The sequence below is a fragment of the Apus apus genome, chromosome Z (genome assembly GCF_020740795.1).
Source record: "Apus apus isolate bApuApu2 chromosome Z, bApuApu2.pri.cur, whole genome shotgun sequence".
Taxonomy (NCBI): Eukaryota; Metazoa; Chordata; class Aves; order Apodiformes; family Apodidae; genus Apus; species Apus apus.
The window spans coordinates 64,018,167-64,088,819 of NC_067312.1; the positions used below are offsets into that span (position 1 = coordinate 64,018,167).

A 70,653-nucleotide genomic window follows, 5' to 3' on the forward strand; every position below is an offset into this window, starting at 1 on the left:
CAGGTTTTCTGCCCCTGCTTTGACACAGTGCTTGTACAGCCTTGACCTCCAGAAGCTATCCTGTGCGTGGTGTGGAAGATCACTCCTCGGAGCTGCATGTTCATCAGCTGCTGGGCAGAGCCTATTGAAAACCTGTCAGATAGGTTTCCATCACACCTGGCCTGGGATGAGTGTGTTGTGATCCAGCGACCCACAGGTGCAAAGAATCCCTTTGGCTTTCTGTCTCCCAATGGCTGTTGCTCTTAATGCAAACCTCCTAGGAAAGTCCATTTTGTATGTAGATTAAATAGACAGATGAAATAGGCTCCAGACAGCTGCATAGCACACCCCACCTGGTGTAGCTGGAGCTGCAGCAGCTACACATGTCCTGGGGACTAAGAGCCTAGGATGTGAGCACACTATCCACTGAACTGGTTGATGGATTCCCCGACTTCGGATACTTTTAAAATTCAGCTGAACAGGGTGCTGGGCCATCTTGTCTAGACTGTGCTTTTGCCAAGAAAGGTTAGACCAGAAGATCCTTGAGGTCCCTTCAAACCTGGTATTCTGTCATTCTATGATTAACAGAGAGGACTTTGAAGCTGTAACTTTCCTTGCACATTGTTGACCAATACAATGAACCAGCAGGCGAAGAGAAGCCCAAAACTTTGTGTTTTAAACCATCCAGATACCCATTGGTGATCATGACTGCCACTGGTTCTAGTGAACTCCACAAAGATCTTCCATATCCGTCTGGCCCTGGCACTTCCCAGAAGGACTGGAGGGATACACAGGCATGAGCTTTGCTTTGGTGTTAAAAACCAGAGCTGTGAATCCACTGCCTCTAGACCATCAAAGACCTGAAGGCATCCACAAACCTGAATGGCGTGACCAGCCTTGCCTGGGGCCTCCATCTGTCACTCCCTGGGCACCAACTGAAGTTCAGCCCTGGGCCTATGGTCCCTCCTGCCATGGCTCAGCCACATCCATGCCTCTGCTTGGACACAAACGTGGTGAGCCAGACATTGTCAGGGACTGACTTGGTGGTGACCCTGAGCTGCACACTGGATTCTGGCTTCACCTTGGACCTGCCTTGTCACTACCACACCGCCTCATGGGCACAGCTGCAGATTTGGCTGGTGAGGCCCCTCTCCTGTCCTCAGCTCTTCATCCCCTAGGGAGAAGAGGCCCTTGCTACTCCCTGTCAGAGAAGGTGCAGCTGGCTCAAGCCAGCAGACTTTAAGAGGTGAAGTTTTCTAATGCGTTGTGCAATCTTGTCTAGGTCTTCACCCTTTTGGCCTTTTATATATATATACATATATGGTCAAAAGGGTATTTCACCTAGCTGAAGGATGTCTTCAACCAGGGGTTCTAGCACAAAAGGGGTCACCCAAATGTTTAGAGCTGTGGCTGAGGCATAGGCAACGAGGCTTCTCTTCCTGCCTCCTCCACAGACTTGCTCTGTCACCACAAGCTAGCATTTCCTCCAGCCATGACTACACACAGCTACTGATACAGGAGCCATTGGTCAAGCTGCAAAGAAAAGCAAAACCTTGGCAGTGTGCCTGGCTTGGATCTGTTCATCATTCATCATTCTGCTCCAATCCCTTCAAATTGTCACTGTTGCAGGTGGTGCCAAAGTCCTTTCAGGAGGGACACAGGGCCTACTCAGCTGCACTGTGTTGGTTAGTGATCAGATATACAGAACTAGCTGGGTGAATCACATCAGTTTTCAGCCATCCACTGCAGTAAAGATGTGATCAGACCTGCTTAGAATGCAGCCCAGAATTTTTTAGTTCTTGTCATGTGCAATTCTGCATCTATGTGGGAAGTCTATGCAGCATGGTAGTGGAAGGAGTCTGGAAGGGGAGGCAGTTCAGCCACACCCTGATTGTAAGCCAGATGGTAGGTCCTGCAAAGCCATGCTCTTGAGTTGTGGAGTCACTCCAGTGCTCTTCAGATGTAGCCCTTCGTTGCTCTGTGTTTCATTTCCCCATCTTCAGGAAAAGTTACAAACACCTTTCCTCTTTAAAGGATAATGCAGAGAGCATGAGCTGTTTGAATACAACAAGGATGGAGGTTAAATGTTAAATGTCCATGTTAAGAAGAGAAGATCCCAGAGCTTTTACATTTATGTGAAGTTTGAGCTGCTTCAACCTAATACAAAGGAATTCAGACAAATGGTGGGGAGGAACATGGGAAAAGCTCCCAAAAACATGCTTGAAACTTTCCCCCCCTTTCACACACATTTGCAGCATGACATGGCCTTGCCCCAGAGCAGCAGGCTTCTCTGGTCATGTTTACAGAACAACTTTCTCAATTCATTTTCAGAAGGAACAGTGTGTTTTTCTCAGTGCAAAGAATTATGGGGATTCTCACTCTCAAAACGTTAAGTTAAAGCTACAAGGGGGAAAATGAACAACAGAGTTTTTCTTGACCTGAGATATTTCAAATCCATGCCCTTCACTTTTTGTAGTTTGTCAGATACTTTCATTTTAAAGTATCCTATTTACTCTACACTGAAAGTGATAGCCCGTATGAATCATTTGAATCACAAGAAATAGGCACATATAGTTTTATAGGCCATAAAGACAGAAAGTGGTTTGTCCTACAAAAACAAACAAACAAAAAACCCAACCCAAACAAAAACAAAACAAAAACAAACCCAAGCACAGAACTGGAAGTAGCTTGTTGTGTGGAATGGAATGGAATTTAGCATGCACACAAATAACAGACTTTGCCTATTTAGCTCCAAGTGATCATGTAATGGGCAACACTACACTATCTGACTTCAATCAGTAATTATTTAGAATCATAGAATCGTAGAATCATTAAGGTTGGAAAAGACCTTCAAGATTACCAAGTCCAACTGTCAGCCTTACACGTCCGTGACCAATTAACCATCTCCTGAAACACTATATCACCTCCAGGGACACTGCCTCCACCACCTCCTTGGGCAGCCTGTTCCAATGCCTCACCACTCTTTCTGTGAATAAATTCTTCCTAGTGTGCAATCTGAACCTCCCCTGGCACAACTTGACCCCATTTCCTCTTGCCCTATGACTAGTCACTAGGGAGAAGAGGCCAACACCCACCTCACTACAACTTCCTTTCAGTCAGATCTAGAGAGCAATGAGGTCTCCTCTCAGCCTGCTCTTCTCCAGGCTGAACAGCCCCAGTTCCCTCAACCTTTCCTCCACAGGACATGTTCTCCACACCCCTAATCAGCCTAGCTGCCCTTCTCTGCACTCTCTTCAGCACCTCCATGTCCTTCCTATACTGTGGTGCCCAGAACTGCACACAGTATTCAAAGTGCAACCTCACCAAGGCTGAGTAGAAAGTCAGGATCACTTCCATGGTCAGAGGACCTCATCACGGTATTCCTGTACTTAAGGAATGGCTACATAGAGGACAGAGGCTCTTTTTTACAAGGAGTCACATAGAGAAGTCAAGGGACTATGTGTACAAGTTGCACTGGAAGATGTTTCATCTCAACATAAAAAATGATTTTTTTACAATGAGAAGAATAAATCACTTGAACAACCTCCCCAGGGATGTGGCAAAGGCCCCATCACTGTTTGTTTTCAAGTGCGATTGGACAGAGGACTAGATAATCTCAGCTAGGCTTCATTTCCAAAGAAATGTTGGACTAGATGATCTTCAAGGTCCCTCCAACTTGGGCTGTTCTGTGATACTATGAAATATGTAGGGTGTGTTGTCCTAGAGCCCAAAGCACGTGAGTAATGGAGAGAAGGACAAAGAGAAGTGCAACAGAATTTAGGACATGCGTGAACATTTCTGATGGACTTGAGGTATCTTTTGGATGCTGTTGAGAATTGGACAGCCTGAGGAGGGGGTGTGGAGGGTGGAAAGACAGTGTTTTATACACACATGTGGATGCTCAGACAGTTTAATCATCAGCACAGAGCAGGACTGTCCATTACAAGTGAGCATCCCAGAAAGGGTTTCCTCACAAATTTTCATTTGTCATCCCTCTTGAACCTGTACCTTCTTCAGGCCATGTTGTAATTTTTCAATGTGTTTTTCAACTTTCTTCTTTTTATATTAATGATCCCTGCCTAGAAAATAAACAGCATTTAACAATGACCAATCTACAGTCTTCAAGGTGTGTTTCCTCTTAGTAACATAACTTATATTTTGAAATATTTACATAGGTGTTTCTAGCACTTACGAAGCAGATTGAGTATAAAAGCGAAATGGGTTAGATGCATTGAAGAAAAGCATTTGAGAAACACCTTTTTCATAAAACAGAAAAGCACAAAATTACTTAGAGAAAGAACCTGATGTAATATGGATTTACATACTGTGCAATTGCCTTGACGTCAACCAAGATTTACAGGATGTTATTAAGTTCAGTGTGAGCATTTCCCAGAGACTGTAGAAATTAATGTTTAAATAATGAAATGTCATGAGGAGATACATGACCAGATGTAATGACTGAAACAAATATACATACTGAATGGCAAAGCCATTTCCAGTATAATCTTAACAGTACTTGATTCTTTACGATAGTATGGATTAGAAGTAGCTCAGAATTTAAATAGAAAGAACATATATTGAAAAATTAAGAGCATTAAGGAAGTGGTTAACATTTCCTGACATTCAGTCAATTTGGGGTCAGAGGGGAAAAACTACAAGACAGTATTTTCCCACATTTTCCTGCAAAAGGGCATTTTCTGTTTTCACTTTGAAACAGTATTGCCAGCTGACAACTTGAATACCTTTAAGGAGAGAAGAAAGATTGTGGAAGTGTTGAATGCAAGACTTTGTCTCATGACAAGTCAATCCAAAATTATTTTGTTGTGTTGTCTTTCTAATTAGCAGAAAGGAAAAAACTTATTTGTTATTGTTTGGGGTTTTTTTACATTTTCTGGTTTAGAAAATATTTTCTGGCATGTACATTGTTTTTTACTCTCCATTCACAGTTCCTAATACAAGATGTTGAGGCCAAGCACTGAACTTGCAAGAAAAAACCCTAACAAAACAAACTTCCTTGAACTTTCTTTTCGTTTTGGTTCTTGTGATGGAAGAGCATCAATCAGAGGTTTATCTGTATAGTTAAGTACAAGTGATTATGAGAAAGCTGAGCCACAGGGAATTTCTCAGACCCTGCTGGAAACTTCACGTTTGCAGATCTAGAAATTGTGCCAAGGAAATAAAGGGTTTAATCACTTTTTCCATAAAATGCAGTATCCTATTTATAAAATGACTAGGATAATATTAGAGTACTACTTAGGCTAAGTGCGTTGCCATTCTGGGACACGTATCACATTACAGGTGCACTGTCAGTCTGCCAGTCATTCCTGGAAGACATCAGCTGTTTGAGAGTGCACAACACCCAGCCAGGGCGCGAGGAACGGCACCGAACAGCCAGCCTTGCAGAAAGCTTTCCTGGTGGAATTCTTTCCTGTCTACCAAAGTCTCTGCATTGTTTTTGTAGAGAAGGGGTGTTCATGATATTTTATTTATGTTAATTCTCTTTCATGTACCAATGAAGAGCTTAGACTCTTACTTTGTCTTGTATTGAAGGAATAGGGTCTCCCACTTTATTTCTTCTCTCCTGTTTTATAAAAGAATATGTAGAATCTTTGAAGCTTTTCCATATGTCAAATGCTGTTGAAAATTCAATCTACCATTGAGAAATTGGGTAGCAGTAAACATAAACTCTATATGAGAACCAGGCTAAATACTTGATTATCAAAGGGAAGGATTAAAATCTGTGGATATCCCCACTGCCACCACCTGTTTTTTCATTATGTTCTGCAAGTGAGGCCAGACCAATGACTGGTTTGTCACTGAAGGCACGAACTTATTTTTTTTTCTACTAATTAACTTGGTCTTACAGATTGTGTTTTCCCACACAGGAAGAAGTGACAGGCTGGAAGAAAATTAACTCTGTGGGGCAGCAAGGCTGTGCAGGGGCAGCTGGGATGCCAGAACATCTTTATCAAGGCTGCAGTTGCAATCTAATTATTCTACCCATCCCCTGGGGGAGCTGATGAGGACAAATCAGTGTGTCTCTAATTTTTTGTTTAGGCTGATCTACATCTAATTACATCTAATTTGGCTTACTATTTCAGACAAATTTAATTTTCAAAATAGGGTAACCTTGATATGCTTATTATACAACTGGTTTCATTAACATAGTTCTCCAAGTGTGTATAGAAAGGGAGAAACCTTTATTTAGAAAATCTAGCAGGAACTGTTTTACCCCATCCACCTTTTTCTCTCAGGGTGGAAACTTTCATGATTCTGATATGTCTCTTTTGTTATAAAGACAAGCAAATTACGCTTCCATCTTGTCAACAGCAAATAAGAGAGATTACATAAAATAATGGAACTCTGTCCTAGGGCTATTCTGGAGAATGATCAGAATGTATCTTGATGTCTTGATGTCACTGCCTAGCATCTGTGTGTACATGAAGAGGAGAAGGTGTCAGGGCAATGGAAAGTGGCTGTGAAAGAGCTCAGGACTATGGTCTAAGTTTGAATTTATAAGGTATGTAAGTCCAGTGAGATGCTCCTTATTGCATATATGTCTGGTGGAAGAGTCTCAGAAATGTCTTTCAGAATCCTTAGGACAGGAAAGTGCTACAGCCTTTGGCCACTGCTTCAGTAAGTGACTTGGTAGGACTTGTTTGCTGCAAATAGTCCTTGCATATCTTCTAATCTAAACTACTGCAAGTGCAGATCTACTCATCTTGTTAAATCCTGAAAATACACAGGGAAGTTTTCTACCTCAGGGTGATTTATTTCTATAGTGAGTAAGATGGAGGCATTTGTGTAATTTTATTTATTTATTTATTTTTAACTGAAACGAAACAGAATGTTCTAATTTACTCTTAGTCACTTAAAACCAAACAAATTGACTTAAAAAAAATTATTCACATCAAGGTCTAGTGGTTTCAACACCAATTACTTGTGTTGCCCCAGAGCAAGACAGACCTAACAAATACCCCAAAATGAATGACTCTGTCTGTATGTAAGAGGCAGTTATGAGCAAAAGCTAAGTGGTTTTCAAAATATTAGTACATTAAAATGATCATCTAGGTGTCCCTTATTATGCTAGGGAGTTAGCTGTGACCAGCACAGCTGACAGCATAGCAACACTGACACCAAATCTGTTACTTTCAATCTTTTAAAGCTAGTGCTGTGCACAATTATTGCAACAAACCTGTAATGCACTTTCTCTTTTGTGGTTTTCTCAGGTTAGAAAGGAAACAAGGTACTGAAAGAGCTTTTAAGAAATAGTAGGACTAGGCGTTTCATAAGCATTTGTAAAATTATTCTTATTTCCTCCTGGTTCCTGAAAATTCATTATAGATTGAATAACAAATTGATTGCATTTGTTCTGCAAGAAGATCTAAAAGGTGGGAAAGAAAGTTTGCCATAGAAACATGTAAATAGAATCACACTTTTCAAAATTGGTAGGATCATTTACACCTATTCATTGTGTACACGCTGATATTAAACTCAGGGGGAATACAACAAACTTGTGGTAAATGTGCAAATAAATGAATACATTTGTGCCACTACCATCATAGGGTAAAATGGTGGCAAACTTAAGTAATGAGTTAAAGTTTCTTTTGCCTGGGGATATATCTAATTAGAAAATAAAGACATTAAATGAGACTACCTACCTATCCTTCTATAGCTAGCAGTAATATAGGGTTTTCTTATTGCTTTTATTTAATTCTATTTCTTTTCACTAAAGTACTTCATTGCTTAGTAGTTATGGGAGGTCTCCAGAGAGTGAAGGAACTTTTGAACCGTCATGTAAAAATCAGTCTTTCCCAGGGAAGGGAGACCCCATGTGACCTCCCTCCCTCTTCCATGGCAGGAGCAGCTTTTTTAGGGGCAGTGCTCAAGAAGGGTAAGCAGGAGTTACATTGATCTCTTCCATGGAGTACTGTTCTGATTAACTGCTCAAGAAGAGCCACCAAATTGAAGACTGTGACCCTTAAGGACAACTTTGATTTATAGGTCAGAATAAATATGGTGGGCTATAAGATATTACTGGAAAGCCAAGATGACATTCACATGGTACATGTCAGCTGTTGGAAGTGTACTGTCCTACAGAAATTAGAAATTAACCAAACCAAATATACTTCATCATCTACCAATCAATGGATGTTGAGATTTATGGCTCTTTAATAACCTAAAGAAATATCCTATTTCCAAAGAACAGTTTTCACCACCATCATTGAAATATTGGATTTGAAGCCATGTTTTCCAAACAATTATTAATGGGCAGGAGTGTATCATCACCGTTAGGTATAACAATCCACAAATGTATCGATAAATTACAACATATAAGAGTAACTTCAATCATAATTTTGAGTAAATTGAATGTATTCAGAATGGATACAGCCCCTAGGGGTAAATATATTTCTTACAAGTACATATATGTGTAAAAAAAATTAATATGTTTTTTCTGTTATTTCCAAGGACATTTTCAGCATGACCGAAGGGAGTTAGCTGAAGCAATTCTAGGAGATTAGTATCTAACAAAGACCATCTGGGAAATACTAGATAAAAAACATCAATAAGCAATATTAAATAGTGATTTCCTGCACACACACACACAAATATTTTACTAAATAGCAAAGTATTTTCATTTATCAGTTTGACCTGAACTGAAATATTTTGTTGAGAGGTTTGTTTGGTTTCGAGTCTTATTGTGCCTGCACCTGAAATGTTTCTTTTCAACATTTGTCATACTACATCTCTCCTGTAAAGTACCATGGACAATTATGGGGGTTGTAATATATGGCCCTTTCTTTTTCAAATGTTAAGGATTCCGTCCAGATTACTACCCCTCTGGAGCATCTGAAGCATCTCCTGGCAAACATATGAAACACACCATTGGAGTCACATGGGAGAGGTCAGTTAGCCAGGGAGCTCAGCCTACTGGAAGGCACAAAGAAATAAAATACTTGATCACAAATTGCCATGAACCTTCATAACATTTTAGAGAGACACAATTCAAGGTGAAGGTACTTTAAAATAAAAAAGTACAGACCTCAAACTGATCAATCAAACTGATTTTCTGTTTTGCTTCATTTAGTTACTTGATTTTGCATCCGGAGTCATCATAATGCCAAAATTTCTGTCCTGTGGAAAAGCATTATCTCTGTTTTTCTGCTGAGGCCTTCAAAAATCAGAAGCAATGTCCCTTGCATTGTGCATCTTCCCACACCCCCTTACTTTCATATTTCTTTACAACATACTGAAGTTGACTTTCCTTAGATCTAGGGTTTGTCCACATTGCCTCTGTAAGAGGCACTCCCTGGAATGGTGGTGCATTTTGATGTGCATAGGTATTTTGGATATTTTGTTCACTTGCTTTAGGAATCTAGTAACCATGGGTTATCAGTACTTTCATGTCACAAACAGGCTCTGATTCATATCAGAATATCATCTGCATATTCCACATTAAGAGCTGTACAATCACTGCCATGCATACACCCTTAAGGACAGTCATATCCCGCCTTCTCACAGCACCCAAAAGAAAAAAAAAATAAAAGTAAAGCAGATCATAAATTATCTGGAAATGTGAAACCTAAAAAAGCAACAAGGAAAAAGCCCTGTGATTTAAGGGACTTACCTGGAACTTCAGACAGTAAGAGATAGCTCTTGTATGACCAAAAACACTTTTGCATTGCTTATGGTGCTGAGACATGAGCTGAACATTAGCTTTTAGGTCTGTATGTTTCTTACCAGGTGAAGAAAGGAAGCAAAAGACTAAAGACTGTTCAACATTTTGCCCATGCTGATAACCTGTTTGTCTTGTAATGTTTATGATACCTTGCTGGTGATGAAGTGAGTTAAAAAATGGGGGTTTTGTACAGCTATCATAACAATTTTTGCAGAGGTTTTTTTGAAGTGTTACTTAACATCTAATTGTCTATGTCAGTGGTTAGATGGCTGTGAAAACAGCCTCCTCTCTTGTGACTGTGCTTTGCAGATTTGCCTTTCTTGTCCTTTCAGTAGCAGTGCTTGATGGGAAAGGCTGGATGTTCAGCTGAAGCACATCTGAGGCAGAGTTCTCTCTGATATGTTTTTAAATTGTCTATGAGGACACACACACACACACAAAATAATTCATGCAAGTGTTAGCACAGGACAATCTGGATTTCCTTATTACAACACTGCACATTAGAAAACCAGGAGGTGAGAGAGTGAGGGAAGACAATGCACACAAATGAAAATAACAGATCTTTTATGATAGCTGGGTCTTGTAGAGGCACCATATCCTTGAGACATATGCTTAATTAAGTTCAAGCCCAGAAGTATATCCAGAGGAAAAAAAGAAAAATATTTTTATGCTTCAGTACTCAGCTGAATCAAAACCTAGAATCAATGGAGACACAGGCTTGGCATGAGACCAAAAGAAAAAGGAATTTGAAGGCTTTAATTCCTCTGTGTGATATTCCCATGAATATTACACTTTTGGGGCAGACTAGGACATATCTGGAAAGGATTTTGTCTTGCTGGTATGGAATACTTCAGGGTTAATATCCAAACCTGTCTGGACAAACCCTTCCTTCCTCTGCCCATCTTGTTAGAGGAAGGAGGGGCTGTACTGGACCCAGTCAGCATCTTCAGAGCATGTGAACCAGCAAACCCTCTTCCCATGGATGAGTCCAGTAGTTACAGGTCTGGGCTGAGAAAGGAATTGCCAGAAGGACTTGGCTCTTTCTTCCAAAATTAAGGGAAATTAGTTAAATCTCTGATTGAAGCTGTTTAGTTGTGTAGTACTTTCTTTCCTGAATATACTTGGCCCCCAAATTAAAATGTCCACTCCTGTATAATTGAATCAGTCAAAATCATTGTTCACACTGGTGCTAAATGGAATATGCAGGATTAACACTTCAATGCACCCCCGAAATCTCTTTACAGTACTGCTAGCATAGAACTGACGGGGAAAAAAACTATACAATTCCACTCAATGAACTATTTGAAATAATAAAATAATTATTGCTACTCAGATTTCTTCTGCAGCAGTGCATTCGTATTGAATGTACACCCCTTCTTTTACCTGCATAACCAAATTGATAGTGAATTATTAACTATAAGTGTTTATTTTTTTACAGCAGACAACACCCCTAGATTGAAATAGCAGTAGATAGGATAAGATATTATTTTTTTATAAGTTGAAGGAAGCCTGACTTGGTTTTTCAAGTTGGTAAATCACTTAAACACATGCTGGAATGCAATTATTAAGTCTATAACATTGAGGTTCTGGCTGAAGATGTGCTTAACTGCTTTGAACTCAGGTCTTACCTGGAAAACAAATATATAATAAAGCATGAGAGGTAAACAGGGCTTTTTTTTTGTAATGTTTGAGAGGTTTGTCTTTCCATAATTGTCTTACACTCTCTAGCCTTTCAAAAAATAGCCTAGTTGAGTGATATTTTTAGGGAAAGAAACAAGACTGTTGAGTGTTTTGCAGGCTGCTGACAGTTCAATTTGAAACAAGTGAAAGATCATAAACCCTTTCACAGGTATTTGACTGACTCAGTTTGTATCTGGATGATCATTGAAAGCTTCTGAGAATCCTCGAAGTATAAAATTACTGTGTGTTAGGACACTAAGAAGCTTTTATAGTATTGTTTGTTGTTGTTTACATTAAATAAACAGGAATAAGATGTGTTGAGAGTGTGGGAAGAGTAGAGTTTCATTCTTTACTTTTTGTTCCATCTTTTGTGTTAGCAGAAAATAACATGGGTCAGCTGAGAAAATGAAGTAATCCAAATAGATATTAACTAGTTTAGCAAATGCAATAGCAGTGCATAGTAGTACTACTAGTAATAATAATAACAACAACAAAACAACCACCAAGAGTAGTTTTCCTACTCTTGTCACAAACTATCTTGAAAGAGATTTGTCTGATTAAAAACTGCATGCTAAATATTCAGTAAGTAACAAAAGTTACAAAACAGAGTGACATTGTTAGTCTGTTCATTCCAAACTGCTTCAGGTGTAACACACCTCGCATTTGAACTTCCGAGGAAGCCAGGAGGTGGTCCTCGTGGACCTGCAGTTTCTTCTGTCCTGCAGCCACAGCTCCAGCCTGCGGTGCTTTGGAGCGATGCCGGCGAGTGTTTTGCCATCTCGCGGCAGTTCACAGGCAAAACAGTTGTGGGTGGCTATGGACACTCGGCTGCCCAGGAGGAACAAAACAAAACAAAACAAAACAAGTATGGTTGTGGTGACTGCAAAACGGCACTATGAAGATTTGCAGCTGCACAGAGCAACCCAAACCCTATCTAGACTGTTATCTGCCCACGTGCAGCTCCGGCATGTTCTCTGCATGCCCATGGTGGAATCCGAAATGAAGACAGAGAAGCTAACCAACTTAACTGTGCAAAGCTGTACCTAACTTCTACCTAACTTGGGATACTCTAAAAAAACCAAATCCAGACCGAATGGCCTGACCCTCCGGCTGACCTCCATCCCCAGACAAGCTGTTGCTGCCATGCCTAAAAAGGGCTTTTCTCCAGCTTGTGGCCTCCTGCTCCCAGTGCATGCCCAGCTGCCCCAGTCGAAAGCAGGGTGCTGACCCTGCCCCTGCTGTGCAAGAGGGCAGAGGTAGAACCCAGGACCCATGTCCCCATGGGGATCAGGGACTTGCTGTGGGAGTGATCCTGGAGGAAAGAAAGTCAGGGAAAAGATCTCACTGGTGTCCCTGCTGTCCGTCTAGAAACATCTGCTCAGTGCCCACATCTGCTTTGTGAGTACAACATGCTTGTGGTGTGGAGCAGTGGGGAGGAGGGATATCACACCTGGTGCCAGGGTAAGCCAGGGAGAGGGATGAGGTGGTTTGATCTCAGGGACTGTAGGTCCCACTGGCAAGAGTTTGGGCACTGCCAGTGCTGTGGCTGCTGCTCAGGAGGGCAGGGGATTAAAGCACATGTGTTCTCTTACCCCACAAAGGTGCAGGTGGCCAAAAGCTCTCTTGACTGAGAAACTCCAAAGGACACAACAGCTCAGGAGGAAATTCAAAACTTCTCAGGAAAAGGCTTTTCCCAGTGGGACCAGATGGAGTAGGTCTGTGCAGGTTGTGGTAAAGGAACCACAAAGCTTCTGTTCCTCTGAGCTGTGTGGAGAGACAATCCCCAGAAAGATCCCTTTAATTGCCAAACTTACTTCTTTTCCACTCAGAAGTGAAAGTCTCCCCTTCCTTCCAAAGCAGGAAAGTCACCATATTTATCCTACTCTACTGCCCTATTTATTTGTTTGCTACTGGTGAAGTGGAAAAAGCAACCCATGGGTTGTTTCTGAGAACTTCAGAGTTGAAAGATAAAAGGAAACCTGGAAAGTGATTATTTGGGACTACACTGCATCATGGTATCTTAGAAATGTTTTGTCTAGCAAGCTGTGTTGCTGTAAGACTCCTGAATTAAATTGAATTAGTTAACCTGAATAAGACTGTGAAGGAATACGGCCTGTCAGGCTTTGTAAACTGTTGCTTTTCACAGGCTGTTTTAGGTAATTAGCTTTCTCTGCTCACTAATCCTTTCTGACTTTTAACTCTTTCTTTACTGAAGTGCAATAACACTTAACTTTATTATGGATCTTTGACCAATAATGCGATGTCCTCTCCTGGCAGCCCATGCTATCATAGTGCCTAATAAATTTAGTTATATTTTCCCCTGGTGACTCTTGTAATGCTTTCTGGCAATCCAGGGACATCTAATATAGTGCTTCCTTGAAGGTACTATGGGCTTTTTTTTTTTTTTTCATGGTATTAGTGGTTTTCATCAGTTTGCAAGAATCTGTTTCAATTTCCTTGCTAGTTTCTGCAATGTCAGTCAGATGATTATTAGCTTCAGCACAGATTCATCTTTAATTGATGGCTTTACACTTTTTCCCCCAGGCACTTACTGATTTTTTTATTATTTATTTTTTTCTTCTGTCTTCTCTCAACACCTTGGTCTGTCAGACTTTGTTATCTACCCTGGAGAATGTCACTTTCTGACTGTCATCATGAAATCACCATCCAGGTGCAGAATCCACCAAGGGGAGCAGAGCAAGTTGCAGGGGCCAGTGAAGTGGGAAGTTATGGCATAGGTATACTATGTCATGGACAAAGGGAACTGTCAGACCCCCTGAAGTAGGGACACTCACTGCACACTGGCCATGGCACTGACTCTGTGGTGGGTAGTCAGGGCAGCTGCATCAGCTTCTCATTCTACAGACACCTGAGGGCATGTTTCAGGGTGGCACGAGTGATGCCAAGACACTGCAAATATTGTTGCTAGCTGGTACTTCTTTTAATAAACTTAATTCATAGCTTTTGGGCTCAAACTAGTACAATTGTGGTATTTGGAGCAGGGGGGCAGTGGTGCAGCCAGGATCACCCAGGGCAGGGTCAGCTGGGGGAGGCTGCTGAGGCATGACTCAACTCAAGCATGACATTTATAATATCTACTATGTTCCCCGTAATTCTCCATTTTAGGGCTTAAGAAAGTGCTTCTTTGGCCTTGATATACTACTATATGTTTTGGTGTTAGAATTGGTGGATATGTTGCAACACCAGTTTCTTTACAGCCTCTTACAAACCATGATGTAAGATCTTCATGACTTTATTGCAAATGGAAACACACAGAATGACCCTGCCATACGTAAAATGTTTTTTCTCCAGGAGGTGAATGCAAAGGGATGACTAAGACCCCATTTTGATGCCTTATGATCAAGACAGTGCAAATAAATTGCACCTTCTTTACTTTCATATATGCACACTGTTACTTAGATGTATATAGATGGAGTCTTCATGAATACTGTGGCCTGATGTTGCTTCTTGGAGAAGCTGATTGAGTGCAGTGAAATGTATGAGCAAAGCTGGATAATGTGCAGGCATGAGAAGACAAGGCATTTCATGATGTTACACAACTTGTATTTTCATCTTTATTCTGGTTACTTGAGCTACGGAAGAATGGCTACAGTAAAGAAAATTTTAGTAATTTTAAAATACTTTTCATGAATGCTTGTGCTATTTTTCCCTATCCAGTTTTCCATTCCGTTTTCTCCTTTGTGGCAGGGGTTTGGGAGGTGGCCATGGAGCGGACAAACACTATAATGCAGACCCCAAAGCAATGGAGAAGGAGCCAGAGCCACAGGGCAGCCTTGGGGAAGCAGAACACGTGCTGTGCATCGTTTTTCTGCCACGTGCTGGGTTTGGGCCTTTAATTTATTTAATATTTTCTTGAAACTCAAGATTCAACATCATTATCGGTAAGATTCTGTAACTGTCCTATTTTAACTGGCCTAAAAATATGTGTGGTTTAGTATCCAATAAATTACCCACCTCCTTGAGAATGTTTCTGCACTGACATGAACTGAGTCCAGCACCGCTGAGAACCAAGAAAGAGGGGCAAAGGGAAAGAGTGTCTGTACTTAGACCCCTCAGGGCACTTTCCTTATGCTTGCTGGAGGCAGCATCCTGTACTACAGGAATGCAGCATCCCAATGTTTTAAAGTCTAGAGCGTTTCAGAGATCTAATTCCTGTCAGTATGGACTAAACCGAGTGAAATTTTAAATTAATTCATTAAAATGAATTAAATTTGTGAATTAAACTGTATTCCCAACGTATTTTCATATTGGAATTCGTCCAAACCTAGAACATTTTCACCCCATCTGAGAGCATTTTTGCTCTCTGCAGTTTGAGTTCCTCACACGAAATCTGAATGTTTTCCTGTTTCATTTTTCATTGAATCCATTATTTAGCGAAGATCCTCTCCGGAAACTGAAAATACAAAGTGTGTGATGACAAAAACAAAACAAAACAAAACAAAACAAACCACTGCCAGACAGAATCACAAATTCAGGTGTGTTTCCTTTGAAGACCCTGATTTTCTTTCCGTTACAGACGAAGGCTTTAAAAATGAAAATACTTCTCTGGAACAAAACAGCGTTTGCGACAGCGTTTGAGCGACTCGAGTGGGAGGAATCCCATCACGCCCGCCGCGCTCCGGGCTGAAGGGGCCGGGCGGCTCCGCGCCCCGCCTCGGGCCGCCCCGGGGCGGGCGGAGCGCTGCGGGGCCATGTCGGCTCCGTGGGCCTTGGCGGCGGGTCCCGGCGCGGCCGCGGAGCCTGAGGCGGTGCGGGGCCGGCGCCTGGAGCAGGAGCTGGGCAGCAGCAGCCAGCAGACGTCGCACCGGCTGCTGGCCTACAGCGACGCGCTGCTCTCCATCATCGCCACCGTGATGGTGAGCTCCCGGCACGGCCCCGCCGCGGAACCGGGGCCGGCCGCTGCGGGGCTGGGGCTGGGGCTGAGGTCGCGGGGCTGGGGCTGAGGTCGCGGGGCTTGCCGTGGGGCGGTGTGAGGGGAAGGAAGCCCCGGGCAGCCGCGGCCCGTCGTGGGCGCTGCCCATGCGCTGGTCTGCCCGGCGCGGGGCTCCAGCCGCCGCCTCCCCGCACCCGCAGCGGCCCCGTCGGATGGCGCGGCCCCGCAGCCGTGAGCTGGCGGGCGCGGTGCTGGCAGCGGCCTCGTCCCGCTGCCCACCAGGAAGGTTCTTGAAACAAAAATTTCGGAGCTTCCAAACCCCCTTGCTTTCTAACACTCCCCACAGCAGTGGGAGGCTGGGTGCGGCTGGGTAAGGATTCCGGGATCAGTACCCAATAACAACAAACAAGCTGTTATTGAGCAGGCATTCTTTAGTGCAGCGCTGGGGGTTCTCCATGAGTGCTCCAACGAGTTAGTGAAACACCCCGACTAATATACAACAAGAACACGCATACTCAGTTTTATGTCATTGAGTTCCCAGAATTCTTGTACACAGTCATTTCATTTTCTGAAATTGGCTGTCTTCGATGGTCTCCTGGAGGGGGTCTTTGTTGATTCTAGTCCTTTGTCCTGTCTCCCATCCTGGTCCTGTCTCCAGTCTCCCGCTGGTAGGTTGCCCAGGTGGGTCAGAATCCACATAACTTGTCTGTAGGTACCACAGGGTCTTAGAAGCCTTGATGTTATCACAACCTACAGGATGCTTGGCATAGTTGACTGATAGTTTCACAAAGCGCATTGTTTTAAAAGCAACCCTTAGTATAGCAAATTCATTATTTTAGTAAACTTTTACTAGGCCATATTTCTGTTGAATTTACCAATGAATATCCTATGGTGTCTCGTTCTGCTTTCCGGAACCGGTGCGCGGAGCGGCTGCCTGAGCCGGCAGCGGCTGCGGCCGCCAGGGTTGTTTCAGCTTGTCATCGAGCTCTCGGTACTGAAAAGAGTGCCGTGCACTAATAAGATGCTGTCATTGCAGATTCTGCCCGTGGCTCACACGAAAATACATCCTGATCAGGTACCCTGTGTCTTGTGATGTATTGTTTCTTGTGCTCTTGCTCAGACATGCAACAGACTCCTGTAACATCCCCGCTCATTTCACCTTCCAGACTATCCAAAAGCCCAAACCATTAAGTAACATTAAAACCAACATAAATTTCTCTGAGGGGGAGAAGCTGTTGAGCTTGGAAAAAATTCAAGGCTGAAGATCTGTGTAATCTGCAGAGGCTTCTGTGGTAATACTTGAAAGATGCTGTTAAGCTTGGGGACAGGTTGCCCAGGGAAGTTGTGGGTGGCCCATTCCCAGCAGTGTCAAAGGCCAGGTTGGATGGGACTTAGAACAACCTGGTCTAGTGGGAGGTCTCCCTGCCCATGCAGGAGAGGTTGGAACTAGATTATCTTGAACGTCCCTTCCAACTCAAACCATTCTATGATTAGTCTATTCAAGCAGTTGTTGTGGCTTATGCAAAACCTGCTGTGGTTAAAACCTTCCCTTCCTCATTGTTAACAATCATCCTGTGAGAACCTGTGTGATGCTTCTGCTCTAGAAGGCTGCACTAAGAAAATAAAAGGGACATTTTGTGGTCAGCCCTCTTCTGAAATGTATTATCACAGAAACAGTGCTAAGAAAGTGCATAATGGAATCATGAGGTGAAGAGAGCATGGGGAAAGTCCTTTACTGGTTGGAGGTGCATTGGCATATCTTGTGCCACTAACCACACATCTCAGCACACTTATTGGTGTCTAATAAACCTGTTTCACTGTGTGGTAGTAAAAAGGTTGTTGGAAGAGAATTGCATTATTAGCAGAAATTTAAAAATAATGTTGCATGCCTGCATGACCTTCCTTATTTGCAGGTGCTAATGATTTCACAATGTAACATTTAACTTCCCTTTCTCTGTCTCTGGATGCTACTTTCTGTTTCAGAAACTAGGTGAAAGTGTTCAGCAACTTCTCCTAGCAAAAATTGCAGTCTACTTGATGACCTTCTTAATAGTCACAGTGGCATGGGCAGCTCACGTAAGGTAGGAACACAGTGTATAGCTCCAAAGTTAAAGACAAACTATTGTTTAAAAGAAAAGAACAGGAGATTACCAGTGTCTGATACATTTCTGTCTTGCTGATGCATTTCTGAATTGTCTTTTGTTTGATAATATATAAAAAATTACTTGTGAAGAAAGGCTAAGTGGTGGATGACTGTACTCTGACACCACTGATACAGTAATACAGAGAAAAACAAGCATTATGTATCTATTAAATGAGAGTTACTCTTCATTTTACTTCATATTCTAGATGGAATTAAAATTTTTGATGGAATTAGGCTGAAAAAGTGGGACTTTGTAACTGGTGTGCATTTTTGTAGCAGTGTCATAAAACTTATTTTGTGAGCTGGCTTGTTAGTGATTTCTTGCTTTGCCTTTGACAGGTTGTTCCAAGTGGTAGTGCTTATAGATGATGTCCTGGCTCTTCTAAACCTGGTGAGTCTTGTCAGATACACAGAATGTTTAACTAGCATTGGTCACTTTTTAAAGTCTGTATCTGCATATCCAAAAGTTTCTAATTTAAGTAGCATAACTCTGCCAAGTTTCCAAGCCAGGAAGATACAAAAAGCTCAAATTCCTTCTTGCCAGAGTGGCTGATTGATAACTAACTTGCTTTTAGTCTGCATGTGTTTACGGTAAGCCAGAAGAAGGTCTGCAGCAAGTTAGTCTGAAATTCATCTGAGGGAACCAAAGAGGTGTCTGTGACAAAAGCTTTTGACTTTCTTCATCTGTGTCCAGCTGATGTGCCTGTCCACCAGACTTAAGAAAATGCAATGCTATGTCTTTTGTGGCAAAAAAAATAAATATGGGAGATTTGAATTACAGTTACGTTTTCAGTTCACGTTGCTCAGAAGCTTATTTGAAATAGAGCATTATATGCTCTTTCAGAAATATGATCTCTGAGAGACCAATCTCTGAATCAGTGTTTTGAATTTTACACTTGCCTCCATCTTAATGCTTAAAAATTCTTCATCTATTTGAGTATGTTTTTCAACAAGCCACTCTGTAATATCTTTGTTACTAGTAGTTTTAATGGAATTCTTCCATGGTGAACATATTCTTGCTTTCAGGTAGAGCTTAGCTTAAGGTGTGTAATTCTTATCTAGTGTACCTTTCAAAGCAATCCATGTATTTGTGCTTGATGTGTTGGGTTTTTTTTTAATTTGGTTTTTATATATATGAAGTCTTTCTGATCAGAGATTAATGGTTTTGAGAAATCATCTCTTTAGGAGGTGCAGGACTTTTGTCATTGCTTCTTCTGAAAGGTCTGTTAAGAACCATGGCAAAACTTTTACCTGTGGTATTGGTAAAAGACTGCAGTATTTTTCTGAAATAAGTCCATGCAGTTTGGAGAGCAAACATGGAAGATGTGTGCAGAACTACTCATTTGTTACAGTCAAAGCCCAGCAACTTCAGAAATGTTGCTTTTTTCATGACACTGCATAACCATTTGATCTGTTTGTGTTGCATTCTCTGGATACATCTTTAACAAGGAAAACACTTGCTTTGTGTTTTACCTACTGTTTCAGTAGGCTTTTTTCTTTTTTAGGCTTGTATGATGATCATAACTTTCTTGCCGTACACAGTAAGTCCTTCTATAAAATTTTACGTATGTTTAAATTACAGTTTTTTTCATTTATTTATTTGTAAACACTTTACCAAAATATTCAGAAGCTTGGGAAAGTGTTATCATAGTATAAACTCTGAATTTATTGTAATAGTTAAGCCTTGCTTTTTTAAAATTTATGAGGACTTGATATAACCTTCAATTACTACATGTTATAGACCTGGCAGAAAATGGGTATTCTCAAAGAAAAATTATATGAATGGAAAGTCATAGTTTCCCATTATTTCTTTTTAAAAAGCAGCTGTATTGAAAAATGTCCAAGTTGCCTGAAGAAAATTTGCATCCTGTAAGGGAACTAAATCTGTGTTTCAAAGTCCTCTTTACAGGACACAATATTTTCCACTTGTAATCTAGACAGAGCTTTTGGTCTCTTTCTTTACTTATTCAGCAAGGTTTATTCTGGCAGCTAATCATTCATTTTTTAAATCTGAAAATTTAATGTTCTTTGCAGTTCCTGGTCAGATAACCTTTAGACCTAGCAAAACTTTTTGCAGCTGAACACCATATTAGCAGAATGAAACGGTTGCTTAAAATGCTTCTTGATTTTTATTGCATGTGTAGAACAGATTTGTAAGACAGGCAGCGGTTTCTCTGTGGATATATATCTGTGTTATGCATTAGTCTTAAAAGAACAAGGCTGTGGTCAGTGAGACAGTCATTATCAGGAAGACCACATATTTTTTCACGTTGCCTGGAGGCTGAAATAATTTTTGGAAAGTTGTCAATTATACCCTAATACTAATCCCTGCTTTAGTGTTTTTTTTCTTCTTATGAAGCTGCAGAAACTAATAGAACAGGGAGCCGTGGAGGTAGAGAAATCAAAAGATTCAAAAGGTATCTTAATATCAAGAATTGTCACATCTCTGAACATCTTGTCTGCTGGAAATTCTGTTGAATGTTATCCTCAGCTACAAGCCAGTTTGTAGGTACTAAGGAGACATAGCATCAGGTTTTGTGGTACCAACATAGGAGCAAAGCCATCTGTCCAGGTGCCTTTGGTTGGGATGTCTGCATTTAATTGTGGCTAGAAATTGCATTTAGTAGAATTATATTGATATGCAAAGTATTAATTAGGTTTTGTGATTTTCAGTATTGAATTAAGAGTCCTTCTGCTACTCTATTGTTATTCCTTCATTGCTTTGTAATTAAATATTTGATCTAGTTGCATTTTTTTCTAGTTTTCCTTAATGGCCTCCTATCCAGAGGTGCCTTTTGGCATTTTCCTGTTCAGTGTCTGTGCTGTTGTCATTGGCCTTATACAGGTATTGGAACTATCTGTTTACATGTTCACTTTTAAATAGATTTTCTTGGGTAGGACTAAAATTCTGTTTCTTAACTATGGGTTTAAATTGTTGTGAGGCTTTTTTGTTTGTATAGCATTCTTTTCAAAGTCATGCCTGTTGTGGTAATACAGTACCTGTATGTTAGATGACTGTGTTGCTGCTGTCACATGAAGCTGATTTATGCAACCAGATCAGCTGATCTCAAAGTCTACAGAATAGTAATTCCTTTTCCACTCTTTAAAAATGCCCTGGGGAAATACCAATTGACTTTCCTGCTGAGGTTCTTACTGAGAAATGCAGTGATGTCTTAAGTGAACTTGGGCTTTCAGCCTCAGTCCAGTGGCACTCCTTTTCCCCTGGTGCAGTGCCTTGTCACTGTCATATTGTAGAGGTCTTCATTCCTCTTTGTGCAAGATCCATGGTTATGACAAGAGGAGACTTGACATGTGATACATTGGGAAATCTCAGAGCTTCTAAGACCAGCCCTCCATGTGCAAGTGAGGAGTAAGGCTGAAGGTGTTTTGGAATTTGTTGATTTATAGTTTAACAATTCTGTATTTGAAATGCTGCATACGCTTCTGTGTAATAACTTCAGTAATGCTCTTCTCTTTGCAGGCTGTGATAGTAGTGTACGGATTCTACCACCCACACTTACTAAATGAACAGATTCAGGAGTCTGCAAATCCAGATTTCTATAAACGCCATATCTTAAAGATTATCCTTCGAGGACCAGGTTTATGCTTTTTAGCAGCCATCTTTTCTTTTTTCTTTATTCCTTTGGTAAGTTCTTCCAGTTAACGGAAAACTTTGATGCAGCAGTTTCTATTGGTTGTATTTACTTCTGTATATTAAAATAAAAATGCCCATATCAATTACACAGACTTTCTCTGTTGCCAGTTCTGTGATGGTGTAATCATGGCTGCTGTTTTGCACTGGAGGTGTTCAGTTCAGATACCAATTGACAATTTGCTCCATGACTTTGGATAGCTTTGAAAGAATATTCTGCTACAACATTTGCTTTACTTGCTCTGCCTGATTTTTCTTTAATGCTTATCTTGCTTAGAAGCAGGTCTTCTAAATTGTATTTTTGCGTCTTGCTCATCATAACTAGGTAAGATAATGGGAAAGGTTACATGAAATAAACAACACCTTGCACTAACTAAAGACAAGTGAATATAATTGCTGCAGTAACTCAGGGTGTAAGACCAAATAGAAAAAGCAGAGCAGTTAGCCAACCTGCATTTCAAAACATGTTTTTGGCTAAGGCCTGCTCTTACACAGCATTTTTGTCTGCCGTCTTTATTGAACGGCAGTGAGTTGCTCCTACTTATTAATTTTTACCTTTCTCAGAACCCCTACTTGCAACTGAAGTCTAGTTTTTTGGATGTATCCTCAGCTTCCTTTCTGCTGTCTTGTTCTTTAGGAAAAAAATGGATTTAAGTGAATTTTGAGAGAGAGACCATGAGAATTAGCAGTTTTTAAATAATCCCCAAATTTGGGAAGAATCAGGTTGCTGTTGATAAAAGGGACAGTTATACTTAGACCTTTCCATGTTTGGACTCATAACTGGAAATATGTTTGCTCTTACACTCTTACTTCCCTCTTCTCCCTTGCCTTGTTCAGTAGTGTATTTTCTTTTAATATTAATAACAGTGACATTATTCTCCAAGTTACTTTTGTGCTTAGACCTGTGCAAAGCCTGTGAACAGCTTATGACCTGCTGAGTTGTCTTTGGGACACAAGTAGGAGATCCATAGAATATATTAAGTCCCCTTATGTCTCAAGGGACATGTAAGGATCATTTGGGATAGCTCTCCAGCTTCCAAAGAAGTCACTACGGCAGAATTCTTTCTCTCCTTGTTTTAGCTTGCTTAATTATTGTTACTAAATTAACTATCAAAAAGCAGCACATGCAATAAATATTCAGGAGGTGCATATGCAACTCAGGTCAGCTTTTCCCTTATCATAAAGTCAAGGTTTGTTTTCTCAATGTGATTATACATAGAGATTGAGACTGATAGTTTCATATTAAACTTGGAACATAGTGTAGATTTTGATAACTGAATTCAAACTGTGTTCGTGTTCCTTTCCACAGTCTTACCTATTCCTTGGGCTTGTAATTGTTTTTCCACATCTCACTCGATTCATTACATGGTGTAAAACCAAGATTGCTGGTAAGTAACAATATTCATAAACATATGTTCAAATTTGTTACTAGGTTGTCAACATGTTACTCAGACAGCCTGAAATGAAGTAATTGTAGTCCTACTTCCATCTTCCATTTTGAAACTTAAGTGATTTGGGGGTTTATTGTCGTGCTTCCGAACAGTTTCTCTCTCACTAGTTGGTTTCCATTATTTTGTGACTAAATGTGTGTAAGGCACCACACTTTCAGAGATGATTTCTGAGTGCAAAACATCTGGTTTGTCATGAATATGCTTGTGCATGCACACATACACGAGTACATAAATGCTGCCTGCAGGCTGTCTATCCTTTTTCCCTGTTAAAAAGGGAGAATATGGACTGAAGAATATAGGAAGCAAGCTCTGTGCCTGTGGCACTTTCTTCCCAGCAATACTGTAGGGCTCTGTATTTTCAAACCATCAAGCAGAGCACCTATAAATCAGACTTTGTCAGGGTAATTAACTGTTTACAGTTGTTACATCTCATTACTCTTAACTGCTGTGGTCTAAAGGTGTGCCTTCACAAACTAAAGTCAGCTTAAACCTGTGTTTCCTTACCTCGTGCTCCCTGTCTGTGGTCTTTCTGCCCCCTTGGCATCAGCACTGACAATTGCACAACCACCAGCCAGAGCTGCTTCTAAGCTCTGCTGAGAAGGTGGTTGCCAGTGCCAGAATAAAGGGCAAGGTGGTACAGTGCAACCTGCTGAGCCAAAACATGGGCCATCCTTCTTTGAGAGCAATATAAACTGACCACAGAAACACTGAACAGATAGTGTCTTTGGAATTGGCACTCCCCAACTGAGTAAGAAGAGTAGTACCTTTTTTTCTTCTGCTGCTGCTGTTCAGCCTAGTACAAGTCTGTCTGTGTAAGCTGCAAATGGGAGTGTACTTTTGTCTCCTCTGTATTTAAGCAACAAGAGACAGCAAGGCAGAAATTCTCTGAAACAGCTAAAGCTAGACTTTCAGAGCCAGAGAATAAACACATACAAATATTGCCTGTGCCTGCTGTGAGGGGCAGGCTGTGGTTTGCAATCAGGTCATGTCTCTATATGTCTCATTCCCCCAAATGGCTATCATAAATTAGTGCTGTATTGACTGTGTTGTGATTGTTTGCTTTACATTCAGTTCCCTTCTTGCTTCCTCAGGAAACTGACAGGTTTTCCTTTGTACAGCCTGCACTCCTGAAGTGGTGCAACTTGGCCAGCTGGGCAGTTCAGCATCCAGTCTTTAGGAACGTGTTTCATATTTTCTGTAAAAGATCCAGGGTCCCAGTTTTTCATAAAAGACTGGATTTGTTTGAAAGCTGGCCATCTGGTGTCCTGGTGGAACCCTCCAGTGTTTCCTCCCATGCAGTGTAAGTTCTCCACACTGTCTTAGAGGACTTAGAGCTGCTGGGGCTTTCAGGCACAACATCTGATTTGTTTAGCTTAAATGTTTTGTTCAATTACAGTTTTGAGTCACTATTCACTTGGTGGAAATAGTCTGCCATACAGTTTAAAGAATGGCTTTTTTGTCCCTAAAGCACTTGTTGTCCTGGAAGCAACATGAATTTCAGGCAGAGCCAGAGCTGCTGAAAAAAAGTGGAATGACTCACCTGTGAAGATGAATGACACCCTTCTTTCTACAGAAAGATTTTGGAATGTGAGGGGAAAGAGAAAGAGAGGTCACAGTAGGTTTTTAACTGCCTTGTTTTATACTACCTGATTTTGTCTTTCATTATTAAACATTTAGATTTTTTCCAGGTCAGAGAGAGGAAGAGGAGGAACACCATCGCTTAGAAACCTTCAATTTTTACCTCAGTGAGCCTCTGAGTAAGGAACGAGTAGAGGCATTTAGTGATGGAGTCTATGCTATTGTAGCAACCCTGCTCATTTTGGATATATGGTAAGGCTTTCTGTTGCCTCTTATACTTTTTGTTGTTGAAGACAGTATTATTAACATTTGTCTGTATGTGATATTTGAGGAAATAAAATTAACCAAAAATTGACTTCTGAAACCTCCAGTTGTTACTTTAAATGTGATTTTCTGGAAAGATCCAGAACATGAACCAATATATCTGTAATGGCCGCATTTCAGCCATAGTGGTCATCAGTCTATTTAATGTATGCTGAGTGGAGAGTATTGAGGAACCAAGTTGCCTTTTTGCTTAGCCATGGTTTCAGAAAAGAAGGCTTGTATCAAGAGAAGCTGTTCAGTCACTGTGGCAACTTTATTAATTACCCTAAAGGAATGCCAGCTTACTTCCAGATTTCTTGCCAGATCTCATTCGTTTGCAGAGCTATTTTTTAAAATGCTGTTTTTAAGTTACAAATGAAGAGAAGTACAGAGTGGATGTCTGTTATTCTCTTCTTGCTCAGAGTAAAGCAGGATAGTTCAACGTTGCTCCAGGTATGTTTTTGTAACAATAATATGCCAAGTAAGTTTTCTCTCCACAGTGAAGACAATGTCCCTGATCCCAGAGAAGTTGAGAAGAAGTTCCATGGCAGCCTTCTTGAAGCTTTAAGTGAATATGGGCCAAACTACCTAGCCTACTTCGGCTCGTTTGTAACAATTGGTCTCCTGTGGTTTGTCCATCACTCACTGTTCCTTTATGTAACAAAAGCTACAAGATTAATGGGACTCCTTAACATACTTTCACTGGCTTTCATTGGTGGGCTTCCACTAGCTTACCAGCTGACCAGTGAATTTGCAGAGAAGTCCCACAATGAAATAGAAGCCATTCAGGTCAGCTGTGTTATCACTTTCTTTGCCAGCATTTTCCAGTTTGCAATATGGACTACAGCCCTCCTCCATGAAACAGAAACTTTGAGTCCTTTTGCTAGATACGGTGGCAAGGAGCATGCCTTCATGTTTGCCAAGCTGGCTCTATACCCGTGTGTAAGCCTTGGGGTCTTCTTCCTAACATGCTTGTTAAGTGAATTTAGCACGGCAATTTTCCATCTTATGCAGATTGTAATCCCATTTGCTTTTCTTGCCTTGCGCATTTTTGTTAGAATTTCCTTAACTGTCATAAAGTCCGTGATGTCTCTCTCCAGACGGAAGGTTGTATTGTTGGAAGAAGAGGAGGCATGCTTGTCTCCTACTGAAGCACTCTCCTAAATTTCCGTGCAGTGCATGTGAAGTTGTTAAATTAACTTCAGTTCTTCTAACTCACATTATCTTCATGTGTGGATTATATGGATCTAAACCAAGGCCCGCCTTGGCCATAACTGGGGTATATTTAAGTTTTTGCTGGTCCTGCTTGAGGCCCTTTCTTCAAAACCTGTAACTGAAAAAAACTGGGTAAGTAGGGGATATGAAGAAAAGCATGTTCCCCTTCCTTTAGAGTTACCCTTTTGAAAACATGCTGCTTGACACATAATTGTGGTGATGATCGCTTAAGTGCATAAACAGATGTGCAGTAAAATGCCCTTTTCTGACACAGGGCAGTTGCTCTGGCAGCCAAACACAGGTCTAGAAGCTGGTTGTGCAGCTGTTAAGATGGGGACTGAGGCATGGAAGACATGGGACACCTCTGGATTTCTGGATAGTGCATCGTGGTAGATGGTTTCCCTAAGTAGAGAGTCCCACAGATTTCTGAGTCTCAGGAAGGCAGCAAAAGAAACTAACGCTGCAGAAGTTCCATTTTGTGATGCTTATGCACAGTTTGGTAAGCTTCATGCTTATCAAATGTTACCCTGCAGAGAGCTGCACAGAAGGAGTGGGCAAAGTGATCAAGCCTCAAACGGTCCTGGAGGCCTTCACATTTATTTTTGGCCGAGCCATTAGTTTGTATCTTGAACTGTCGTAGTGCCTGATAACTTTAATGCCATATGTAAAGGCATTTGAGGGGATTTTGTTGTTCTTTAAAAAAAAATAATAAAAAATTCTGTGGTGAAGTATGCCTGGAGTTGTGAGTGAAAATAAATTCAGATAGCTTGTTTCAGTTGAGATCAGTCTTGAAAGCACATGGGCTTTCAGTGTGAAGCACCTTGGTACCAACAGATCACTGCTGGTATCACACTGTTCTTGTGAGAGAGCATGTCCAGGTATTCAAGGGGCTTTGTACCTGGTTGAGGTGAAATGAACTGCAGAAGGATCCTGTATCGTGCTGTGTATCACAGGTTTTTTCTGGTGTTTAATAAAAGCACTTTTGGTTCTATATGGTTTCCTTTTTTCTTTTTTCTTTTTTTTTAATTGTGAGCAGCAAGCACATAATATACATGAATGTGTGTATTTGTAATAAATCTCAGTGTGAAAAGACAAAGCTTCTAGCCCTTTTCTGTTCTGCAGGTGAAACTTAAATCAGATGTCTACAATTAAAATTATGTTGGACAAACCTTTTTTTCCTCTAGTGTCATCCATTCTGTGATTTTTAATATTTTTCTTCTGTGAAACACTTAAAAGCTTTTAATGTGATGTAAAAAAATATTGATTCTGCTTGTGTTGGTACTGGAAGAAAATGAAACCTGATAGGGAATCTGACCGGAATCATTCCAGTGGTTATGGGGATGGTAAGTAATTTATTCTGCAGAAAGAATAATTTGATAGTTTTTTGGGGTTTTTTTTGCTTGTAGAACCAAAACTTGAGATCCTGAGGTCTGCATAAACAGAGTTGGTTTAGGATCATTCTGATAGTTTTGGTACTATCTGAATCAGTGCATTTCAGAATGAGGCATTAATTTGAATTGTGTGATTCTCAAGTAGAAAGAACTTTCCCAAGCCTAACTGTAGCCAGCTCTTTACAGAATTACTAATGACCACAAGTTTTTGTCTCTAGAAAATATCCAAGTGAAATACTTCTAATGATTATGAATTTCCCAGAATCAAGGAATGGATGAGTTTGGAAGGGACCTCTGGAGACTGTCTGGTCCAAGCTTCCTGTTCAAAATAGCATTGGCTGGAGCTGGTGGCTAAGGACTGTATCCAGCACAGGTGGACACACCACATCACTCAACACATCAACCTGTTTGAGTTGCCTTTAAGAGTAAAAAAATCAGGGTTCTTTAATTCTTCCATTTAAAAGGAATTTCCTGTGCTTTAGTTTGTTCCTGTTGTTTCTCATCCTATCTCTGGGCAGCAGGGAGAAGGGCCTGTCTTGATCTCTGCTCCTCCCCATCGGGTATTCAGAAACATTGATAAGATCCCTCTGATCCTTAAACAGGCTGCTTAGTCCTGGTTCACTCAGTCTCTCCGCTGAGAGGTGCCCCAGTCCCTGCATCATCCTTCAGTGGACTCACCTTTGAATGTCCTCATCTCTCCTGCAGTGGGGTAGGGAGAGCTGGACACAGCACACTGGGTGTGCTCTCACCAGACACCTCCTTTGATCTGCCAGCAGCCCTTCTCCTAAGTCCAGGAGGTTGCTGGCCTTCTGTGCTAGAAAAATAGTTTTCATGCTATAAAACCTCCTGAAAGTGATGAAGTTGCAATAAAACTTCTCTTCTAATGGCACTGGAATTTTTTAGCCTGTGGCATTGGTACTGCCCATCAGGAACAGCTGCCTCCTGAACTGAATAGGTCGGGCTGGACAAAAATGTGGTCATGCATGGGAGGGTATGTGAGAAGTCCATTGCCTCGGTCCCCAGCTGTGATTCCATACCGATGGCTGTTTTGTGTCCCCTCTGCCATCCACAGGAAACCATGCCAGCTGGAAAACTGTGGAAGTCTCCTGGAGATTTTGGTTTGGAGCCATCAGAACAGCGATGAGTGTACAGAGCTCTTCACTTACACCCGGAAAGGAACAGTCTCACCAGAGTGCTTTGCAGAGACAGGGATTTGTGTTTAATCCCTACAAACATTATAAACGGTTTACAATGGTTTTACATTTTATTTGAAAACAACTGAGCGAGCAGAATCATAGGATGGTTTGGGTTGGAAGGGACCTTAAAGGTCATCTAGTTCCAACCCCCCTGCATGGGCAGGGACACCTCCCACCAGCCCGGGCTGCTCGGAGCCCCATCCAGCCTGGTTTGAACACTGCCAGGGCTGGGGCAGCCACAGCTTCCCTGGGCAGCCTGTGCCAGGGTCTCACCACCCTCACAGTGACAAATTTCCCCCTAATGTCCGATACAAAGGCCCAGTGCCTTCAGTTCTCTTACACCTCAGCAGGAATCTCCTTCTGACGACGATTCCAGCTCCCACGGCAGGCTGGAGAGGAGGACACAGCCAAAGCCGCTGCGGGGAACCCGGCAAACCCGGCGCGGCTCCCGCTGCCCTGACCGGGCATCCTGGCCCTGCTCCCTTCGGCTCTGCGGGACCCCCCCGCACCCCCGCGGCCCTGACCCTGCCCCTGCCCCTGCCCCCCCCGCACCCGCTGCGGGGCCCGCCCCGGGCCTGACGTCACGGCCCCGCCCCCGCACGGCCCCGCCCCTTCCGTCCCGCACCGCCAGCTCGGGCGTCACCGTCACCGCCGCCAGGATGGTCCCGCCGGTGCAGGTCTCGCCGCTCATCAAGGTGAGGGCGGCGGCTCCTCCGGGGCGGGGGGCGGCGGGGCGGGGCGGGGCGGGGGGCGCGGGGCCCGGCCTGGCGGCGCGATGCGGTGCGGTGCGTGTGAGCCGAGTGACGGGCGAGTCCTTGTCTCTGCCTCCCGCAGTTCACCCGCTACTCGGCCCTGCTGCTGGGGATGGTGTACGGCAAGACGCGATACGGTGAGTTGCGGCGCCCCGGGCGGCCCTTCCTTCCCCCCCCCCCCCCTCCCCGCGCCGCCCCCAAGGGCACCTTGAGGCGGGCCCGGCCGCCATTTCCCCGTCCCGCCTCCTCCTCCCCGCCGCGGGGGCAGCCCCCGGGAACGGGCTCCCGCCGGCGCGGGGGCATCGCCTGGTGCGGAGCGGCCTTTGCGCCGGCGGGGCTGCTGCCTGCGCCTTCCTGAGCGGGCCTGGAGGGGTGGAGCCCTGCGCTGGGTTCTGGAACACCGTGTTTTACCCGCAGACTACCTGAAGCCCATTGCTGAGGAGGAGAGGAGAATAGAGGCGGAGGAGAAAAAGAAGCGCGAGGAGCTGGAGCGGATCGCCAAAGAGCTGGCGGAAGGTAGCCCCTCTTGTTTGCTGAATGCGTCCCACGCACAGCGCGGCTTGCAGCCCGACTGCCCTGCTGCTGCTGCTGCTGCTGCTGCTGCTGCTGCTGCTGCTGCTGCAGCCTTTCTGGGCGTGCGGTGGGTAGGGCGATGCGAAAGCTGAATAGTGCTGCTGCTCAGCAGGCTCTTTGGAATGTGAGCATCCGTAGAAGAAGTGTTAAAAACAGTTCTGGAAGCAAACAGGCCTTGTTAAATGGCTGTCTGACTTCCCACTGAGAAAACAAACTTCTAAAAGCTGCTGTTTGTTCTGTTAGGAGTAACTGGAACTGTGTATTAACACTACTTAAGTGTCCATTATTCAGCTGGATGCAGCACACATTCCTCCATGCAGTAATCTCACAAATGTGATTGATGACCAAAACCAGAAGCCATTAGACCACTGCTTGTGATTGCAAGACAAATTTTTAACTGATACCATCAGCATAGTGTGAGAGGTCAATGACATGAAGAGAATAAGCTGAAGCTGGTCAGTTGGGATTAGCACTGTTGCTTTTTTTCTCATTACCCTCCACCCTGTAGTGTTTCCTGCTGTAGCAGACTTTCCCCCATCCTTAGGATATTTTTTTATGGTCCCTTTTTCATTTCTAAAAAAGGATCCCTGTCTTTCCTCAGCAGAGTAGTGTACTCTCTGGCTTGAATTTGCCTAGGTTTTTTTTTTTCATGGACTTGCAGTTAGGAAGAACTTTTAAGAAAACTGATGAATAATCCAAGCTGTTCTTGGTGCAGCTACACAGATAGTAACTATTTCCCTGGGAAACTGTGACCTTTGCATTGTCTTGAACAAGACTACTGTTGAACAAAACTCTGCAAAATTAAGGGAGCTACATAGAGATAAATAGGCAAGCCAGTGAATTCTATCACTTACTAGATACAGAGCTATTTTGCACAGCTCTTTTCACTGTCTCAAACATACAACCTCCAGTGGTCATGGGCTAAATAAATGGCTCCTTTAGGTGGTTTCTGGTTCGGCTGAAACTTTTTGCATTTTTGGAGATAGAGGCCATATTACAGTGTTGTTAATCCACCTAATAATGGAATCCTGTTACTATTTCTTGAGAATGTTTCATTTATTTAAAAGTGTCACACAGGTGATGTGTTTTTGGTGTGGTTTTCAGTTAGAAAAGCAGTTGCTTGAACTTTGTGCAGCTCAGTACAGTTGTTGAAGATTACTCTTTAAAGATGGATCATTAGACTTATCTGTAATGATGGCTTTTTCTGGGCTTATTTGCATATTCAGTTCAGAAAAATGCAATTTACTAATGAGTAAGCCCAAAAAGTGCCTTTACTGCTAAGTGCTGAAGTACACTTCTGTTGGATAGGCAGATGTGGGAATCATAAAAAACTGACTAGAAAAACTGGCATTAACGAGAGCCTTTGATACCACAAATGCTTTGTGTGGGAGTGACTGTTGGTCCCTAACTGTTTTTTATTCCCTTCCAGCAAGCGAAGATTCCATACTGAAATGAAAAAAAGATGGGATCTTCATTTCACACATGGAAATACAACTAGGCTCTGAACTGTTCAGTGGTTGGGGGATTCTGCATGCTATTCTATCAATAAAGTACTTATAACAGTTTGGTTGGTTATACTGGCTAATACTTCCAGTGGGAAGGAAACAGCAAGTGGAGTGGTTGTGATGCTGCAACAAGATACAGAAACATCTGTTAGTAAGGGACTGCTGACCAGAAAGGACAGTGGTCCCAGTCTTTTGGCAAAGTGGCTGTGTGATTGCATCATACCATTTTAAAAAAATAAATCAAAAAAATGTAATCACCTGGCCTGAGTAGTAGGAGGAAGGAGTAGGAGGAGTCATAGGCTGTGAGTGTGACCATCCAGCTAAGTCCTTATCCACTGAGTGGTCCATCTGTCAAGTCCATGTCGCCCCAGTTTAGAGACAAGGATGTGGTGCAGGACATTGTCAAATGCTTTGCACAAGTCCAGGTAGATGACGTTGGTTGCTCTTCCCTTATTCACAAATGCTGTAACCCCATTGTAGAAGGCCACCAAATTTGTCATGCATGATTTGCCCTTAGTGAGGTCATTCTGGCTGTCACCAACCATCTCTATGTTTTATCTGTGCACTCGCATTGTTTCCAGGAGGTTCTGCTCCATGACCTTGCCAGGCACAGAGGTGAGTCTGATAGGCCTGCAGTTCCCTGGGTCCACTTTTTTCCCCCTTTATGGAGTTGTGAAATGAATAATCATCTCAAAACAGCCACAGACTGGACCTTGTGCATGGATGGGACCCTCATCTGATAAGCCACCTGGACACTGTTCTTACAAGGAGAGCCCCTGGTTTGGTAACCACCCCAATAAACTGGACACTCCTTGAATGGGGAGCCCCTCCTTCAGTAGCCATCCTGATAAACAGACACTGTGCTTATTTGACAAGGAACAGTGGCTGGCAAGAGAAGCCCCATGAAGGCAGTGTCATCTTACAAAAGACCACTTTCCTGTTTAAGAACAGAGCACACACAGGAGAATAAAGGCCACTGCTCCATCAACCTGATTCAGGGGAGCCAAGTGATCACCTGGATCCTCATGCCCCACTGACTTATTTCCAGTACCTTTCCTGAATCCAACACTTGAGTCTGCACAGAGTAGGCCAAACCTCACCCAGAGAGGCAGAGCTAGGTGCTATAAAAGAGGGAGACTCCAAATGCTTGGGGTGCACACCCACCATCCAAGGACCAGAATGTCATGCTGAGATCATCGCTGGATCCAGGGGTGGGGGTATCTTTCCTATCCCCTCTTTCTTCATCTCTCTCTCTTCATATCTCTCTCTCTCTCAATCCCCCTCTCTCTGTTTCTAACCTTTTAGCACGTTTTTAATTTAGCTAAGTTTTTCCAGCGGTAACCCGTTGTTTTGAGAGTGATACTGTTGTGTGGTTTTTTACAACCTATATAATCTTACTCAATTTTAAGTAATGTTTTTTATCAGCCTCCTGGGTAATGGTCTCACTCTTAGAATGCTGTGCACAGAATTCAAGAGGTTAATCTCACCAAATGGGTTGTTAAAAGAGATTAACTAAGACAGGGGTTGGCCCTGCCTCTGGGAAACTCAAGCTGTAACCACCTGGTGGGATGTGAAAATGGGGGTTATATTTCCTTTTTTTCAGTCAGTGGGAATATAACTGGACTGCCATGATTTCTCATATATAATGGATAGTGGCTTTATAACTTCATCTACCAGTTCCCTCAGGACCCATAGATGTATCTCATTAGTCCCATGGACTCATGCACATTCCGGTTCCTTAGGTCTCAAGCCTGACCTACCCCTACTTTGGGTTTGGGTAAAAGAAGAGCAAGAACTCTACAGACCCTGAGATTAAGCTGCAGGGAAAAGATCTTACCTACAGGCTGTATCCTGTCAGAAACAGATACAGTGCAAGGGGGAAATAAAAGGAAAGGCCTTGGCCTGCTGTTTCTCTTATTGCCCTCTGCTTGCTGCTTGTGGCTCCCCACAGCAACAAGAAAGGCAGCAGCAGAGCAGCTCGGACAAGGGGCCACTGACCCACAGCAATGATCTGAGGACAATGCCACGGGTGGCAGAGCCATGTGTGCTGCCTGGGCACCCCAGGTGCCATGAGTAGACAGGGGAGCAGCAGGAGGGAGTTGTGGGAGCTGGTCAGAGAGCCTGGGGAGGCTTGCCCTGTCTCCACTGGCTTGGCACAGCCTCCTGTAGGATGGACACATGAGGTCCCTGCTGCAGTGGGGCTCCTGGACTGCCCAGCACCACCATGACCAAAGGGAGCCTTGGGACCTCCCTGCTTCGATGAAAAATGATCCACCCTTGAGAAACAGCCACCTTCACTGGCACCCCACACTATATGTCCACAGACACCCCTCCACATGCACGGACCCCTTTGGAGATACAGGGCAGCACGCCAGCCCTGGCACGATGTTGTGTGTGGCAAACTGCCCTACCAAACGCCCGAGGGCATGGGGGTACAGCTGCCCCAGCCCTGGCCTGGTTGGCACTGCTGGGTGCCCTGGGCAGACACTGGAGCATCCTGCACCCTCCCAGCACCTCACCTTGGGCACAGCAGGCAGGAAGGTTAGCCTCCTGACTGTATTTCCCAGAAAATGAGAACAAGGACCTTTTCTCAGTGCTTGAATGTATGGTGGCTTGTGGTCATCTTTAACTGCAGTCATGGCTGCACCATGTATCTGCAATACAATAGCCTTGTGGCGTTTTTCTTGCTGAAAAATAAGACTTGCTTGACTTCATAGCTGTATGATGAAAGCCTTCTGCATGGTTCTTAACGAAACTGAGGCATACAGCATGCGGTCATCACTAGTGGCATATTCAGCTTTCATGCAGGTGGATGTATTTCTGTATTTTCCTGTATGAGAGCTTCCTGCTTACAGAATTGCTACATGGTGATAGGGGATTACATCTTGTGTACTACACTGAGACATGGATAAATGATCACCAGGTAACACCAAAGGTCTAGTTTTCCTTTTACTTGCAGTATTTTTGTAATGCAAAATAAGATACTGAAAGATAAAAGCACTGAAGGTAGCAGGAGTAAAGGAAGAAGAAAATCCCCAGCAAAACAGATCTCCAAACACTTAAAAAAAGAGAGAGAGAGAGAAAGAGAGAGAGGGAGGGATCAGAACAGTGAAGGGGGTGTCTACTACTACAAGACTGTAATGATATGTTCTAATACGGTTCCATGAATAAACATGAAAACTAACTGTTATCTGAAACAAAAGAGTACAAGTTATCAGTCTTTTAGAGTCTGAACGGGAATCTAAAAAAAGGTATCTCAGAACAGGAGGAGAAAAGGGAGGAGGGTTGGTGTTGATAGGGAGAAGACTGTTAAATAACATTGGCATTATGAGGCAAAACAGAACAAGTTTAGGAGATGCCACAATTCAGGTTGGTTGGGTAACTGGGACTGCAATGGGCAATGATAACAGTGACTTCTTACAGTTGCATGTTACAGAGTGAAGCCTTGGTTAGCACAGTGTGGATCCTGCTCAGAAAGATGGCAGCTACTGGAGTTGCAAGAATGGGTCCATGATTCAGAACAGCATACTACCCAAATTCTTGGAGTGTGGAACTCTTTTCTCTGGGTCTCTTGGATTTACATGGAACTGTAACTTTTTAGAGTAGTTCAAAGTTTTACTATGGTCAGTTTTTGTATTTTTTCTCCACCCTTGGTATCCTAACAGATGAAGGCTTAGACATGATAAATTTGGCTCTTCTTCAGTTTTCCTTCTTTGCAGGATATGGTTGCATTGTCAAAATACATTGTCAATAACATGGCATGTGATTGACACCTGGATGGAGCAGGATATGAATTCAACTGACCACATCAGCCTTGGGGTAAGAAGGGTTTCAGTGCAGGACAAATGCTCTTCCATAGTCACAAAAACCTGATTTATTGGGCCAAATGTTGTTCTGACTTGCCATATGCCATCTGATGTCAGAAGCTTTAAATGGAGCAAGAGACAGGATAGAACTGGCTCCTCACCATCAGGAAGAAATGCAATTAAGGCAAACGAGATCTAGCCCTTCCCTGGTTGGACATAAGCCTAATTAAAGTAGCAAAACAGTCCAATCAGGAATATATTTGTATGCCATGATATTATTTTTTTAAAAAAACGTGGGCGTTCTCATTTTGGGTGGCATATATTGCATCAGTAATAGGTCTAAAGTATGCTACAGGTTTTGGAAGCTGGAGCTGTTCCTCCGTTACAGGTTATTCCATCTGCCATATAAAAAGAAACAGATAATTAGAAGTACAGTAATTAATGTTCTTCTTGGTAATTACAGGAATTTTAACACTTAAGTTAACTGGTGATCAATGTAGATCATACCTATGGTACCCATACCCACAGCTGTCTGCTGTGCAAAGTAATTGCACATGTAAGGCTGCTTGGAATGAATGTTTTAAAGTTAGTAGAAACCTTCCTCACATAAATACTGATTACTTAGTCAGGAAATAATTCTTCAGAATTTTTCCAAATCATGGCTAAATAACTTTTGATATATTAAGTTAATAACTATATAAATATGAGATAAGACAACTAGACAGGTCTGATAAGTCCTAAACTGTGTCATTTGTGCTGTTGAGATTTTTAGTCCAGTTTGGAACAAAAGGAGACTTCAAGTGCAGTGTCTGTGGATTGGAGGCACCAGGTTCTGACATATGATTTCTCAGACACCTGGGAGAGGTCAGGAGAACCTTCTGCTTCTACCTCTCCTGAGAGTCAAACAAATCCTCAGGCTATCAAACAAGCTTTTGCCAAACACCCATGTGGCTGGTGGATTTCAGTACTACCCAGGCTGTTCCCACAGAAGAAGAAAAGCTGATTCAATCAAAATTGCTATTATCTACATGGGACAGCATGTCAGCCACAGCCCCCGTCTACAGAGGAATGTCTTCCTGCTCTTGTCCAGGGATATATGTATACTGCAAAGGATTTCCTGCTGTCCCCAGCTGCATGGACACTCCTCTTGATTGTAACATCACTAACTTCACAGACACTAGCTCCTAGGCATTTGAGCTGGTGGTCTTTTTGACAGCCTGACATGATGTTAGGTTTGAAGACAAGTTGTCTTCAACCTTGCCAGTGGAGCAAGACTAAGGAAACTTGTTCTGGGCATCAGTCTCTTTGCTTAATCAGCAAAGCTTTTTGCAGATCTGGGAGAGTATTACAGAAGTTTTTGAGTTAGAGAATGAAAAGCTAAGCACTGTTTCTGACCTTTCTTTGCAGCCATCTTCTCCTCCTCTTTTTTCTTCTCTTCCTCCAGAGCTTTCATTTTTTCATCATACTCATCAGCACGGGTCTTCCACTCATTTCTGTTGTTCAGCAGCCCATCAAGCATAGGCTGAATTTCCTCATGGAAACGGGAAAATTCCTAACCAAAACACACCTGTCAGTACAATGAAGCACAGAGGCAGAGCTTGTCCATCATACCCCAGGACAGACCCTGACACTTTGCCTCTCCAGCTAGTTCATGCAGGGAAATAATGAAGAAGGACCATGCTGCAGTCATAGAAACATAGAATAGGTTAGGGTTGGAAGGGACCTTAAAGGTCATCTAGATCCAATCCAACCTGTGTGGGGAATCTACCACTAGATCAGGTTGCTTAGAGTCCCATCAAACCTAGCCTTGTACACTGTCAGGGATGGGGCTTCCATGACCTCTCTGGGCAACCTGTTCTAGTGTCTCACCACCCTCACAGTAAATAATTTCCTCCTAATATCTAATCTTAATCTCCCCTCTTCAAGTTTTAAACCATTGCCCCTTGTTTTCTTGCTACATGCCTGCGCAAAAAGTCCCACCTCAGCTTTCTTGTAGGCCCCCTTCAGGTATTGGAAAGCTGCTATAAGGTCACCTGGAGCCTCCTCTTCTCCAGGCTGAGCAATCCCAACTTCCTCAGCCTATCTTTATAACCCTATGATCATTTTTGTCATGCTCCTCTAGTCTCTCTCAAGGAGCTCCATGTCCTTCTTGTGTTGGAGGCTCCAGAACTGGACACAGTACTCCAGGTGAGGTCTCACAAGAGCAGAGTAGAAGGGGAGATTCACCTCCGTCAACCAGCTGGCCAAACTTCTTTTAATGCATCCCAGGACACAGTTGACTTTCTGGGCTGCAAGCGCACACTACCAGCTCACGTTGAGCTTCTCATCTACCACTATCCTCAAGTCCTTCTCCTCTGGGCTGCCCTCAGTCCTTTCTCCTCCCAACCTGTATTTGTGCATGGGATTGCCTTGACCCAGGTGCAGAACCTTGCACTTGGCCTTGTTGAACTTCTTGCAGTTTACATGAGCCCACCTCTCGAGCCTGTCAAGGTCCCTCTGGATGGCACCCCTTCCCTCCAGCGTGTTGACTTCACCACAGACTTTGGTGTCATCAGCAAACTTGCAGAGGGTGCACTCGAATCCACTGTTCATGTCACTGACAAAGATGTTAAACAGCACTGGTCTGAGTACAGACCCTTGAGGGACACCACTTGTCACATATCTCCCTTTGGACATCAACCCATTGATCAAAACTCTTTGGATGTGACCATGCAGCCATTTCCTTATCCAATGAAGGGTCCATCCACTGAATCTGTACTGTTCCGGTTTTGAGACCAGAGTTCTGTGCAAGACAGTGTAGAAGACTTTGCACAGGTCCAGGTAGATGACATCTGTAGCTCTGCCTTTGGCCACTGATGCTGTGACCCCATCATAAAAGGCCACCAAATTACTCAGGCAGGACTTGCCCGTACTGAAGCTGTGTTGGTTGTCGCCAATCACCCTTTTGTTGTTCTTGGGCCTTAGAAGGGACTTCAGGATGATCTGCTCCATGATCTTGCGAGGCACAGAGGTGAGACTGACTGGCCTGTAGTTCCCTGGATTTTCTTTTTTTCCCTTTTTGAAAATGGGGGTTATGCCATGACTTTTGAAATATGATGGACAGTGGTTTTGCAACTTCATCCACCAGTTCTTTCAGGAGCCATGGGTGAATCCCATCAGGTCCCATGGACTTGTTCACCTTCAGATGGTCATGAACCTGTTCTTTGTCTACAGTGGGAGGGATCTTCCTTTTTCCGATCCCTGCCTTTATCTTCCATAACTTGGTGGGTGTGACCAGAGTCCTTGCCATTGAAAACCGAGGCAAAGTAATCATTGAATACCTCAGCCTTCTCTACATCTTGGATGACCAGCTCTCCAGTTTCCTTCTGGAGCGGGCCCACATTTTTCCTAATCTTCCTCTTATCACTGATGTACCTATAGAAACTTTTTCGTATTGCCCTTAACTTTCCTTGCCAGATCAAATTCTCCCTGTGCTTTTGCTTTGCTAACCTGATCTCTTGCTTCTCTTACTACAACTGTGTACTTCTCCCAGGATATCTGTCCTTGCTTCCACCCTCTGTAAGCTTTGTTTTTACACCTAAGCATATCCAGGTGTTCCTTGCGCATCCACACAGGCATCCTGGCACTCCTGCCTGCCTTCCTCTTCATTGGGACACATTGGTTCTGGGTGCAGAGGAGGAGATCCTTGAATATGGACCAGCTTTCATGGGCCCACCTCCCTTCCAGGGCTTTGTCCTGTTGCACCCTACTGAGCAGATCCTTGAAGAAACCAAAGTCTGCCTTTTTAAATTTGAGTGTGCTCAGCTTACTTTGCACTTTTCTCACTGCCCAAAGGATCTTAAATTCTACAGTGTAGTAATCACTGCAGCCTAGTGCCCCATTGAGTTTTACATCACTCACCAGCCTGTCTCTGCTGGGGAGAACAAAGTCCAGCAAAGCATCTTTTCTTGTTGGTTTCTCTACCATTTGGAGAAGGAAGTTGTCATCAATGCACTCCAGGAATTTCCTGGAATGCCGGTGCTTTGCTGAGTTGTCCTCCCAGCAGATGTCAGGACGGTTAAAGTCCCCTAGGAGGACCGTGGCTTGTGAGTGTGAAACTTCTATGTGTCTAAAAACGGCCTCATCCACTTGATTGTCTTGATTTGGTAGTCTGTAGCAGATCCCCACTATGATATCTCTTGCTCTTGACTTCCCTTTAATCCTGACCCATAGTGTCTCTGTCAGCTCCTCATCCATTCCCAGGCAGAGCTCCATGGACTCCAGGTGGTCATTGATGTAGAGGGTGACACCCCCTCCTCTTTTGCCCTTCCTGTCCTTCCCAATCAGCTTATACCCAGCCATCCCCATGCTCCTGTTAATGCCTCAGAGAGGGGCAGCTGTTGTATCCTCTGCCCATCCCTCTCCCCACAAGTGGTGTTGCAGCCCTGGGATTCACTCACCTGTTGAAAAGGAGGGGATGTGCAAGGGTGCTCTTTGCTTACCTTATAGACAAATGTGCACACGAAGTCAATGAAACCCACTTGAAGCTTTGGAAGCTCAGCAGCTTTCCTCCGGTCCATCATGGGCTGTGGGAAGACACAAGTTCATCCTGATTTATGAGAACACTTCACTGAAAAAAAACCCCTCTATTTTATCCCAAAAATTGTCTTGTTTTGTCAGTCTGGCAGTTCTACCATGCCTTCCATAAAGGCTGTCTGTCACAGCCCTTTTCCTCTGCTGCAGGGGAATGACATGGGCTCATTTTCTCTGCCATTTTAGCAGAAGTTTTTTGACATCTCTTTTGGTGTCTATTTTGGTGCCTCATCAAGAAATGGCTCTTGGCTCTTTTAACGCCAAAAAAACCAGGTTAAAAAACACTGCTTTAATGCACTTCCATTTACCAGAAATAATTTTTAGACTCTGTGAAGTTTGTGTTTGTAGTTTTTATCTTAATTGGAAACTCTGCTTTCCTCTATGATGTATGCATTTAATTTTCCTCTTTTCTGAAAGGGGCCATCACAAAGTCTCCAGAAGGACAGTCACCTCTTGCTGTCTCACAGCCACTGGGACTCCCCTAACTATATGGAGAGCTGGACAAAAGGCTCTATCACTAAGAATCTTCCCTAGTTGAGTACCCACTTTTCCAATGGATTTTGGCAGGCATGGTGATTTCAGGAAGACTCAGAACACTCTGAGAGCAGTACTGCTTGTAGCAAGCCTCTGCTGAGACTCACTATCTGAAGAGAACTGCCTGGCTCTCACACAGTACTTACAATAGGCTGTTGCTGAAGGACGCTTATTTCTAAGTCTCCTTGCTCCCAGAACTCAGCTGCTACCAGGAGGGCTACCTGCATTGCCAAGGAGGGAAAAGGAAAAGTTAGCACTGACTTCAGCTTTATAACTTAATGTGTTTCATGTCTCTACCACTAAGAAAATTTCAATTCTAGCCCCTCTGCTGCTTCATGTCCAAAGCCAGCCCCTGCCTTTCTCCTGGGAAGGGCAGCAGCAGCAATGGGATTGCACATGTTTAGTGACAGCTCAACAACCTTATTACACTGGAGCTCATGAGTCCACTGCTCATCTGTGAAGAAATGATTTCAACATGTTGCTCTCAAGAATTTGCCTCCTGGTCACAGTTGTGGCTGTCTATTATGATTTTCTGCATTGTCCTTCATGCTGAACAGGAAGGTGAATTTTATTTCTTTTACCCTTCCTTAAATGTTAATGTTTCTTACTTAGCAAGTGCTCAAGTACAGCTCAGGAAGGAACTCCTAGAGGAAATCAAACAACTGAGCAAACAGCAGGTATTGCTGTAAAACAAAACAAAACAAAACAAAACAAAACAAAACACACCAACAACCAAAAAAAACCCATGTTAAGTGCTAAAAACCTCACTGTAACCCAAGAAGAGAAATACTTGGGGGGTTTTGTTTTGGTTTTGTTGTGTTGTTTGTTTGTTTTTTCTTTGTGTTTGGTTTGGTTTGTTTTTTTATAAACATGTATTTTCTACAGAATTCACAACCACAATCTTAAGGATTGGTTTATCCAATGAAACCATAGATACTCTGAAGTACTTTTTGTAGTTTTGGTGAAGACTCTGATTCAGCTTCTAGGTAGCTTAGGAAATGCATTGCTTTGATGTATAAGCTAGACAAATCTATCAGTATATCAAGCACCTGACCTTACTCTGGACTTCCCAAGGCTTTGTGATTGCTGACAAATCACAGGCAGTCATCATCATGGCCCTAAAAATGGGAAAGAAATTAGTTTTCTCTCTACAGCCTCTTGCAGGCTTAGGATGTTTAATGCCCCAATATTGGGTCAGGTAACCCCCGGTTCCTGCTGAAGTGATACAAAAGAAAGATGGGCTGCTCTAACAGCCTTGGATGTGACTTGAACACTCATTGCTCTCTTGATTGAAATGAATTAATGCTAGGGAGCTGCCCTTCTTCTGGCACTGGGATGTTTGCTGCTTTAGCCATTGCTGGGCTGAACTTCTTGACTTTGGAGTAAAATCTTTGGCTCTCTCATGGAGGCATAGTAGTGCAGACGGCAGTGAGGCTGTGGGTACCCTTCATCACCAGTGCAGAACATCCTGCAGAGCATCCATCTGGTCACAACAGCAGCATTGTGCAACTCAGGTTGGTTGCCATTGGGAAGACCAACTAATGGATTGGACCCCTGTAGATCCGTCATTGCAGCCTGCCCCTGATTGTGTCTTACAGGGTTGTCTGGTGGGAGTGTAGTCAGAAGTTATCTTGCATCTCACTAGGATTATATCAAAAGAAGGACACTCCAAAATCAGTCACTTATCTGCATGAAGACCCACTTTAAGTTTTTCCCCTGTTTTTCCCCCACTTCTCCACAAGATTAGACTTGAGTGGACAGTAATATGTCACATGCTGATTTTGCACTAAGTGCAGAACAAGGTGTATTCTGGAACTCCCACCAGGTAACTGCATCACTAACCCCTTTCCAGAGACAAATACTCACATGACAACCTCTTTCTTTGTTGTCTCCAAGGACAGGTATTCAGTCCAGGCAGTCTTGCTATCATATGTCTTGGATTCATCAACAATCTTTTGAAACATTGTTCTCTTTCTTTGAAGGGAAAACAAAAATAAACAAAACAAATAAAAAACAACGACAAAAGGAAAAGCTCCAAAACAAGGAAACAAATCTGTTGAAAGCAGAAAAAGCAGATGGCTGAGTTGGGTATTGATAACCCCTCCAGAAGGGTTTCTATTTGTTGCTGTCCTGTTATTCAGGTCTTCAAGGAAACCTCCAACAAAACCAAGCACCATCACCTACTTCTCTTAAGTAGGGGAAGCTATCGTAAATTACTTAAAAATAAGCGTGGTGGTGAGACATGACCAGGAGCTTGAAAGTAAGGGCTTCTCCAGGTTATGTCAGATAAGAAATGCTTTTGCCTGTGTTGGCAGCACAAGAAGGCTTTTCCCCTGAATGTTAAGCAAACTGTGGAAATGTAGAGCTGGCTGGCATATTTGTAAAGCTAACTGGCATTATATACATAGTCTGACCTCGTTAACTGTACCTATATACCTAAATATATCTAGAAAATTCTGGGGAGGTGTTAATTCAGAAAGCACCTATGTTCTGTTTCTTTCATTGCTGGCAGAGAAGACATCTAGGCCAGATCCAGAAAGCGACGTGCATATGTGTTCTGTCCATATAATTTTGCCTGGGTCTGATCTCAACCAAGTCTTCACTTGCAGACCATGGACCAAGAAGGGCAAAGACTGGCTTGTTCCCACCTCTCAAGGAAGTGTGGCATCTACTCCCACATAGCCACTGCACCTCTGGAGTAAGAGGACTGGGTATTACACTTTCTCTCATATTCCTCTTTTGAGGACTATTTATATTTTGCATAATCATTCCTCAAAGAAGGAGTCTCTGGTTTTGAAAACATCTTGAAAGTTGCTTGCTAATTAGGAAGTCATATGTTGTTGACTTCCAGCATTATTTCTCAGGAAGTCAGTGCATGCTTCTCCAAGCTGTTTGATATTTTTGGCTGTTGGGTAGGAAAAAGACTTTGAACTGAAAATCCACCTACAATAGACTACTTGTGATTTGGATTGTGCTGCTCTCCCAAAGCAGGCCAGGCCATTCATGTTTTATGAGTATTTTTAGTGCTGAAGTGCTAGGTACAGAAAAATATATCAGATATTTCTGTCCATTAGGGAATCATATGGCAGAGCCTTGCTGGAAACGGAGGGTTAAAAGTCACATAAGTGATCTAATGAGTAAAAGTTCCAAACTAATTTGAACTATTTGAGTTCTCCCCACCAGTTCTGATGTCAGTATCCAAGGCAATCTCCCAGAGGAAGTGCCTGTGAAGAGGACAGCTGCATGGGGGAACTCTCAGAGCAGAGCATCACGTTGCCTTTGTAAAATGCTAGCTGTTTTCTGCCCTCCACATAGAGTGTATGAGATGGACTTACTTGAAGTAGAGTGCCAGGTCTGTTGCTATAATGGCAATATCCATCAGGTGAATCATGTGCTCATGCTGTCTGCGGTTGAGGTTCTGACATATATTCAGAGACTGAAAAGTAAAGGAAAGGGAGCTGCAAAATCTAGGCACTGTGTTGTTGAGAGTTACTGGCCACCTTCCTTTCTCAAATGTGCTGAAGAGGGTCAGTGTCCTGAAGCCTGTTACAGAGCACATGCCCAGTCCCTGGCCCCAGGGTGAATTTGCCTGAAATGAAAAGTTAGCTGGGGGAAGAGGGGCCTGTCAGAGGGGCTACAGGAGGACAAGCCTGTATTGAACATATTCCTATGGCAATAACAATATGGCTTCTGAAGAAACCAACTCATGCGTTTAGGAAAACCCATGTGTTTTGGTACTGGGTGAGAATAGACTACTTGGGGAGTGAGGCAGCTGCAGTTCCTCAGGTATACGAACCAGTGAAAGGCCTTAGGCTAAGATGTCTCAGCTCTGTTGTTGCTGAAGAAGGTCTCTGAAAGTAAATTATTGGTGTCCTTATACTACAGTTCATTACCAACCTCTTCAGAGAGCAAGAATTTTCCAAATTCCAAGTGATGTCTCTCTAAAATGGAGGATCCATGAAGTTTAGCCAAAGGATTTTGAGATCTGATTGCATAAAGGAAAAATTAAAGATATAAGTGTGGTACTTTAAAACAAAAAGAAATGTCCAATTTAAATTCAATTTTGTCACACACACAAGTTCAACTAATTTTAAAAGGCCTGGGAGTTATTTTTAATAGCTAATAAATTCAGTCTAGTAAAAGACTTTTGTGACACTGCTTATAACTATTTGGACATCATATAAAACAGTCTTCAAACTAAAAATTTCACCCAAAAGTTTGTTAATGACTTAACTGTTATTACTCAGCATAGTAAGCTTGTTTAATTCTTGAATAAATACATGCCGATATCTAGTAATGGGAGCAGAAAAAACAGCAGTCCTTAGACACTTTCTTCATATATCCAAAACACCAGCCATCTTCACTTACATTTCTCCAAAGCTCCAGAAAAGGGTAAGACAGTGTAGCAAGCATTTCAAATGACCCGTGACCTGACACTACCTCAAGTGGGCTGCAGAGGCTTGATTGGTCAGTGAAATAATTCAACTGTTTTTCTGTAGCTAGTAGCTACAGACTGAGGGCAGCACAAGGGCAGTGCCATGCATGGTGCTTTCTCCATAGATACCTTCCAGCAAAAAGTAGGCTTCTTATGTCCAGGATGCTCCTGGTGGCATCCTGAGTCTCCTGTGATGCTCAGGCTGCTACATGCCTATGCTGCACTTGTTCCACCCTGCAATGGCAACACAGAGTGTTGCTTTAACCAAAGGAGGTGTGCTGAGAGGTGAGGAAAGCCCCAGAGAGCACTGCAAATGTTCTGTTTCCCCACTAGCCATAGCATAAGCCTAAGTGTTGTAGCAAGCTGAAAAGCAAGATTATTTGCACAACAAGGTTGTTACCCCTGTGTATAAAACATAGATGTACTGGAGTTTGGTGTGATCACAGACAGATCCTACCCCCCTGGAAAAAAAAAAAAAAAAAAAAAAAAAAGGAAGTGCTTACTTCATTTGATATAAGTTGTTGGTTCCCCTGTGGTCAATATCATGGCACAGAGCAGCAGTTACCATTGCAAGGGCTTCGAGGTCTGTGTAGTAACGCTTCAGCTTGCCAGTCTGCAGGGTGAGAATTTGCATGTCATCTTTTAGTATCATTTACAGGAAAAGGTACTGAGCTGTGCCTGTGCTGTGCTCAGGATGTCCTCAATGAAACAATCCAGGAGAACTGAAAGTACTTGTGAAGCTAAATGCATCACATGGTACTCATAGGTTAAAATGGGGAAGCAACTGAAACCAAAGTATTTCAGACAGGCAAGCATGTGTGTCATGGATATGTGCTTAATGCTACCCACTGCCTCATGCCCAAGGGACACCCAGGTTCTCATAAGCACCCCTCCAGTCACTGAACATGAATAATTTTGCAAAGGGGCCCTGTATTTTTCTGGCAATGGAGTCTCCAAGGTGAACCATCCAAAGGATTGTCCAGGGGTTGTAGGTATAATTCTGCTGCCAGCTGTGTGGGCCATACAGTTGGCACTGGCTCCTGGTGCTGGTCCATCCCTGGTATGGAGAAGCACACTGACACCTGGTTTTCTTGTTGGAGAACCTGTTGCCCAGAGAGCCTGTGAGAAAATGGCCCTTGCCACATTCACACTAGCAATAGACTTGTGTGACCTGTGCCTGTTCTGCCTGGACAAGGAAAGCCTGAGGTTGTCTTCGTACCAGCCAGCTACCTGCAGTCTGGCTCTTACTGTCAGAAAGTGTTGGAGGAAGGGAAGTTCTGTAGTCTCTCTCCATTGCACTGCAGAAGGATTTATTCTGGAGCTTATGCAACACTATGCATGTCTGTACCTATGACAATTAAAGCACTCCATTTATTAGGCAGTATTAGTCACAGTTTTAAGTATAATGCAAGAACTGTTGCTTGAGGCAAATGGAGGCCTTGTTTAGCAGGACCTGTGCTAGCAGTGACTAACTGCTCTACATCAGGATTCAGAGGAAGCCCTGCATATCTCCAGAATGCAGTAGAAGACCTCCTGCCACAGAATTAACCAGAGTGGTGTTTTCTTACCATCAGGAGTGTGAACATGGTCTGTGCAACGTTGAAGCCGTGGCGCCAGTTGTGGTAAGTGATCTTCCGGTAGCCTTTGCTGACGGAGTACACAAACCTTACCAGAACCTGCAATTTGGGGAAGATCATGCTAGTTCATGTGATGAAACTGCTGCCTGTACCACTTGCAATAGAGAACACATACAGAAGTCATGGGTGAGGTTCTGACCAGCTCTACAGAGTTGGTGCCAGAAAGGAATCAGAAGCTGCAATAACACCAGGCTTCCCTAATGGTGATGTTGTAGTAAAACCTGTGGAGAGCTAAAGGGGACACTAAAATATAAGAAACAGCACTGTCTAGAAGAAAATCCCATTTGTGAATTTACTGAATTTCTGTGTTTCTCAGTGTTGTCACTTGTAAGTTTCGTACCTTCCATGTTTTGCCATTTCATAGCCAGTATTAGTATTTCTTCTTCAAGGGATATCTCCAAGATATCCTTGAAGAATCCTAGTACTAGTATCCCTTCTCCAGGGATTTAGAGATGGGTGGTGTTTACCTCACCTAAAAAATTTAAAATATAGGGCATTAAATAATAAACTGTGTGTTCCCTTTACATTCTACTTCTCCTCATGTATGATCTCTTGTAGTTATATAGGTTTTCTTACTCAGCGAGTTAATCATGGAAGAGTATTCATTTTTAAAATCTCAACTTCTCAAGAGTGGCAGCGAAGAATGGTTGCTTTTCACACTTGTATCAGGGGTTAGTTGCTCTGGAGTAGGTATTTTAAATACTTTTTTACATTAACATGCTATAAGTAAGAAAAACAGAAGCAATTCCCATTACCAGCCCTTCACTAACCTATTTCCCAGCCTGCCTTCCTAGGATGAAAAGCTCTTCCTGCAGTTACCTCCAGATCCCACTAGATGGAAACAAACCTCACATAAAGTGCTGAGAAATGCCTTGGGGAGCAGCAAAGCTGCTGAGATGCCCGTTTCACAAATCCTACAGAGGCTTTGGCCAGCCGCAAAATCCGTGAACTCGTACATCAGGGGTTATGGGGCCCTTGTTCCCCCCAGGGTCACATCGCTCCTGTCGCCAGCACTCGGGAATTTGGTACCAGCTTCAGAAGTGCACCAAATGAAAGCATGTCTCTGTTTGCAGGGGGAGGAAAAGGAAGGGGACCTGCCAGTGTGTTTCAGCACTTGTTTGCTGAAAGCTATAGGGTACATACTATAGCAAATTAAACCTGCTGGCATGATCCCGCTCTCCAGCCGCTCTGTGAGCAGCACAGGGCACACATGGGACAGCAGCTGCTTGGCCAGTCTGCTGGCCATCCAAGACAGGAGACCTGAGGTCTCGTCAGCTCCTACCTCCTGTGGGATCTGGAACTTCTTCACCACGCCGAGCTCATAGTACATCTGAATGCCACACTTCACCAGCTCTAGCTCAGTGCAGTCAAAATCAGAGAACCTGAACTCATAGATTTCAAACTTGGTGGGACCTGGGAGCTCTTCTTTCTGTAAGAGAGGTGGGACAGTTTGTTGCTGTGCTACTTAAGCCATCCTCAGAAATGCCTAGAGTGGGTTTTGCTTAATAAAAACTTATCAATCTGATTATGCTGGGAACATTTCCTTTTAGAATATAACACATAAATAGATTGAAATGCATCTTTTTGTTATAAACCTGTTAGTGGGGGAAGAGGGAGGCATTTTCCTTCCAAGGCAAGAAAGTTTGCTTGCTTTCTGTGCAGCACTTGCCTTGTTGATTTGATGTGGTTTGGAGACTTCAAACATGACAAGTCTTACATGAGAAGACTTACAGCCCTCCATGTGAACTCCAGAGAACAAAATGCATAGTCAAGGTGGCTGGTGTGTTTCCAGCTGGACTTCAAACTCCTTGAGATAAAGTGGCAGAGAGTAGGTATTCCACAGGAGCCGGGGAAGTAATTTGCTGCCATCTGATAATAATGACCTCAAACTCACATAGCAGAGGAGGGCAGGGATTACTTCATCTTCACCCTTCACCAGGTGCCCTGTTGATGTGTACCAGTGTGCCAACACTGGGGACTCTTCCCTGCATTCACCCAGGCAATATTTGTTTGCCAGGGCTGTTGTTGCTCTTACCAGGATGCTTGCCAGCTCCTCTTCCTCACACTCACTTGGCTCCTTGCCCAGCTTTTCTCTTGTTGGCTGCAAAGAGCATGGACACGTTAAACTGATGACCCAACCCCAATGGACTTTGCATGGTGCAGCTTCAGGGCAATCTAGCGCAGCTCTCATATGCAAATAGTGTTTTCTTCCTGGGCCTTACTTCTATTTATGATCATTCAGCCCATCCTTCCTGGTAAAAAGGTTCTCCTTGATTTTGGTTCATGTTTGACCCACTTGCAGATGTCTCCCCTAGAGCCAGAGTCCCAGCTGGGTTGTCCAACTCCACATCCTCTGCACTAAGGAGGTTTTGGGGAATAAATCAGCTCCTTTTCAACCCCTACAGCCCTACCGTGCATAGGACCTGCATGACCCCATCTCAAGGGCTGGCTTTGCTGAGGAAATGAGAAAGAACACAGCATGGCAGCACGCCAAGATAGGGGGTAGCCTGCAGAGTAAAAACAGAGGCTTGTTCTGCCACTGCAATAACTGGGTCCACAGGACGCTGCCTCCACACCATGGTAGCTGGAAGCATTGCTTTGGGATGGGAGACTCGTGTGTGCCACAAGTCAGGGTCCAGGCCAGTACACTTGGGTGTGTGTTGCCATTGTGAGGCATTACCAGAATTTCCTGGATTTCATCCTTGTCACATTTCACGTGGTAGAGCACCATATCCTGAGCAATGTCCTTTCGGTTCTCCAGCTTGTTCATCTTATCATATGTGTCTGTGTTGAGTACAGACCAACCCAGGAACTGTGTCAAGGACTTTGTGAGGGGAAAAGAAGGAAACAGTGAAAAAATAAAGACATGTTCCTCTAATAAAAAAGTAACACCACATGATGTACTTCTAGAGAAACACAGGGTTCACTTTGGCCACAAGTCTAGCAATGAGCAACTGTGAATTTTCTTCCCAGCTGCTACTTGCTCCTCAGCAGAGCAACTCCCCAGCTATTGAATATGGCTAGGCCTCCACGGCATCCGTGCTATGGATGTTTGAGGATCCTCTATCCAATTCAACATGTGGAAAGCCACTTCTGTGTTGTTGCAAGTGTGTCCTTGCCTGTGGAAGGGCTAGTGTCACAATGGTGACAGCAGGTCAGGAACTCTCACATCAAGGGAGAGCAAGGGAGGGTCTCATCACCTTTCACATATGTTTGCTCACACAATATGATTGTTCTCAACCTCTTTGTTGTGCAGTGGCCAATTAAATCTGTGGGGTTTTTTTCTGCAGTCTTTTTGTTTTATAAGAATTGTCTATTTCAGGAAACATTGTGATGGATAACTGATCTCAAGAGCTGAATGCCTATGTTGGATTGAAACTAGCATAGTAGCATTTCTAAACAACAGAGTCTTTAATTACAGCTGCTGTCAGTAGATTCAATAGCTGGCCACCCTTCATATCTTAGCTACACAGACAATTTCTGTATAATTTCTCAAGGGAGCTGGCCAGCCAATGTGAGCTGTCATGTATGTGAACACAGCTCAGAATGGTTATGCTAGTACATCACAGCTGCTCATGGCTGGGTACCCGGTCCAAGAAAGTTGAATCAAAAGGATGTGAAGACAGCTGGGCTTCCATGAATGAAAAAAACCCCAGTATTTCACATAGTTGCTGTCAGAACTTTCCAGGTCATTCGCAGCACCTCTATAAGCAACGAAGAAACTTACTTAGCTGTGAAGCACTGGGGGATGCATGGCAGGTGTACAGTTAGCACTAGTGACCTCTCTCAACCATGTGAACTACTTCCAGCCACAGCAAGGAACTATACCTCCATGAGGGTCTCGTCCTGCTCATCAAATGGTTTTCCATCTTTTCTGTTATAAAACGTGACAACACCAACAATTTCTTCCTTTTTGTTGACTATTGGCATGGAAAGAACATTTTTGACAGTCCATCCTGATTCGTCTAGAGGACCTTCCTTGAAACAATAGCAAGCAGAAAGACAGCATGTACTTAATGTGTTTTCTAACTACACCAGCATCCCTTTTTACAATAAGACTACAGGCTACAGAAACACTTATATGTCTAATATTGACTCTAAATTTTATTTCTGCAAACAAAGTAGAATCCTTGATGGGACTGGAAGTTTCACAGTACCTGAAATTTAAACATCTCATCTGCAGCAGCATTCATAATGTTGCAAATCTGGGGGAGCATGGAAAGAAAAAGTTTTACAATATGAGCAACAGGAAGTTTAAATACTGAAATGAAAAAACTGGATTTATGAGAAATCAGCATTAGTATGACTTTATCTCAGAAAGCTTTGATGAAGCCACATTGAAGTTAAGTACTTACAAATCCACTTTCAGCCACATAGGTTGGCAGTCCAGTAACTAGTGCCCAGTGATCCGGGGTAGGATTTCTAGTTGAAAAGAAAATGCATAAGAGAAATTAAGTATATACTCTTACTGAAGAATGATCATGGATCTCAAATGTATCCAGCTGATGGCACAATCTGTGTTTACATGTCTCAGCCTCAGTTACTAAACAGTTCTGCTACTTTCAAAGGACCCATATGAGCAAGCAAATAATTTCTACATAAGTAAATACTTTTCCTTCAAGGATTCAATATGGAATAACTGATGAAATATCATAGTCTGCAGAAATTTAAGAAAAAGCCACTCCTGGGAGTGGGGGCCATGTTTCAGACCTTCAGCACAGAGAAAAACAAGAGAAAATTCCTGACTAAGAGTGCTTGCCAGCTTGAACTTTTGAACACTGCTGTATCCAAGAAATGGAGCCTTTCTGACAGCACATACACCAATACAAAGCAGTGTGATCAGGACTGGGTGAAAATCCTGTTATGTCAGATTTGTCCAAGGCGCCCAAGGCTCCTCTGAAAAATTCAGTTGCAAGTAGAGAGGGTGGTCCTCAGAAAGAGGGAGTCTCAGTGTGTTGTCAAGAGAGGAGGAAAGACCAGAGGTATTCTTGAGATGGGGTCAATGACTGGCAGGTAAGAGAGAAGAAAGGAAGCTGAAAGGTAGGCAGGGGAGCAGGAGTGACCATGAGAGTGAAGAGGGTAGCAGAGGGGTGAGAGGCAGGGACAGTCAGTGCCTCAACACAAGGGCAACCTGGATGAGCTTGCCTCCTAACACAGGGAAGGCACCAAGGATGAGCAACAAAACTTCAGGCAGTCAAGGCAGTTCACTTCTGCATCTAAAAAGAATTACTATTTGCAGTGACTTTTAGAGCCTACCTTGAAAGCTAGGAGAAAAGAATGATAAAGGGAGACCTTATATACACCTTCCAGTACCTAAAGGGGACCTATAAGAAAGCTGGGGAGGGACTTTTATCAGGGCATATATGAGAGGTAGTGGCTTTAAACTGGAAGACGGCAGATTTAAGTTAGACATTGGGAGAAAGTTATTCACTGAGGGTGGTGAGACACTGGAACAGGTTGCCCAGGGAAGTGGCGGATGCCCCCTTCCTGGAAGTGTTCAAGGCCAGGCTGGATGGGGCTTTGCACACCCTGGTCTAGTGGGAGATGTCCCTGCCCACAGTAAAGAGATTGAAATTAGATGATCTTTAAGGTCCCTTCCAACCCAAACCATTCTATGATCCCATTATCCCAATGCCCTGGAGCAAATCTTTGTCCTGCAGATATGTGAGTCAAAGGACAAACTTACATTCTGACTCTCTTATTCAGTCTTCTATTTATTTATCTCCTTATGAATGTCTTTTAATCATGAGGAACCTTGGTTTTAGCTACATTCTGTGTAGCTAAAACCTGGCACACAGAAACTGAGCACTTACGGGATGACTTTAATTTCTTCTTTTCCATGTAATATATAATCAATGACCTTGTAAAAGACTATTTCCTACAAAAAAAAAAGTACAGAGTTAAAATTATTAGTGAGGTAATCCAGCCAGGCAGGAGAGTTTAAGAAACCTGGGTCTCACATACCCTGCCATCCGGGGTGCGAGGTCCTGAGTAGGGGGGAACTTCTCCCAGCAGCACTGGCCACAGGTCAAAAAATTCCTGGGTTTAAAATGAAAAAAAGTATTTTTAGAATACAAAAGTGCGTTCTGCCTTCACCCTGAAAGTAACCACTGCTCAACCATGCTGGTTTTGTTACTGTGTAAACAAGGCATGAAATAATAAGACTAGCTCATACTAGGCAGCAGAATGGTGTACCTGAATTGGGAAGTGTCAAATGCATTGTATGGCTATATACAGTCATATACTGCCTGTACACAGGTTCCTGCTTCATTCAGTGAACAGCATGGCTATACTCACTGAGCAAATGGCTACATCAATATTTTATGGGTTCCCCATTTTCTAGAATGTGACATAGGGCTGATCTACTACTACTTGGTAGCTTGCTAAGGTGAAATAATATATTTTTGTTGTTTTTTTGGTAGGCTACATTATAACGCTGATCGAAGTGTCTTTAGCACAGTCATGAACTTTCAGTAAAACTCTTCACAAAACTTAGTGCTATAAAGGCTGTGGGAATGTTACAGAGATCAAAGTCCATAGTAGCCTCAGTCAGCCTGACCATGGAATATAGCAGGGCTCCTATGACAAGAATCCTTTGTAAAGCCCACATAAATCTCGCCAAAGGTGTAAACAGACTAAATCAGAGCTGCAGAAGTAACTTATTTTCTGCCAGCTTACTCTCATGAAGCCAAATTTCACCTAAAAGCCTGGATAATGTACATTTGGATGAGTTCTTGAGGAAAGTGGCTGCTTTGTTGGTATGGGTTTCTACAGGTATTTCACTGTACTTCTGATATCCACAGACATTTTGAATCTGTGATTTTGTTGCAGGCTGTGACTGTGATGGTGAGACACATTTGTGTTTCCTTTGTCTTCCTAGCCTCTGGCTCCTTTGACAGTCCTGTTCCAGTCATAAGTTCTTCCATTTCCCTCTCTTTTCTTTATCCCAGGCTCTTCATTTGCACAATGGGATAAAAAAATGCCAACCAAAGCAGGAATTATTACTCAAAGCTAGCTTGAACTTTGGCTGCTGCACATCATTCCTCAGCAGATAACAGTAATGCAGAAAGATGGACAACACCCATGTGAACACTCACCTTCTGTTTGGTCATGTCCAGGAGCCCTACTGAGTACCGGTCGCAGTTCAGGTATGCTCTCACTGTGTAAAAAGCCTTGTGGAACTGCCTCTCAATGTCTGTCAGTTCCTCAAAAACCTTATTAGCTGACCACAACAGCACCTGTGGGATAAAATCCAAATGTAAGCACAGCCTCTCCTTCAGAGCTGGCCTTCCCAAAAGTGTTTGGAGTAACAAGGAAACAACTGCTTCTTGATGCTACACTCCTGAAAAGTGAAATAGCAACCTGTATGGCCAAGTGTAAAAGCATTGCTTATTCACACTGAGAATTACTAGGGAAAGATGCATTCTGAGGAAGAGTCAGGTCATCATGGAGTGCTGTACAGAAGTCAAGTCTTGCAAATCTAGCACAAAAATTTAGCAGTGCCAAACAAAGAAATTTTACATTTTATACTCATAAGTAAAATCCTGCATAAAAAATGAGTTAACATTAAAAGTGTTGCAAATTCTGGAGGCTTAGGTTGGAAATATCTGAACTAACACTTTCCTGAAAGCTATTAGGTGCTTTCATTCTTGAAAATGGAGGTTATGCTGTGAATTAGGCAAGGATTTCTGGTGACACAAGGAGCTTCTTTGTGGCCCTAAAGGAGAATTTAATTTTCACTTAAATGGTAAGGAAGCAATTGATGCAATTTCCTAGTTTAGCTAATACAAGTATTCCTGTATCTGAGTGTGAGTGCTTTGCTTGTTGAGCCCAGGAGACATGAGGAGCAGTGCTTCAGAAGCACTGAGAGCTTCTGCCTGAAGCTGACTGGACTTGTGCTTTGAGCAAGAAGCACATTTACATGCCAAAAATCAGGAAAAGTGTGTCTCACCTTATCACTGGGCAGTAGCAGATATTTTTTGACAATTCCAAGCTGTTTCTAATCTGTAAATACGGACAGCTCTGCCACTCCTGTAAAGTCTGAGGCATTCAATGTCACTGGCCTCTGAGCATCCCTCAGGTGGGATAGTAGTGTTGTCATACAAACAAGTAGAGGAAAACGAGCAATGGTTTATTTTTGGCATTTTACAGAATGCAATAAGTAGTGCTGAAAGCCACAAGCCCAGTGAGGAGGACTGAAAGAAACACCTAAAGAATGGCCAATTCATTGAATGTTGCAAAGAAGTTGGGTAAAATATGATATATGGTCTTCTGGTAAGACTCTCACACAGCATCTGAGCACAAGCAGACTTAATTGCCTTAGCACAAGCTGTTTTACTTACTGTACCCCCCTGTCTTTCCAGCTGGGATTTGCAACATTAAAATCCTAGACCACCTTTGAGAATGTCATTTGCTCACTCTGTACTTAGGCACTTCTAGGTCTAACACAATGAACCATATTAATTCCCACATGGACCTTCAGATCTAGACGGCCAAAGGCCTCCCAGTTGAACTGTTGGTAGAACTAGCAGTGTGTCTTGCATTTTGTTCTTGCTTTCCTCCCTTTCTGTGGGACCTGCTGAGGTACCAGTGATGTATGGACACAGGACTCCTGGGTTCAGCCACACACCAGAGCACACTGCAGGAGACATTAGGCCTTCCACTTCTTGGGTCTCCACTTCATCTCCTAGCCCCTTCCTGACATTCCCCCATCCTGCTGCTAAGCTCTCAACAGGAATAAACCTTCACTAGTTCTGCTTTACTTGAATTACTCAGCCCTACTCAATGGCTGTACCATCTGACCACGATTAATGTTTTTTATTACTGAAAAAATTAGATGAAGCATGTGAGATAATGAATTAGTAAGTATACATGCTGCCCCAAAGCTTCTGCAACCGTTTTGCTGAAACTGGCATTAATCTCCCATGGAACCCCCACTGGAGACAAGAGCATAGCTGCATGAAGTATAGACACAATTGCATGTCTTCCTCAATGACAACCAGTTGTCTGCTTCAGAAAGTGATTGCATGGATTCATATTAATCCCAATAAAGTCAAGAGTTCTTTCATAACCCAAGGCATGGAAAAGAATGGTGGCTAAATTGTTTTAATTCAGAATATCCTAAAACCCTCATCTATGTTAATTCCTACCATGGGAGTACAAAGCAACAGGCATATGAAAATCATTTTACTGGCACTAAGAAAAAATTTTATAGCACTTTTTAATAAGCAGATAAGGAAAAAATACTACATTCTTATTTGTTTTGGGAAATGTCTTGGTGCTGCTGGCTGAAATGGTTAAATGTTCCAAGAGTTTCACAAACTGAGTTCAACAAAATTCTGGAGTTCAGCCCTGCTGAATCCAGGGCCACTGCACCAGCTCCCACAGTTTTGCCAAAAGCAGCAGGAAGAGAGACTAATGAAGGATTCTGGGAAAGGGTGAATAGACCAGATCAGATGAGAGCACCTTTTTCTTTCAGCTTTTTAGGCACGATTCTCTGAAGCACATCAGCTGCACCTTTCAAACCAGAAGAATGTATTCATTTGGTTTTGAGAGAGCCCAGTCTGCATTTTCACTCTTACCTGGCCCCTTCGCGTCTCACAATTGTGAAGATAACTCAAGTGATAAATTTTCAAGTTCAAGGAGGCAAAATTCAGGTACTTCAGAAAAAGCTGAGAAGGCAAACAACGAGAGTGAGTCAGTTGCAGTAGCAGCCATGTGTATACTGGATTTCATAACACCCCTTTAGCAACGTCATGGTAATTTCCCTGGAGAAACGCTTTGCTTTGCACTTGCGTGAGATGAGGCTTATCCCACTGTATTTTCCCTGAAAGATTTCTGAGATAAGCATCCTCATAATAAGCCTCTTCTGTTAGGGGATGAGTCCCCTGTAGGAAAATTCACACCAGTGGAGCTTCATTAAAGCAGACATCCCTAGTGCAGAAGAGTCTGTGTTACACTGCAAAAGCAACAACTGCTTGGTAGAAACTGAGCTACTGATCACTTACTGTTTCATCAGCGCTGGTGAAGTGTGAGCCGTTCAGCTTATTAATAGCCAAAATGACAGCAACTAAATCTTTGCCATTCAAGATGGGGGTCGCAAGAATGCTTTTCGTAGTGTAGTTGGTGAGCTCATCAACAAATGGACTGAACTGGGCACACTGTTCAATAGAGAAGTTACAAATTAAGTGTTTTCCACAATGTCTGTAGTTTTAAAACCAAGCCAAAGCACAGACTTTCAAAGTAAGATGCCTAAAGAAAGTTTTGTTTAAAAAATATTGAGGAAGAGAAATTAATTAGCAGAAAACTGGACAATGTACAGGTGATAAAGCTGGTATCAAGAGAACAGGCTGTGGCTCCTGACTGCAACATGTGCACATTTTTACTTTTTGCAAAGATCTTGAAAATCATAAGCTTTAATATGTCAAACTCTGTCAGAACAAGGAGGCTCTTCTCTGATCATTCTCAGATCACTGACCTCCTTCATAGTGCCCCTCCATCCTTCCCTCTGACTTCTTGTCAACACCAGCTACTGCCTGTTACCACACAGCACTGCATAGCCACAGTTTATAAAACAGTGCCGTCCAGTGCAGTCACTGGGAAGTTCACTCACCCCCCGTTTTTTTTCTGCTTTTGCGTGGTCCCTACAGCTGCTGTCAGCAGCCTCTGTGAAGCCATCTCCCACTTGTTTATCTTTAAAATGTTCTCCCAGGCATTCCTCCCATGTTGCTGGGCCTTTGTCCACGGGATGGTAGACGGTAGGGAAGGTATCCCAATGCAGCATGCAGCTAGCACCAGTGGTGTGCAATTACTGGCACTCTCCTCCTGTCCTTGAGAGCGACCCACCCTCTTCTGCCCCAGGAGCATTCTGGCAGTGGTTGTAATGTGCAGATAGCATGGCTACGAACTGGGCTGCCCAGGGCGTCACCATTGCCATTCAGACTACTGGGAGAGTACTAGGTCATGCTACAGGGCCAGCACAAAGAAAGCTCTTCTAGCTCTTCCTCATGCGAATGTCACTGTTCCCCCAACCCTAACAAAAACAAAGCAGAGAAAGGATAGTGCAGGGAAGACAGATAGCTCATCACTTCACTTGCACAGGGCCTTATTGATACCATCATCACCTGCCAATAGGGAGTGCAGGGTTTGCCTTGCTGACCCAAGATCTTCTCCGTGATCAGGTGGATGATTTTTAGCTACAAGTCCTTCTAGCTGGGTTAGAAAAAGCCCCCCAGCTCTGACAGTATCCTGTCTTTACCAGAAAGAATAATCACTCCCTACTCCACATTCTCCTCATACATCCACCACTGCTGGCCCTCCCTGCCAATTGGGGCAGACCAAGAGTTTAGTCTCTGGGTCTCCTTTAAAGGAATTGCCTTATGGCAATGCCTGAAAGCTCTAGAGTTGCGGTGCAGCACTTGACTTCCAACACTGAAACCCTTCCATAATCTTGGAGAAATGTTTGAAGCAAGAGATCTTTAAAAAGTTTGTCACATCCGCCTCCTTTCCCCAGAATGGTTGCAAAACAAAATCAACGGCTCAAAACATTCTGTGCAGGACAAGGAAGTTGTTGCTGAAGTATTTGGATATGCTCATATTGAGCAATAAAGGGACGTATAAACAGATGGTCTCTTTGTAACTAGGAAACAATAGATGGAGTAATCCCAAATGCCATATTTGGGTCACATGGATTTTAGTTCTGTACCTACAATTAAAACAAGCAGATTGTTACTGCTGCCATCAGACTTGCATGATTCAACCCAGGAGTACAGAGGGTAAATATTGTCATGAAGGCATAAAAATAAAACATTGAAATTCCTTGGAATGCTCCTCGTATTGCACTGTTCAGTACTTGCTGAAATAGTTGTTTTGGCCAAAGTTTGTTTCTTGCTGCTTCTGATGAAGATCATCCATACAAAGGCTGGAGTTAACCCACCTGCTCTGAGGTCCGCTCACTCTGGTTGATCAAAATGCCTCTAAATGTTTTTGGCCCAGGCTTTACCAGACAGCAAGCTTTTAAAAATGTCATTTGTGGTCAAAAACCCCTTTCTGGACCCACTGTAAAGGATTTCTCTCTTTCTTAGCCAATTACTCATTCAATACAAGTGTGTGTGGAAAACTCCATGCATGTTGAGCACAGATCTGGCTGTACCTCATTGTCTCTCCTCTGCTAGACTAGATGTGATATTTATTTATTTATTATTTTAAAAAATTTTATTAAACAGGCCAGGCATGACAGTGCATTTTTGCTGGCATTAACACCTAGTGTAATAATGTGCTTAGCTTCACCTCACTCCATCAATGAAATCGGAAGCAATTTACAGACTTGCTATGGTTCTTTCGTTTCCGCTACACAGTTATTACACCACAAGAAGTTTGATCAAGATGTCCTGCTACATCTTGACCCCTTCAAATTGGTAAGCATGTGAGCCATTCTTCTACCAAGTGAATGAATAAATGCCAAACCTACCTCCTTGACATCCTTGATGTTCATGGTTTTCTTGGTTTGCGCAACATAGCCCACAACACCTATGTCCAACGGATAGACAATCTCACAGTCGGGGGAGACCAGGCATTCCTCCAGGGTGCTTCCCTCTTGGATGTTGAAAAGCCTTGTTGCCAGCTCAGGTGTGCCATTTCTCTGCCTGTACATGAAAAGACTACAGCGGTCAGCTTGAATAAGGGACCTGATTCTTCTTAAGGTCTTGAAAACTACTTTCTCCATGTTGATGGTTTCTTGCATGTCTTGAATCAACTCAAAAAGGATTTCAGTCTCATTGGTATCATTGGACTCTGGTTTTAGTTTCTTCTCAAAGTACTGCTTGGCAAAAGCAGGGTTGCCATCAAGAAACTTTTCCACTTCATCTTCACTAATGCTCATTGTGAATGTCCTGGGTCTTGTGGCAGGTAGTAGTCCAAAGATGTAGTCTATGCAAACTGATAATTTCCAATTTAGTTCCTAAAATATTGTAATTGAAGAAGTTTCTTCTAGAATGACCAAGGGTGAGATAACACTGCAAAGAGAGCTTGTCATCAGGAAGAGGTATTCCTTTATAGTGCCGAAGGTGAGCCAGTAGGAGGATAGATCTTCTCAACCAAACAGATTAGATGACCTCTACAAGAGCTTTGGGTCAACTTTCTTCTTAATCTAAATGCAAACAAAAACTGAGTACTCACAATATCTGAAAACACTCTCCTTTCTCTTGATAAGCAGAACACTTACTGAAACAATTACTTTGAGGCAGCAGCAACAGGGAAGAACTGCATCTCCTAACGTTGAAATAAGCTCTTTAAAGTCTAATTAAATATATACTGCTTGGGCCTAATCCTTGGCTAACAAGGTGAGCATCTTATTATTTCTGTTCTTCCAGCTCCCTGCAGTAGTAGGAACTGCATCCTTCACAAAAGAGCACATAGGCCAGAACAAATATAGTGAAGTAATGTTGCTCTTTCATGACTCTCTACTATTGCATGGTTCTCTATCTGCTCCTGTAAAGGCTGTTCTCAAACAGAAGCACCAAACCTGAATGCTTTAGTCCAGGATTTGAACAGAATTTGCAAAGTATGTGGCCTCTTCCTGTTGCTACTAAGAACCAGGATAGGAAAACATGCCCCTTAGTAGCATTCCCTTAGGAAGGAAACAAGAGCTTCAGGTTGGGGTGCCTAGGTTGAAACACTCTAAGGAATCATGGGAAGCCCTGTAGACAAAAAAAAACACCCAGATGAACCACTGAGAAAGGCAGAAAAATTTTCCTTGTTACTGTCGGTGGAGACAGGGTGGGAATTATGGCTCTGAGGGACATTTGTTGTTTCACATCAATGAAGCCATCATGCTGTGCAAACAATAGGTGAGGGTCAGCATCATGCTGGAAGGCAAAATGCCATGAAGGCCACCGCTGTTCAGGGAAATTAAACAGTGCACAAAGGTTTTAGTCAGAGGGGAACACCATGTTGCTGGAAGATAACCAAGTAAAGGTCCAGGCTGTCTGCCCTGATGAGCACCGGCACTACTGCCAGCAGTGGTGCAAACCAGCCTAAATTTGAATGTGTGTGCCCGGGAGGAGGGTGACAAGACAAGAAGCTGTAGTGGCAGCATTAGAAATGCTGATGCAGGTGGGTGTGGAGCTCAGGATAGGGACAGGTTGGGAACATCTTCAATCCCATCAGCAGGGATGCCAGAACTGACAGCTGCTGATCTGTGTCCACCCCTAAAACAGGAGGTGAACACCCTCACACAAAGGCATGGTAGTTTAGGGGAAGGGAGTTAAGAAAGAAACCCTTTCAGAAGGTTGCAGTGGAAACTGAGACAAAGATCTACAAATGTATTTATCATTCAGTTTTCTCCAATTCCCTCTTTCAGTTCCCTGGGTCACTGGAGATGCAGTGGGAAAGCATTTTGTCAACTGGCTTAACACCTTAGATGTCTTTATGCTAGCCTGGTAGAGATTTGCTCTGGTAATTCTCATAGTCAGGATACTAAAACAGAATTTCTGCTCAAGAAGACTTCAAGGACGTGATGTGTGCCAAGGGTACACACATTGCCTCCAATGTCCATATTCTAATGGAGGCACAAGGACCTTCTCAGCAGGGTATTGTGGGAGTGGATGGTGAACCTCCAGAATGGGGGTGGATGAAGCCTTTTGTGTGCAACAAGCAGAACTGTCCAAAGCAAAGCACTTGGTGGCAGTGGGGAATTTTAATTGCCTGACTCTGTAGGCATGTTAACATTTCAGGCTGCAAGCTTTCTAGATAGGTCTTGCATATTTCAGCTGTTTTCTGGGTACAAAGGGTGGCAGAAAGAGCAAAAGGAAGTTTTATTTTGTTTTAACTGGAGGCAAGGGAAAGAACTACCTGGGAACTTGAAGGTGGGAGTGAGAACTTGAAGTTTAGGTAGGTGGGACTGTCAAATGAGAGCTTGAAACTAGAAAAAACAGGCCATTTTGTAAATTATGGGCTCTAGTTAATCTTAAACAAGAGAAAAACAAAGTTTGTAAACATGGCAAAATTCTTTGAGTATTAAAATATCATGGAAAAAATAAAAATTAAAAGTTAGAAATGTCAAGATCCAAAGTGGTTGAATTAGGAACATGAAGGGCAATGAGCATTCTCTGTTATAATGTTGGGAAGAGTAAGAATATCAGAGCAAGTATTGAAGGACTGGCATGCTTTGAGGGTTGTGTGGAGTAAACTCTAAGCTGCTAATGGCTTTTTCTGACAATTAAGAGAGGATCTTCTGAGGTTCTGAAATGCTGGGGAAAGATAGATGTAATTATTCTTTCAGCAACAGAGGAAAAAGGAAGAACTGGAGGATTCCGCAAAGGACCCCTTTACATCTAGTCTCCAACAAAATACAGTAACAGCCAGTGTGGTTTTGTCGAGACCAAACTGTTGTCATTGCCAGAGAAAGAAGTCTGTGGAGAGAAGGAAAGTAATGACTGTCACAACTCTTGACCCATGATGAAATGACACAAAAGATATTCTGTCTCATAAGGTGAGGACTTAAATGAAATAGCTAAAGGTGGTGGAAAAGCTACTGGGAAGCTGAAGCCTCGTTGTTAGTAGCTCACTAATTAAATTAACTTCTTGAGTAGGATTCTCCACAGAGGCTGTCTCAGATGTAGAGCATCTCAGTATTTCAACTGATGGGGGGAAAAATGTGTATTAAGCCAGCATACGAACCAGGATCGGGTGTATGTAAATGTGTTTGAGCACTGTCTTAATGCTAAATTGCAGACAGGTGCGTATGGGAGATGAGGACCTGAACTCGCTAAGAGTGCATGGAAAGCCTTGGTTATCTGGAGAATAGTCACCTGCTGAATTCACGGGGATGAGTCAGTATCGGGGCTTATCACAACCTAAATATGTGTCAAGACTGCTAGGCAGAAGGAGATGTACATCTCTTAGTATGAACCTTCTATTTTATAACAGGTTATGTCAAGTTGTACCACACAGCTGTGTCAGCTGGAAGACAGTGGGAAAACTTGACCTCTGAGAAAAGGCTGAGGTTTGTCAAGTCTCTTTTGAGTCATCCCTTTCTTATAAAAACAATCTCCAAATGTCTAACAGGCTATTGTTAAGACAAAGGCAACAGTCTGTTCTGCACATTCATGTAGGACAGATTTCAGATTTGCACTGAAAGCGCTTCCACAACAGCAGAAATAAATGGCTCTCATCCAATCTTAGATACCCCTAGAAAAAGACATGCCATCCTTTTTCCCAGTGAACACCTCTTGTCAGAAGTGATGCACACGTAATGACACCAGCCTGCTGGAAGTGGTATGGACAAGTAACTTCTTACAGCTGGAGGGAAACCCATCTTTCTGTGTGTCCAGCCTCCCACAGTCCACAGCCTCTCAGGCCAGTTATATGTGAGGAAAACATTGCTTGGACACCAGGAAAAACTTATTTTGCAGCAGAGTAAACCTGCCAGATGGGAGCAATTTTCTTGATGATTAAAGCACAAAGAAAGGAGAGGCATGCTTCTTCCCTTCAATTCCTCCACCATCTACCTGGGCCCTTCCAGTGTCCTGTAAAATATGAACCTTGCTTCATGCCGGAATGATGGGGAGAAAAACGGCCTGGGTAAAGTAAAGCCAATTACAAAAACTTGCCAGGGGACTAATACATTTTGAATTCTGGTATGCCAAAGGAATGAGGTTTCCTATTACCTGGACTTTGAAGAAGGTATGAAGTGAAGTGTAGCTCCTCTTGTGGTCTAGCATACTGTGGCCTGGCAGTTTTTCTGATCTTACGCCAGGACGTCAGATATGAGGAAGGACAGAAGGTCTGGGAGCTTAAAGCCACTTCCCTGCATTATTTCAATGTCCAGGAATCAGGCTGTGTATTAAACGGATATTACAGCACAGAGCTATACAGTTGGTGGATATACTCAGGATGCCTTACATCTGAACAGAAGGTCCTTTGCACTTGGTGACATATGGTGTCTTCCAGGCTATATAGCTTCACTCTTTATGTATAAGATGACATAAATAGGTTTTGTGGCTGTATTAAAGGACTATGTAAAGTGTCACGAGATTTTGAGGTTTGATTTGGGAGATAAAAAATGGCAAATGGGTGAACTATTAATACTGAATCAAAGTTGGCACTCTTTGGATCCAAACCTCCCAGATATTAGCACTCTGTTTGGTATGAAATGTTCTGTTCAGCTCAAGATAAATGTTTTTGTTTAAAAACATTTGTAAGAAAAACAGTGACACTCCAGGCTCAAAATACAAAAGATCCTTCAGTTCCCTCCTCTGCTCGCAGTGTTTGAGGCTTAACAAGATTTCCCCTCACAAAGGGAGAGAATAAAGGTCCTGAAATACTGAAATTTATAGCTTCAGAAGTGGAGAAATTGAGGCAATATTGGTTAAGTCAAGGCAGGACTGTGTAACTGCAGTGCAACTGAAACCACATAGGAGCAGCGGGTGGAAATTTAAGCCATCTGTGCAAAGGGAGACAGCAGTGCCAGAGCAATTCCCTTGGGGAAGAGTGGGCTGATGAACCCAGAATTTAAAGCATGGTGCAAAGGCTGCAGGTACTACCTGGGCCTCCAGAGCAGCCTACGTGGCACTGGGAAAGCCATTGCTGGCATACCAGTGATAACTGAGGTGGATATAATCTAAGCTTCCAACAGGATAATGCTGTTTGATTGGACTTAGGTAGACAATAGAGGATTTTGGAAGAGGATGAGGCAGCTATTTTAGGAAACTTGCACTGGGCTGTCACACCGCATAATAATACCGGAGCACGTGTAGTTGCACATATTTGTTTTTAATAGCTTTAAAGCTGAATTGCAGAGTTGGCATAAGACCTCTGCCTTCTTGGGTGTTGGTGGACATCCTTTAAACAGTGGTTCAAATAGAAACCCCGAATGCTTAAGTTGCCTGGGAATAAAAATGCTCTCCTCCCAACAACTCTTATCACAGTCTCTCCTCTGCCCTAGCCTGGACATTACTAAAGTAAACTCTGGTTGTGAAGTAAAATCACCCAGCTGATGTGGTGCAAAACGTACTGCCCAAGAGAAGGGTATGGTCAGAGCTTTTTATGGGGCTGTGTCCAAAGTTGATTGTGCAGATACTACCTGCAAAGAAGAAGGATGATCAGAAACATTGGGGATATTAGGTCTGAAGATGCTGTTCCCCTTTCTTTATGGGAACAATGTTTTCCTCCTAACCAAAAGGCTGTGGGGAGTGGAGCTGCAAGTGACTAATTTGATTAGACATGATCCTTACAGGATGCTGTATTGACAGTTACACTCAAACCTTTCTGGCCCACTCATCCGTTGGCATAACGAGATTTCAGTTTATCTGATTTACCAATTAATATTCTTATGCCACCTGCTTGTATCCAAGAATAAGCCTTCCTGCCTGGAACTATGGGAGCCCAGTGACGATTAGAGCTGTGCTTCTCACCCATCCTAGGCCAGGGTGTCCTTCTGCCCCCAGAGAGTGTCCAGTTCCTCCAGTCGCACAAAGATTGTCTCTTACCACTCACAGGGCAGAACCTCAGGGCTTTTTATGAGCATTCTCCTCTGGCCTTTCCTTCCCTTCCCTGTGATGGCATCACAGCAAGACCCAGCCACCTGGGCTCTCTTCCCCCCCGACCAGGCAGTACTGGGGCTCTGCTCCAGCCCATGGCCCAGCTTGCAGAGACACCAACCACAGACACTTGTGGTCCCCAAGGCAGTGGGAGCTGGATGGGGGGCACGGGACACTCAGGCAAGTCTGAGGAGAGTACCAAGCTGGGCTGGAGCAGAGTGTGGGGCTGCCCTTCAGAGGGACCTCAGGAAGCTGGAGAAAGGTACTGGGAAACTCCTGGAGCCTGGCTGAGTCTTGGCCCTGGCTGAGGTGCAGGGTGGCAGATGTGGGGACGTGTCAGCTGGGGTGGGTGCCTGAGCACACCCTCAGCTGCAAACCTGCATAACATAATTACACAGAAGTACAGCAGTGGAGCACAGAAGCATGGCTTGATGACCAACATAGGACTGCAGGAAACAGTCTGAGCACTAGCTGGTTCTGCTAGAGCTCTGTTTTCTTGCTGGCGTGATACCTGAATTGTAGAAGGATCGTTAAATTTTTATAACAAAGTATGAATATCATCCACTACTATGGGCAGGGGAAAGTGTGCTGCTGGCACTTCATTTGCAAAGAATGAACAACGGGTTCAAGAGTCAAAATTAGTACCTGAACACCCCTCAGAAAATTCCACTTGCATTTTGGCCTGAATATTGACTCCATCTGGCCATGAGCAGGGAATACCAGCCTTCCTCTTCATAATTATTTCAGAGATTTACCTTAAAATTAGCCTATTAATTTGAGTATTGCATTGAGAAATTACAGGAAACAGTCAGAGTTTTGAATCTTAATGGTTCTTGCCAAAAGGAGGTGGTGCTATGGACACATACATAAATGCAAAGTTTTACTTTAGATCAGCAGTGCATTCTGAGCAAGCAAAAATCAATGGGCATGCTGGCTTAGTTTGTCAAAATGCTTTCAAGCTACATAAATTGGTAAGATGCAGAAAGTACCACTTCAGGTTAATGTGAAGCTAGGTCACAGTTAATTGTTTTATTTCTGAAAAAAGACCCCAACCTCTCCCTAAACTCAGAATCTTGAAAACTTTTAAAATAAATGCCAGGCTTTTTGTTTTGTTTTGTTTTGTTGTTTTAATAATTGCCTAGTGCTACAAGGATGTATAAGAGCACCTGTTATATTGGGGGCTTTACTCAAGGGAATGGTAGTGTGTAAGAGGCTGGACCCTGCACTCCCGTACAAGTCCTGGGTTTCCAAAAGTGGCAACCCTTCACTTGCACACCAGCACATAAATCAGAACAAAAAAAAGATCATTAAACTCTTCCCAGACACTACCATGTGCTGTCCTCGTGCAACCATTTTCCCCAAAATGGACATGGAATTAAGGAACATGAAACAGTAGCATACATGAAACTTTAATAAGGAACACTAATTACACAATATGGGTGCTCAGATCTACCCACAGCTAGGTATGCTCATGCAGTGTCAGGGAGGAATGATGAAGTGAATAGGAGAGACTCTAAGACAAGTTTTGCAGACATCTGCAGCAGACGAAGGCAGCATCCCAGAGGAGTGAAGTGGTTTGTGGGAAACATCACAATGTGGAGAGGGGGAAGGCAAACAATATGATTGTTTAGCAGAACAGGAATGAAGCAGAAAAGCTGACTCTAGCTTCAAGAGTAAAGGTAGAGCAGGAGGAATGATAAAGCAATGAGGAAGAAGAAAAGGGCTATTGAGTCCTTAAGAAGCTGTGGAAACAGCCAAGGGCTGAAACCATAACAAGGAATGTGGAGAGCATGGAGAATGCAGTGATGAGAAAGAGTGGTGATGATCCAGGAGGTCCATTGCGCATAAGCCAATGGAAAATGTCCATCCATGCTTGTGGAATTGGTTCTTGAGGAAAATTCTTTTGGTTTGGTAGCAGGGGAGGGTCTCCTGTAAGAAGCTATTGAAAAGCTCCCCCAGCTCCCAAAAATGTGTCCACACCTCCTGTCAGGGCTGAGCCATCAGAGACAATGGATGTGCCTCTGCGATTAACATATGAAAGAAAAGGAAAAAAACTAATCTAAGACTTCAGAAGTGGACAGCAGAGGAGCAGGATACCAAGGTCAGTGAGCAAAGAGGGGGATGAGGTGCCTGAGCAGAGGCTCCCTGGCAGCCCGTGGTGAGACAGCACCAGTCCCTCTGCAACCCATGGAGGAGCACGGTGGAGCCGCCCGTGAAGGACCAAGGCAGAGCAGCTGTAGACCTGCAGCCCATGAAGGGCCACAGTGGAGCAGATGTGGATCTGCAGCCTTGGAGGACCCCATGCCATGGGAGGTGACTGCTCCCGAAGCAGGTTGTGACTCTGTGGGAAGCCAGCACTGGAGCAGTCTGTTCGTGAGGGACTGTACGTTGTGGGGAGGTACTCATGTTGGAGAGGTTTGTGAAGGACTCTCATCCATGGGAGGGACCCCATGGTGAGGCAGGATAAGACTGTGAGGATTCCTCTCTGAGGAGGAAGGAGGGGCAGCAAACAACATCTAATGTGTACTGACTCTAAACCCCATCCCCTGTCCCCCTGTGCCACTGGGGGGAAGAAGAGAGAGAGAGAAACCAGGAACAAAATGATAGGGGCCTGGGAAAAGGGAGGGGTGGGGTAAAGTAAGCTCTGGGTTTTGTTTTGTCTTTATCCTATTTGCATCTGAATAGTGATAAATTAAATGGATTCTGCCCCCCAAGATGGGATCTGTTTTGCCTGTGACAGTAACCGGTGAGTGAACCCTCCTCCTCTGTCTCCACTCACGAGTTTCTAATTTTTTTTGTTCTGCCCATCCCACAATAGGGCAGGAGAGGGGGGTTGAGGTGGTGAGTGAGCAGCTGCATGGTTCTTTGCTATAGGTTTGGCCCAAACTATGACTTTGGGCCTTTTATCAGGGAAGATTGAGGGGACATAAGCATTTCTGCAAGCCTTGGGGGCAGTTGGGTAGAGGGGAATCAAGGCTGAAAGGATCTCACAGGAGGTATTTCAGAGTCTTTTTTTGGCTACTCAGATAGGAACAGGTGATGCTGAGTTATCCTCAACATATCTGCTCCAGGACAATTAAACCAGGCTGGGAAGATGCTCAGAGAAGTATGTGTTCAGGTAAGTTTAGAAAGAGTCTGGTGGCACACTAAGGTAATGAAGATGGAAGTGGCTCAGGGATAGGCCTTGCCAGGATGAGGTGACAGTGCTGGGCACAGAGATACCATTACAGAAAGTGGCTTTAAATCAAAGCACAGAGTACTATAAGCAACTGGGGAACCAGAAGTGTGGAACTGAGCATAGCCACCATAGGTAAGAAGAGGTCAGGGCCAGGAAATCACAAGAAGAAGCTGGGAGAGACTGTGTAGTCTCAATGCACACAGCAGACTGGTGTAAAGGGGGGTGCAATGTTGGCATGCACAAGGCTGCAGCAAGGAGGAAGCCTGTACTCAGTGTGGAGACCAGCAGCAGGGCTGGACATGCAGGTCTTTTACTGGTCACAACAGGAGTGGCTGTAGCTCACTGTGGTGCAACAGCAGGCACAGAACTGCAGGAAGCCCTGCAGAGGTTTTGACAGTGTTTGGGAGCAGTGTGGCCTGTCTCTTCCTCCTTCTCTCCTCCTGGATAGGGGGGGGCTTAACTTCATTTCCTGCAGCAATGGTATTTTAATAGGCATTAAAAACTAAACTCTGTTTGAGGCAACACTGCAGTTTTCAGTGTTTACAGCTTGTTGCTCAGTCTGAAGTGGATTTAAGCTTGGGTTTTGGGTGAAGTCTATTCCAGTTGCAAGTTTACAGAGGTGGTTAACACTGTGGGACCCAGAGAGTTGACTAGAACCACTGGGCCACTGTAGAAAAAAATTCCTTTGCTATGTAAGGGCCCTCAGCTGGTGAGAAGGTAAAACCAGTGGTTTCATACTCATGGAAGGTTTACACTATCTCAGGTCTTGCAGCTTCAAAAAAATAAAATAAAATAATATGTTGAAAACATAAAATAAACAAACAAAATCCTCCATGAAAAAAAAAAAACACAAACCAAACCAAACCAAACAAAAACCAAACAATTTGATCATCTTTGTTAGCTTAAGAAAAAAACCCACAGTTATTTTCCCATTTCCAAAGCAATAATGAAGTCCATCCTTTTCTCTGCTGCTGAAATGCAGTTATATGTGAAAGCTTTTGGCTTATTCTCTAGTTCTGTGGCTCACTGATCAACCTCACAGTCACAACTGCTCTCTCCTTGGAGTGCAGAGAGGTGCTCTGACCTAAACCTTCCCTCCTTAGTCTGTTTCTGCCTTCTGTTGCAGATGGAAACTGTGTGATCTAATGCTCACTAAGACCAGGTGCCTGGCTAATGGCTTTGGCTGCACACACCTACAGATTCCCTTGGCTTTGGTAATTTGTGCTTCTGGTTTTAGCTTCTAAATACATCATCAGGGCTGTCATGGACATCCTGGCTTGTCCAGAACTACTCAAGCTCTGTGCCAGCAGTATCACTTTTGTAGAGCACTTTGAGATGATAGCCGTGTAAGGAACTGTAAATACCCCATTGGAATAATCTGAAGCAATAAACTGGAGGCAGCATTTACTGTCTGCAATATGTAATGGGGGGTATATGTTCTGCTGTTACAGCATGCTTTGCAACAAGTTAGAATCCACAAATTCCTGCATTTTTGGTGTTAAGCTGCTTCTGTTGCGTGAACAGAAAACAAACCTCTTGATTTGACCATCAAAAAAGATTTCTCATTCCTCAGCTTTCCCCAGGTCTGGATGGTCTTCTGGTACAGAGTAGCAACAGGCCATTGGAGAAACTGTCATGGCTCAGAAAGTGAAATCCAGCAGTTCACTGACCAAAGCAGCAGCCATCATCCATACAGTTGTGCAGAAACCAGGAGATGGCACAAAAATTGATCTGTCTCTTTAGCCAACATATAGCTGTATGTTAAAATCCCATCTCAAGAGAATTTTTATCCATCTCTGCATTTCCACCATGCTGCCAGGGCAGCAAGACTGAAGGCTTTAGGAGAGGGGCCTTAATTTCTCTTTGCTTCCAAGCCCTTGACAATAGCCCAGAGAAAAACATCAGCCTCCCCCAGGCTGGCTACCCATCACAGCAGAGGAACTGAGGCTCCTCAGCGCTGT

The 70,653-nt window shown here is 43.3% G+C and overlaps 3 protein-coding genes across 3 annotated transcripts; 2 read left to right on the plus strand and 1 right to left on the minus strand.

Annotated features, from left to right (window-relative positions):
* Positions 1-16,038: 16,038 nt before the first annotated feature.
* On the plus strand, positions 16,039-27,565 carry TMEM175 (transmembrane protein 175). Its single transcript, XM_051643479.1, has 10 exons — positions 16,039-16,215; positions 17,269-17,307; positions 18,216-18,313; positions 18,715-18,766; positions 19,881-19,916; positions 21,137-21,220; positions 21,857-22,021; positions 23,337-23,415; positions 25,167-25,308; positions 25,860-27,565. The coding sequence occupies exons 1-10, from the start codon at positions 16,051-16,053 to the stop codon at positions 26,521-26,523; spliced, it is 1,524 nt and encodes a 507-aa protein (XP_051499439.1). The 5' UTR covers positions 16,039-16,050; the 3' UTR covers positions 26,524-27,565.
* A 2,186-nt stretch (positions 27,566-29,751) lies between these two features.
* Positions 29,752-32,051, plus strand: ATP5ME (ATP synthase membrane subunit e). Its single transcript, XM_051643426.1, has 4 exons — positions 29,752-29,856; positions 29,996-30,050; positions 30,331-30,429; positions 31,916-32,051. The coding sequence occupies exons 1-4, from the start codon at positions 29,821-29,823 to the stop codon at positions 31,939-31,941; spliced, it is 216 nt and encodes a 71-aa protein (XP_051499386.1). The 5' UTR covers positions 29,752-29,820; the 3' UTR covers positions 31,942-32,051.
* A 2,930-nt stretch (positions 32,052-34,981) lies between these two features.
* On the minus strand, positions 34,982-60,009 carry PDE6B (phosphodiesterase 6B). The gene is made up of 22 exons (XM_051642576.1): positions 59,445-60,009; positions 56,983-57,135; positions 56,557-56,646; positions 54,073-54,213; positions 52,940-53,014; positions 52,789-52,853; positions 51,331-51,397; positions 51,133-51,180; positions 50,804-50,953; positions 49,656-49,799; positions 49,011-49,076; positions 48,258-48,404; positions 46,907-47,014; positions 45,842-45,951; positions 44,801-44,888; positions 44,239-44,339; positions 42,770-42,877; positions 41,958-42,021; positions 41,050-41,124; positions 40,279-40,362; positions 37,193-37,349; positions 34,982-36,195 (listed from the first exon to the last, which is right to left on the minus strand). The coding sequence occupies exons 1-22, from the start codon at positions 59,853-59,855 to the stop codon at positions 36,137-36,139; spliced, it is 2,511 nt and encodes an 836-aa protein (XP_051498536.1). The 5' UTR covers positions 59,856-60,009; the 3' UTR covers positions 34,982-36,136.
* Between the last annotated feature and the right edge of the window lie 10,644 nt (positions 60,010-70,653).

Excerpts from the sequence above, each read along its gene's own strand:
- PDE6B (XM_051642576.1), bottom strand. The coding sequence starts at position 59,855 with ATGAGCATTAGTGAAGATGAAGTGGAAAAGTTTCTTGATGGCAACCCT. Across the intron at positions 49,077-49,655 it reads ATGAAATCCAGGAAATTCTG|CCAACAAGAGAAAAGCTGGG; the intron begins GTAATGCCTCAC and ends TGCTCTTTGCAG. Across the intron at positions 47,015-48,257 it reads AGTTCCAGATCCCACAGGAG|GTTCTGGTAAGGTTTGTGTA; the intron begins GTAGGAGCTGAC and ends CCCAAATTGCAG.
- ATP5ME (XM_051643426.1), top strand. The coding sequence starts at position 29,821 with ATGGTCCCGCCGGTGCAGGTCTCGCCGCTCATCAAG. Across the intron at positions 29,857-29,995 it reads AGGTCTCGCCGCTCATCAAG|TTCACCCGCTACTCGGCCCT; the intron begins GTGAGGGCGGCG and ends TGCCTCCCGCAG. Across the intron at positions 30,051-30,330 it reads GTACGGCAAGACGCGATACG|ACTACCTGAAGCCCATTGCT; the intron begins GTGAGTTGCGGC and ends TTTTACCCGCAG.
- TMEM175 (XM_051643479.1), top strand. The coding sequence starts at position 16,051 with ATGTCGGCTCCGTGGGCCTTGGCGGCGGGTCCCGGCGCGGCCGCGGAG. Across the intron at positions 17,308-18,215 it reads CGAAAATACATCCTGATCAG|AAACTAGGTGAAAGTGTTCA; the intron begins GTACCCTGTGTC and ends TTTCTGTTTCAG. Across the intron at positions 23,416-25,166 it reads GTGTAAAACCAAGATTGCTG|GTCAGAGAGAGGAAGAGGAG; the intron begins GTAAGTAACAAT and ends GATTTTTTCCAG.